This window comes from Ochotona princeps, chromosome 24, assembly GCF_030435755.1.
Source record: "Ochotona princeps isolate mOchPri1 chromosome 24, mOchPri1.hap1, whole genome shotgun sequence".
NCBI lineage: Eukaryota > Metazoa > Chordata > Mammalia > Lagomorpha > Ochotonidae > Ochotona > Ochotona princeps.
The window spans coordinates 24,419,051-24,470,618 of NC_080855.1; the positions used below are offsets into that span (position 1 = coordinate 24,419,051).

At 55.3% G+C, this 51,568-nt stretch overlaps 5 protein-coding genes across 6 annotated transcripts; 2 read left to right on the forward strand and 3 right to left on the reverse strand.

Annotated features, from left to right (window-relative positions):
- Positions 1 to 10,104: 10,104 nt before the first annotated feature.
- Positions 10,105 to 25,968, forward strand: SGF29 (SAGA complex associated factor 29). 2 transcript variants are annotated; one of them, XM_058680953.1, is made up of 10 exons: positions 10,105 to 10,307; positions 13,416 to 13,505; positions 18,180 to 18,255; positions 18,724 to 18,796; positions 23,678 to 23,742; positions 24,476 to 24,605; positions 24,684 to 24,830; positions 24,952 to 24,987; positions 25,114 to 25,276; positions 25,765 to 25,968. In XM_058680953.1, exons 2-10 carry the CDS (start codon positions 13,431 to 13,433, stop codon positions 25,879 to 25,881), a joined length of 882 nt encoding a protein of 293 aa, XP_058536936.1. In that variant the 5' UTR covers positions 10,105 to 10,307; positions 13,416 to 13,430; the 3' UTR covers positions 25,882 to 25,968. The 2 variants fall into 2 exon arrangements, with proteins under 2 accessions (XP_058536936.1, XP_058536937.1); XM_058680954.1 differs by lacking the exon at positions 10,105 to 10,307 and adding an exon at positions 10,485 to 10,849.
- Positions 25,969 to 26,140: 172 nt separating this feature from the next.
- Positions 26,141 to 27,839, reverse strand: LOC101530199 (sulfotransferase 1A1). The gene is given in 9 exon segments (XM_004586853.2): positions 26,141 to 26,253; positions 26,338 to 26,515; positions 26,718 to 26,812; positions 26,907 to 27,057; positions 27,323 to 27,420; positions 27,496 to 27,600; positions 27,603 to 27,614; positions 27,691 to 27,811; positions 27,813 to 27,839. Coding segments are annotated over 9 exon segments (900 nt in total).
- Positions 27,840 to 30,129: 2,290 nt separating this feature from the next.
- SLX1A (SLX1 homolog A, structure-specific endonuclease subunit) lies at positions 30,130 to 33,061 on the reverse strand. Its single transcript, XM_004587128.2, has 6 exons — positions 32,743 to 33,061; positions 32,092 to 32,143; positions 31,657 to 32,001; positions 30,469 to 30,596; positions 30,263 to 30,350; positions 30,130 to 30,185 (listed from the first exon to the last, which is right to left on the reverse strand). The coding sequence occupies exons 1-6, from the start codon at positions 32,928 to 32,930 to the stop codon at positions 30,156 to 30,158; spliced, it is 831 nt and encodes a 276-aa protein (XP_004587185.2). The 5' UTR covers positions 32,931 to 33,061; the 3' UTR covers positions 30,130 to 30,155.
- Positions 33,062 to 33,215: 154 nt separating this feature from the next.
- BOLA2B (bolA family member 2B) lies at positions 33,216 to 33,902 on the forward strand. The gene is made up of 3 exons (XM_004587129.3): positions 33,216 to 33,389; positions 33,488 to 33,585; positions 33,756 to 33,902. Exons 1-3 carry the CDS (start codon positions 33,315 to 33,317, stop codon positions 33,853 to 33,855), a joined length of 273 nt encoding a protein of 90 aa, XP_004587186.2. The 5' UTR covers positions 33,216 to 33,314; the 3' UTR covers positions 33,856 to 33,902.
- Positions 33,903 to 35,392: 1,490 nt separating this feature from the next.
- On the reverse strand, positions 35,393 to 40,336 carry CORO1A (coronin 1A). The gene is made up of 11 exons (XM_004586854.3): positions 40,179 to 40,336; positions 38,553 to 38,751; positions 37,550 to 37,672; positions 37,338 to 37,467; positions 37,056 to 37,240; positions 36,783 to 36,902; positions 36,490 to 36,594; positions 36,247 to 36,392; positions 36,113 to 36,170; positions 35,810 to 36,022; positions 35,393 to 35,596 (listed from the first exon to the last, which is right to left on the reverse strand). Exons 2-11 carry the CDS (start codon positions 38,748 to 38,750, stop codon positions 35,492 to 35,494), a joined length of 1,383 nt encoding a protein of 460 aa, XP_004586911.2. The 5' UTR covers position 38,751; positions 40,179 to 40,336; the 3' UTR covers positions 35,393 to 35,491.
- Positions 40,337 to 51,568: the final 11,232 nt, after the last annotated feature.

Consider the following 51,568-nt stretch of genomic DNA (forward strand, 5'->3'; position numbering starts at 1 on the left):
AAGCTCACGCTTTGTTTTTGTTTTAATTTTAAAAAACGTATTTCATTTGATTTATTTGAAAGGCAGAATTATAGAGATGAAAGCCAGGAGGGGAGAGAGAGTCTTCCATCCACCATCCACTGTTTCACTTCTCAAGTGGCCACACAGGGCCAAGGTTGGGCAGACCAAAGCCAGGAGCTTCTTCCAGGTCTCCCATGTTGGGAACAGGGTCCCAAGGACTTGGGCCATTCTCTGCTGCCTCTGAATCAGAAATGGAGCAGCTGAGACATGAACTGGTACCCATATGGGATCCTGATGCTTGCAAAGGGAGGATTAGTCAATTGAGCCATCACACACCCAAACTTGTTATAATATTTTGAAAGTGTATTTGAGGGCCTGGCGAGATTGCGTAGTGGTTAAAGTCCTCGCCTTGCATGCCCAGATTCCCATATGGGCACCAGTTCTAATCCCAGCAGCCCCACTTCCCATCTAGCTCCTTGCTTGTGGCCTGGGAAAGCAGTCTAGGACAGCCCAAAACTTTGGGACCCTGCACCCGTATGGGAGACCTGGAAGAAGCTCTTGGCTCCTGGCTTCGAATTGGCTCAGCTCCAGCTGTTGTGACCACTTGGGGAATGAATTATCAGACGGAAGCTCTTCCTCTCTGTCTCTCCTCCTCTCTGCATATCTGACTTTCCAATAAAAATAAAATAAATATTTTTTTAAAGTGTATTTGAGTGGACAGGGTCACGGTACAGTGGGTCAAGCCACCATTTGTGATGCCAACATCCATCCCACAGCAGACCTCTGGTTTGATACCTGACAGCTCTGCTTCCCATCCAGCTCGATGCTGATGGCCTGAAGAAACAGCAAAAATATATCCCAAGTACACGGCCCCTGTACCTACCTGAGTGGAAGTCTAGGCTGCAGGTTCTAGCCTGCTGCAGTCCTGGCTGTTCTGGCCATTTGCAGAGTAAACCGGTGCATGGAAGATCTCTGGGTTTGTGTCCCTTCTTCTCTTTTTGTCACTCTGTCTTCTGTGAAAACGAACATACAAATCTTTAAAAACCAACAAAAAGGCAGAAAGACAGATAGATGGGAGCTGAGTCTTCTGACGTTGGTTCACTCCCTAAATGCCCATGACAGTTGGCACTGAGCCTAACTTAAGCCAAGAACCAGAGACTCAGTCTGGGTCTCTGGTATGAGTGGCAATGACCCAAGTACGTGAGCCATCATCTGCTACTTCCCACAGCGGCAGGGAACTTGGACAGGAAGCAAACGGGGCCTCAAACCCAGGCACTCCCACATGGGATGCAAGTGTCCCAGGCAGTGCCTCCAATGGCTGCACTAAACACCCAACCCTCATCATGTCCAACAAGGAGCTGCACCTGAGCTTATAACGCCACTCCCTCCCTCTTGCCTAAGTCAGAAGTACAGTTAGCTTTTGGTTTGCAGGTTAGGGTATTTGTGAGCTCTGTGACACTTGAGAAATGAAAGTGAAGACAGGAGGATGCTTGAATCAAAGCAGAGTTGGGAGACCAGCTTGGAGCAGCACTGTGGCACCAGCCGGTGAAGCCACAATCCATGTTAGAGAATGAATTCCAGGCTTGGCTGCTCTGCTTTCTACCCAGCTTCCTGCTAATGTGCTGGTGATGACAGCTGACAAGGCGGCTCAAGTGCCCCTCCCTGCCACTCACAAGGGAGATTAGAGGATGAAGTTCCTGGTTTCTGGCTACAGTCTGGCCTGGCCTTGGCTGTTGCAGCCATTTGGGGAATGAACCAAGAGATGGAAGACTTCCCTCTTCCTCTGTCATTCTGCCCTTCATATCAATCAATCAGTCAATCAATCAATCAATTTTGAAAATAGCAAGTCAAATGATAAAAGACAACCCTAAAACCAGAAAATATGGTGTTCTTGGAAGGGGTGGGCTGTACCATTAAATTTCCACTAGTCTGTCCCACATTTACTCATGGGTCCTCTTTGCATGGTTTTAGTTTACCTGTGGTCAACAAGGGACCAAAAATATTAAATGAAAAATTCCAGACATCAAAAACTGCCTCCATGTCTAATGGTGTGTCATCCTGAGGAGCAGGCTGAAATCTCACGCTGCCCTATGCCAGCCCCCTCCTCCCCTCCCTGAGAAGTGAGCCACCCTTTAGTCCAGGGACCCACCCTGCCCTGGCTCACCGCCTGTCAATCACCCCGTGGCCGTCTCTCTGTCTCTGCTGTGCCCCTTGCTCGGCCTCCTCAGGTAGGCCCTGCCATCTCACATCCTCCCAGGAGGAAGGGCAGATACGGAAGGGTGACGCAGCAGAGAGTGATGAAGCGGCGAGAGAGGAAACATTCCACTTTTATTATGGTATGCTGCTTATAGAGTTCGGCTTTCTATTAGCTGCCATTGCTAATCCGTTACTATGCTTAAGTTACAAACACAGCTTTATCAGCGAAACATGTGACAGTAATTCCAACAGTTTGCTGCAAATGGAACTGGAAGAGAAGATAAGGGCTGGAGCTGTGGCTCTACAGGCTAAACCTCAGCCCTGTGGGGTTGGCATCCCATACAGGCACTGGTTCGTATCCCAGCTGCTCCAGTTTCCTGCTAATGACCTGGGAAAGCAGTGAAGGATGACCCAAGGCCTTGGAACCCTATACTCACATGTAACCCAGAAGAAGCTCCTGACTTCTGGCTTCAGATCGGCTCAGCGCTGGCCACAGCCATCATTTGAGAAGTGAACCAGTGCATGGAAGATCTGTCTGTCTCTCCCTCTCTGTAATTCTGACTTTCAAGCAAATAAATTAACCTTTGTTTTTACAAGTTGCTTTTAAAAAATCAGTTTAGGGGGCCCGGCGGCATGGTCTAGCGGCTAAAGTCCTCGCCTTGAAAGCCCCGGGATCCCATACGGGCGCCGGTTCTAATCCCAGCAGCTCCACTTCCCATCCAGCTCCCTGCTTGTGGCCTGGGAAAGCAGTTGAGGACGGCCCAATGCTTTGGGACACTGCACCCGCGTGGGAGACCCGGAAGAGGTTCCAGGTTCCTGGCATCGGATCGGCGCGCATCGGCCCGTTGCGGCTCACTTGGGGAGTGAATCATCGGACGGAAGATCTTCCTCTCTGTCTCTCCTCCTCTCTGTGTATATCTGGCTGTAATAAAATGAATAAATCTTAAAAAAAAAAAAATCAGTTTAGGGACAGGTGTTTGGTGCAGTAGATACACAGCTCAGGACATCCATACGCCTTTAGTGGAGTGCTTGGGTTTGGGCCCAGCTACACATCTAACCCAGCTGTCCACTAATGCATCCTGGGAGAAAACAGAGGCTGAAATCCAAAGTACCTGGGTTTCTGCTATCCACATGGCCAACCTGGGTTGAGTTCCAAGCTGCTGACTAGGGTCTGGCCCAGCCCCGGCTGCTGCAGGCTTCGGGGAGTGAACCAGCACATGAAAGCTCTCAGCCTATCATTCTCTCTGTGAATATGTTTTACAAAAGATATGTTCATGTTAGTGCAAGAACTTTTTTAAGAAAAGATTTATTTATTTTTATTGAAAAGCAGATTTACTAACAGAAGGACAGACAGAAAGATCTTCCATCTGCTGGTTCACTCCCCAAGTGGCCTCAATGGCCAGAGTTAAGCCAATCCAAAACGAGGAGCCAGGGGCTTCTTCCTGGTCTCCCACGTGGGTGCAGGGTCCCAAGGCTTCAGGCCATCCTGTGCTGCTTTCCCAGGCCATAAACAGGGAGCTGGATGAGAAGTGGAGTAACCAGGACATGAGGCAGCACCTATATGGGATCTCAGTGCTTGCGATGTTTGCAAGGGAGAATTAGCCAATTGAGTCATCGCACCAGAGCCAAAACCATTTTTTTAAAAATCCATACATATGAGTGTGTACAGGAAAAGTAGATGTAAACAAGGGGTTGCCACTTGGCTCCTGCACCGTGCCTCAGGCGTAGGTGCTAGAGAACAATGGTCCTGTCTCACTGTCCCCCAGTCTGCCAGCCTCCTCTCTTAGGTTAAAGTGTCCTTGCTCACTAAACTGAGGAAGTGGTCCCATCCCACAGGGTTCTTGAACACAGGCCTCCAGAGGTCAGTCCTCTCTCCTGTAGACAACATCTTAATGTCCGGTCTTGAGAGCCTTGTCCCCTCAGCTCCCTCCCCGCCAGCTCTCCCAGGTCCTGAGCAAGAAGTCACCGCCCCCTGACTCTCTGGAGCCCACTTGGCCATCATCAAAATTCCCAAAGGAACACTACATTTCTAGCCAGTCAGCAGGATGCCACAGGGACCACAGGCCCACCGGTGGCTTGGATTTGATCTTGAGCATGTAACCTCTCAGCTGCGACTTCTGTCTTTGGGAAGTATGATCCCTTTCTCTGGGAGCCTGGGCCTTAAGCCAGGGCTGCCTGGCTCCTTGCTCTGCACTGTGCAACGAACACTTTCTTTCTGGGTGCAGCAGGTGAAGTCACTGCTCAGGACAGTGCCATCCTATATCCGAATGCCTGTGTGACACCTGGCTGTTCCACTTCTCATCCAGCTTCCTGTTAATGCGCCCGGGAAAGCATCAGATGATGGCCCACGTGCCGGGGCCCCTGCCACTCATGTGGGAAACAGGATGAAAATCCTGGCTCTGGGCCCCGGCCTGGTCCAGCCCTGACTGTTGCAGCCGTTTAGGCGGGGGTGGGACAGATTAAGGTTCTCTCTCTCTCCTTCTCCAGCACTCTGCCTATCAAACAAATAAATACATCTTGGAAAACCACAAAAAGACACCTCCTTTCTTACCTACCCTTGTGTTGGCAGTTGGCTTTCCGAGGACCCAGTTTTGGGGGTTTTCTAGCAATGACTCCCCCCTGCTTCGGCAGTGTTCTGTGACAGGGACACTCTCTATAGTCCCAGGCATTCACTGAGATCCCAGCCGTGTCCCCAGTTACAAGGGCAGCTTCTGAGGAGCAGCAAGGTGGCCCCTGCATCGACTCAGGTCTTCGTGCCTGTCTAGCATGCCAGATGCAGGGCCACACATGACTGTATAACACTGCCCCACCCTTTCTGGGTCCCCACCTGGTCTCACTGTGAAAACCACAAAGAGCCCCTCAGGTCCCCTTGCCTCCACACCCACACCCTTTCTGTGCCTCTTGTTATAGCCCGGAAGGCTCCCAGCTTCAAGGGAAACAGGGGCTTTCACTCCTTGGCCCCCTGCCCCTGCCCCTAGGCGTCCCGTAACTTGAGACCATGACTGTGACTTGGCAGGCTGAGAGAGAGGAGGGGAAGTCTTGGGCACGTGTCTCGGTTTCTGTTTGCTCATCTGTGGAGGAGCAGAGACTGTGCCCATGTGTGAGCCTGCCAGGTGGTGTGCCGTCCACAACCTTCAAAGGAAGAGGGAGACCCAGAGAGTAGACTTTAGACTTGCTCAGGGCGGCAGCAGCCACCAGGAGTGGGGGAAGGCACATTTCCCTGTCATCTCCTGCCATCTCCCCCATCCCACGTCCAGGGCCCACTCCCTGGGAGTGAGCCCCGCCAGACAAGCAGGGAAAAAGCTGCACCGCAGCACTGTGCGGGGGTGCCACCAGTCATGGCTTCCTCCCGCCCTGCTCCCTCCTTTCCCAAACAATCTAGTAGTTTGCTTGGACCAAGCCCAGTACTGAGAAATTCTGTGGCTGACATCTACTGGAAGCCAAATGTTGACTCATTTCTTCCTGAAATACCACTCATGCCAGCCCTTATCTGCCCAGCCTGATTTTCTCTCGCTCGCTTCGAAGCACGGGGCTATTAGTAACATAAGTATTACTTAAGCCCTAAGCAATGGTTCAATTGATTGATTTCCCAACTCCAAGTGCCAGCATCCCAAGTGCCAGTTTGTGTCCTGGCTGCTCCACTTCCCGTACAGCAGGAGTTTGTGGCCTGGGAAAGCAGTGGAGGATGGCCCTGGTCCTTGGATCCCCATGTGGGAGATCTGGAAGAAGTTCCTGGTTCCTGGCTCTGGATCACCCCAGTTCTGGCTATTGTAGGTATTTGGGGGAGTGAACCAGTGGGTGGCCCGCCCACTCTGTACTCTCTTTTTCTCTCGGTAACTCTGCTTTTTAAATAAAAATAAATAAATATTTTTAAAAAGAAGAGAGGGAAAAAACTGAAAAAAAAAAAAAAAAAAAAAAAAAAAAAAAACGAAAAACACCCACACACCGTTGTTTAATCTCACTATTGATACACAGCCCAGAGAAATCTTAACATACGCCACAAGAGGGCAAGCGTGAGGCGGTTCACGTGGTACCTAGCAGGCAATGGAGAGGTTCCAGGTCTGAATAACTGAACTGTGGGTACCCACCTCAAAGGAAATAAGGATGCAGCGACAACAGGTCTGAACGGCATGCTGAATAAGAAAAAAGAGAGCGCATGAGGTGTAGACTTGCACAGAAGTGAATATCCAAAGGACACTCTCACACGCCACTGGCAAAGGAAGGAGAGTGAGGAAAAAGGCTAACGGGCCTGAATTCATAGCCCTGCAAGTGAGGCTGCCATTGGCATTACCAGCATCGCCTCTCAGGGGAGCAGTTTCAGGCCCAACGGGTCTGCTTCCAGGCCAGCTAACACATCCATCAAGGCAGCAGAAGACACCCCCACAGCTCAGGTCCCTGGCAATCATGAAGCACACTCAGATGGAATTTCTGACAAGTGGCTTTGGCTTTGTTCACATCTGGCTGGGGTAAACCACAGGATGAAACACCTCTCACTCTCTATTGGTCTGCTTTTCAAATGAATACATAAATCTTTAGAAAATGAAGCCAGGCAGAGGCTTGATAGCAATGATGAGAGTGTGCCAGAAGTGTGGAAATGAGGAACGCAGTCACACCTGGACTTAAGAAAACATGAAGGGAAGGGCCTGGCGTGATGGCCTAGCGGCTAAAGTTCTCGCCTTGAATGCACCACGATCCCATATGGGCGCCGGTTCTAATCCCGCAGCTCCACTTCCCATCCAGCTCCCTGCTTGTGGCCTGGGAAAGCAGTCGAGGACGGCCCAATGCTTTGGGACCCTGCGCCCACATGGGAGACCTGGAGGAGGTTCCTGGAGCAAGATCCTGGCTTCAGATTTGCACAGCACTTGGCAAGTGAATCATCGGGAGTGAATCTGCCTCTCCTCTCCGTATGTCTGCCTTTGCAATAACAATAAATAAATCTTAAAAAGAAAAAAGAAAACATAAAGGTGAGAAGGAGCTGCATTTGGGGATAGGAATGAATGCAGGTAAAGCCGTGTCCACAGTGGCTGATGTAAGTGAGAACACGTGTGTTTACATGGCTGACACCCAGAAGCTGATGGATGAGGGGACGGGGCACAGAGCAGGCTGAGCGGCAGACGGGGATCCCTCTTTGTAGGACTCCAAGGGCCGAGCTTCCTTAGCTTGTCCTGGCGTCATGAGATGGAGCGGAAACCAACCTTACTTGAATTTCTTGCTTTATTTAGATTTGAAAGGTAGAGCTACAAAGAGAGACATCTTCCAACTGCTGGTTCACTCTCGGAATAATGGCAGTGGCCACAGCGGGGGGCCCAACCAAAACCAGCAGGGTCTCCCAAGCCCTGGGGCCATCCTCTACTGCTTTAACAGGAGCATAAGCAGGAAGCCGGATAGCTGGTTTATAACTCATCTTTGCTCTTTAAAAAAGTAGCCTTCATTTTAACACATGGAGAGTACAATATTTTTTTGTATTTTAATATATTTTATTTTATGACCTAGTTCCATAGGTTCTGGGGTTGCCCGTGCCCTTCCCCAAGGTCCCTCCCTGACCCCATTGATTTCCCCTCTAGTTTTACAATGGATGTTCTTCATGAACAGTCACAAGTCCATTATGCTGTTGTTGGAAGTGTTTCCCGACGATGCAGGCATGTCAGGGAGTCCATCATCTCACTGTTAGGAGGTATTCAGTTCTTTCACTGGGAGTCCATCTCTCGTCTGTATGTATAGAGACATACAGCACTTTGTCTCCATATCTGAACATATTTGTCCCCACTATACTTCCATTATATATCCGCTAACTTACAGAACCAGTGAGCACCGCCCACATTGGGGTGAATATAATAAGTTTTCATTAACATGAAATTAACAAACATGCTACAAAAATAAAAATGCATCACAAGAGTGGTGGAAACAGAGATCAAAAACCTTCTTGTAGGAACAGATGGCAGTGCATGACCCTGGCGGCACTGAAGGAATTACAATTAAAAACTAGAACTACATTACTCACGATAGGTAGCAAAACAGTGTTGAAATGGACATTTGCAATCTTAAGTGTTTACAAGCAATCTATCTCTTATGGATGATCAATTAATGAATCACAAGAACTTATTGGGTAAGATACAGATAACTAGGAAATGTGAAAGGGTAAGATTTGCCACAAAAATAATTAATATGACACTACAAAACTGCAAATTGAAACAAGAAAGAGCCAGCCCAAAATATGAGCAAAATAGCCTCTAGCCATATTAGCACTGAGATTTTTGATGGAAATCATCTTAGAGCAAACATGTGCTATTTGACCTTTGGGATTGGCTCATTTCCCTTAGCATAATGGTCTCCAATTCAGCCCCATTTGGCTGCAAACGGTTGTATTTCATTCTTTTTTTTTTTTTTAAGATTTATTTATTTTTTTATTACAAAGTCAGATATACAGAGAGGAAGGAGAGACAGAGAGGAAGATCTTCCGTCCGATGATTCACTCCCCAAGTGAGCCGCAACGGGCCGGTGCACGCCGATCCGAAGCTGGGAACCTGGTACCTCTTCTGGGTCTCCCACAGGGGTGCAGGGTCCCAATGCATTGGGCCATCCTCTACTGCTTTCCCAGGCCAACAGCAGGGAGCTGGATGGGAGGTGGAGCTACCGGGATTAGAACCGGCGCCCATATGGGATCGTGGTGCATTCAAGGTGAGGACTTTAGCTGCTAGGCCATCACGCCAGGCCCGTATTTCATTCTTTTTAATAGCTGAGTAGTTCTCCATAGGATACATGAAACATGGTTTCTTTATCTAGTCCTCTGTCGATGGGCATCTAGGTTGTTTCCAAGTTTTTGCAGTTGTTGATTGTGCTGTAGTGAATACAGAGGTACATATTGCTTTCTTATGTATCAAATATATATTGGATATATTGGATATATATGGATATATTCCTGGAAGTGGTATTGCTAGGTCATATGGTAGGTGGATTTTCAGTTGCCTAAGTATTCCCTATACTGACTTCCATAATGATTGCACCAGCCTGCATTTCCACCAGCAGTGGGGTAGGGTTCCTTTTTCCCCTACATCCTCACCAGTAGATGTTGTTGGTAGTTTTCCCTATGTGGGCCATCCTTAATGGGGTGAAGTGGAACCCCAGTGTTGTTTCTACTTGAATTTCCCTTATTGCTAGGGAGTTTGAGCATTTTTTCATATGCCTGTTCGCCATGTGGATTTATTCCTTTAAGAAGTGTCTGTTCATTTCCATTGCCCATTTCTTAACTGGTTTGTTTCTTTTGTTGTTATGGTTATGCTGGAGTTCTTTGCATATTCTGGAGACTAGCTCCTTGTCCCCTATGTAGTGTGCAAAGATTTTCTCCCCTCTGTTGGTTGCTTTTTTTTTTTTCCTTTGCAGTGCAGAAGCTTCTTAGTTTGATGTAGTCCTATCTGTTTATTTGGGTCTTGACTTCCTTTGCTTTTGGTGATTTTTCTAGGAAGTCTCTGCCTGTGCATATATTTTGTAGAGTACTTCCTATGTTTGGTTCTAGAAGTTTAATGGTTTCTGGGTGTAGGTTTAGATCCTTTTACCCATTTAGATTTGATCTTTGTATATGGTTCTTAGTTCTGCAGGCAAGTAGCCTTTTTTTTTTTTTTTTTTTTTAGGACAGTTTTAGGTTCATAGCAAAATTGAGCTGAATAGTTTCCAGCATTCTATCCCTTGGTGCCATCCCCCAGCAGAAGTCACTTTTAAGGGTTTCCCCCCTTTTTTTGCTTTAATGGAGTCTTTGGGGGAAGGGGAGAAGACACTAAATAAATCAATCCGTTTTTTAAAATCCTTGTAAAAATTATACCTCAGTTGAAAAAAAAATTATACCTCAGTTAGGCACAGGTATAAGTACAAAACTTCATTTCCCAGGGGGTAGCGCGGCACGTCACGGAGGGAGGGGCGCGCATGCGTAGCGAGGCCCACCGCGCTCCGCTCGGCTCATAAAAAGGAAAAAAAAGCGTGTGCGATTCCCGACGTGCCGCGAACCTTCGAACGCTGGTGCGTTAGCATCCGTACACCCGGGGACAGCGCTCGCGGGCCCGCGCCTGGCCCTGCCGTTGCTACTCCCAGCGCGCCGTGATCTTTTCGCCAGAGACTCGGTAGGCGGGCACGAGTCAAGGCCTGCGGCCGCCGGACCCGCGTGAGAACCGGAACCCGAGCGGCCCCGACCCGGCCCGCGAGGGACGCCGCACACGCGCGCTGGGTGGGAGGGGCGGGGCGGGGGGTGGGGGCGGCTGGCCCGGGGTCTGCGCGTGCGCCCTACGGTCCGGGGCGCAGGTGCGCGGGGAGACCGCCCCCCTGGGGTCCTCGGCTTGCAGTGAGGATGCGCCCGAACTACATCATCTTGTATTATTTGCTCCAAAAAAAAAAGAGTACCAGCGTCAGGAGGGCCACACTCTCAATCATCCTCCAGACACCTGCTCGGTCGGACCGACTCTTTTCTCCGTCCCTGGCCTCTCCCGTTTGACACTTCGAATGCCATCTCTTGGCCTGCCGGCCCTCAGATGTCTGTATTCATCCCTTTATTTTGTCTGGAACGCTAGATGCTTACCTTCAGCTCTGGCTGGAGTGTGGTTGCCGCCTTTGGAATGTCTAATCGGCCTCCCAGCGTGTCCAGAACTAATTCTGCGTTTCGGCCTTGGTACCTTCCCTACTCTTGCCCGCTCCTCCAGCCTGTGGGGCCGAAGCGACTTCTGCTTGCCTGCTGCCCTCCTGGTTCATGCCGCTCTTAGCAGGTGTATTTATCTGTGAGGGTCTGGGGAGGCAGCTGTAGTCATTCCCATGCCTGGGGAGTCCCTTCTCTCTGGGATTCCTACTCTGTCTGGCATTATTATGTATTATGCCCTCTTGTCTCTTGTAATGCTTACACTACCTACAAATAACTACTTGAAACTGTTTCATGTGGTGTACCTTTTTGGAATGTTCCCTGGGAACAAGGTACAGGGTACCTACTTGGTAAACGTGACTGGTAAATATTACTTGGCAAATAATTTTTAAAAATATTCCTGAGCAAAGGGGAACTATGTAGGTAGAATGTAGACAGTCCCTTTTATATGATGGTTACCTCAGACTGGCAAGAGAAGGTGTGGAATAGACCAGCCTCAGAACTGTTGCAGCATTTCTTAGTTGAAAGACTTTTTTAAAAATATAAGTAATGTTCTCTCTCTTTTTTAAAAAGATTTATTTATTTTTATTAGAAAGGCAGATATACAGAGAGAGACAGAGAGCAAAATCTTCTGTCCGATGATTCACTCCCCAAGTGACCGCAATGGCTGGAGCTGTGCCTCTGAAGCCAGGAGCCAGGAACTTCCAGGTCTCCCATACTGTGCAGGGTCCCAAGGTTTTAGACTGTTCTTGACTGCTTACCCAGGCCACAAGCAGGGAGCTGGATGGGAAGTGGGCCTGCCAGGATTAGAACTGGTCCCCATATGGGATCCTGGCACATTCAAGGCGAGAACTTTAGCTGCTAGGCCATCGTGCTGGACCAGAAAGACTATGTTTTTTAAAAATTTATTTTTATTTGAAAGGCAGATTTACAAAGAGAAGGAGAGATGGAAATATCTCTTCCATCCACCGATTCGCTCCCCACCTGATGGCAACAACTAGAACTAAGCTAATCTGAAGCCAGGAGCCAGGAACAGCTTCTGGATCTCACATGTGGCTGCACAGTCCCAAGGCTTTTTGCCGTCCTCCACTGCTTTCCCAGGCCACAAGCAGAGAGCTGGATGGGAAGTGGAGCAGCCAGAACATAAACCAGTGACCTTATGGGATCCCAGCACTTGGAGGTGGAGGATTAGCCAGCTAATTGAGCCATCGTGCTAGCCACAGGCCTTCCACCTGCTGGTCCCGCATGGATGGCAGGAACCCAAGCCCTTTGAGCCATCTCCTGCTGCCTTCTGCGCCTTAACAGGAAGCTGGAATTGGGAGCACTTCCCGGGCACTATGGCATCTTAACTGTGGTGACAAATGCCCATCCTCACTGTCAAGGTTCTTGAAGGGCCGGCATTGGTGACACACAGAGTAAGTCTACCTCTTGCAACACATACATCCCACATCAATGCCAGTTCAAGTCCCAGCTGCTTCGATTCCATCCAGGGCAGTGTCTAAGTGAGGAGCTGGAACCTCCATGCAGGTTTCCCATGTAGGTGGCTGTGACTGCTGCCTCCCAGGGTCTGCACAAACAGAAAGTAGAAATCAAGAGGTAGAACAGAATCAGACCCAGGTGTTATGATGCAGCCTGTGGCAATGGTAACCCCTTGGCTAAACACCAGCCCAGGCCTCTCTTCCAACTTTGTGGCTTTTTAAAAAAAAAAAAATTGTGTTTTGTTTTTAATTTATTTGAAAAACAGAGCAACAGACAGGCTGACTGACAGCTAGGAATTGAACCTCAGTCCCATACATGAGTGCCAGGGACCCACGTATTGGAACCTTCACTGCTGTGTCTCAGGGTGCACCTGCAATAGGATGCTGGAACTAGGAGTGGAGCTGGGATTCTGACCAGCCGCCTGGTGTGGGCTGCCGGCCTCCAGTGCCCACCCCAAGGATTTCTCGTAATTCATTTCCCTTTCTCCTGCAATGAGAAGGGGAACGTGCTTTGAAACTTAACAAGCGTTTTCATCCGAAGTCCTGTTTGAGCTTCCCAGATCACAGCAGGCTGAGCCCCATTGTGCAGATTAGGAAGTGGAGACAAGAGGATGTTAGCAGCAGAGCCAGGGCTGGGCCGCCCTGCCTCGTAGAGGCCCCAGGGAGCATCCCACAGCAGGCTCCGGCTGCCCAGCAGGGAGCTAGCTGTGTTTGGTTCCAAGGACTGCTGCAACAGATTCCCACACTCTTAGACATAGGAACTGATTCTCTCATTGCTCTGGAGGCCAGGGGTCACCTGGGTTGGGGAACCCTGGGGCTTGCTCACAGCTTTCTTTCCTGGCTGGTGGCATGGCTGCCCGCGGTCCTGGACCTGTGCCTGCGTGGTCTCTCCAGCTGCCCATGGTCCCTTGGCCTGGCTTCCCTCTGTGGATCTGTCTCTGCGACTCTTTTCCTTTTCTTGGAAGGACACCAGGCCAGCTGGACTAAGAGCCCACTCCGCTGCAAGTGTGGCATCATCATAATGCCATCTACAGAGTCCCCTGCCCAAAGAATCTCACATGCACCGGTACCAGGGCTCCAGCCCCAGCAACCACTGACTAGGTCTTTTCTGCTCTGCCCCACAGACGTCCTGCTGTGCCATGGCCCTCGTGTCTGCCGACTCCCGCATTGCAGAGCTGCTCACTGAGCTCCATCAGCTCATCAAGCAGACACAGGTGGGAGCACACCCTGCCCTCCACGGCCGGGGCGCTGGGTGGGTGGGGATGGTGAGGATTGCAGGATTGCATGCTGGACGAGGCAGGCATGGTGCCGTTTTTGCTGGGTTTTCTCAGTGTGTGAGGTTTTATTCCTGTTTGACAGCTGTGTTGAGAGGCAAGACACAGACCATCAAATGCGCCCATGTACAGCACAATTCGATAATGTTTAGGGTATTGAGAACTGTGCAGCCATCACCACTATCAATTTCAGAACTTTCTTTCTCTTTCTCTTTTTTTTAGATATATTTTATTGGAAAGGCACATTTACAGAGGGAAAGAGTTAACAGATACAAAGATCTTCCATCTGCTGGTTCACTCCCCAAATGTCTGCAACAGCTGGAGCTGAGCCAATCCAAAATCAGGAGCCAGGAGCTTCTTCCAGGTCCCCTACATGGGTGCTGGGCCATCCTCTACTACTTTCCTGGATGCTTTAGCAGGGAGCTGGAACAGAAGTGGAGCAGCCAGAACTTGAACCAGAACCCATATGGGATGCTGGCACTGTAGGTGGCAACTGTACCCTCTGCACCACAGCATTGGCCCCCAGGATGTTTTTATCACCCAGCAAAAATGTCCTGTGTCCGTTAGCAGTGATGTTACAAGTAAACAAAGGTACTCAAGGTACTCCTCCCAGAAAAGCCACTCTGAGGGTTATCTCCCTCAAAAGTTATCTCCTGTGAGCTGGTCACCGGTCAAAGCTTGTTTTCACAGTGTGTAGGGTTTAGACGAGCCTGGCCTGCTGAGTTAATCCTTTGCTGCTACCCTCTAGCCTCTGAGCTAGGGGAAAACTCTTACAACACAAAGGTCGTGTTTATCTAACTGTGTGCATTGACGATAGCATTTATGTAACACGTGTATGGTAGCAGTGAGAACTTGCCCTAACATTTGCAGGGAGCCTTGTGGGGGGAGGGGAGAAGGCAGGGATAGACCAAAACAGGGGACCAGCCCTCTGAGGCCACGACAGGCATGTCTGAGCTTTTCTGTTCCCATGTGGTTGTGTGTTTCCTCCCCTGAGCTACCATTATTTGTGCCTTCAGCTAAACTTGCATGGAAATGAGCTGGTGCTAAGTCCAGTTCTTCCTCATTTCCCTTGGGATCAGGATGTGAGGATCGTGGCTGTTAGTACCACTCCTGTACAGAAGGTAGTGTTGTGTAGCAGTGTGGCCACTGTGGAGGCCAGGGTTGTCAGGCAGCAGCTGGGAATGCATTACAGCGGAGGGGGGGGGCGGGGGCTGGCTAGTCCAAAGCCGCTGGCCTCCATGTGCTATCCTAGAGCAGGGCCCATCACCCTCCCGCTGGCAGACCCTTGGCTGGCCTGAGCTCATTCCCAGCACCTCAAGCTACAATTCCTTTGGTCAGTGGCAGCCGTGGTACGTGGCAAGTGCCTCCCTAGGTTTAAGGTGTGAGGGAATCTCATAGGCACCATCCTGGTGGTTGGGGGGGAAACGATTTGCAGCTGACGGAGCCTGAGCTGTTGCCCATGTGCCAACAGCCAAGAGGCCCCATCACGTGGGTGTAGCTCCCTCCCTGGCCCAGCCCCCGACTCCCACGGGACTTGGAAGTTCCAGGCATTATTTATTGAATCTCTCATCTGGCTCCTGCTCCCTCCTGTCGTACTGGAAGGGGACTTCCGTGTCTCCGCTGCTTCCTGTCACACGGCTGCCGTCCCACCACCAACCCCACCATGTGTCCTTTGCCATGTGGACCAACACCACAAGGGCTTCAGCCTTACTGCCGGGGTGCCCATATTGTTCACTCCTGTGTGCATGTGCTGGCTATCATATACCCAGCCTTGCTGCTGGGAACCCAACCTGTGGGGTCCCCCAGATTGGGGTTAGAAGAGAAGCCATGTCCCCTGCATGCGATTGAACCTGAGTGTGTGAGGGGTGGGGGGCTCTCCCAGCCTGTCATGTCTCAGAGCTGGCTGGTCTCCCAGGGAATCTGCACCTGCCATGTGCTGCCCACTGCTTGAAGCCTCCCCAAATCCATCTCTTCCCTATTTTTATTACCTTTTCACTCACAAATACAAGGGGCCTGTAGCATGTCGCCTCAGGCCAGGCACCCCACTGTGTTCTGTCAATCACACACAGTGACCAGCCTGCAGGCAGGCAGCTGTCCTCTGCCCAGTCCTGTGGCCTGATGGGCAGTATTCCCTAGAGATTCCCTCTACTGTGATGGCTTTTGAGGGAGATGTAGTCTGAAGTCGGAAGGCAGCAGCAGGGACACACCCCAGGTTGAGTGCACACACTCCTGAAAGGCTCTAAGCACAGCCATTCTGGAAATGGCAAGAGAAGAAAGTGAAGAGACCCAGGATTTCCAGGGTCTTGGGGTGCAGGGATGGGAGATGCAGGTGAGCACTGAGAAGTTTAGGGAGGCAGAACTGCAGGACATGGCGCTGGGGCAGTGGGGGCGTGTGACTGTGTTGTACAGAGCATCCAGCACGGCGTGAGCCCTGATGTGCGCCATGGGCCTGAGTGAGTCATCACCCGTGGCACCGAGTGCCCCGCACCAGCACAGCATGTCAGCAGTGGGGAGACACGGCTCGGGGGGAGCAGGTGCATTAAGACTCTGAACTCTGCTCCATTTCTGTAAACCTAAAACAGCCCTAAAAAATCACTTGTTAGCAAAATCCATTTTACAACAGAGAAGAAAAGTGTTCTTGGCCTGTGACCAGGCTCCGCGTAGGCACCAACAGCTGTTCCAGTTTGTCATCACCCCACGCGACCAGTGTGTCTGTGTGGGAGCAGGAGTGGTATCGGCAGATGTAAGGCTTTGCCCTGCCAGGCATCAGGGGCAGCCGAGCCCAGCAGGATGGGGGACCCTGTCACAGCCCAGCAGGGAGCCCTAGTCATAGTGTTAGGACAGTGCTGGCTGTCCCCTCTGGGGAAGCCACCTGTTCATCCCTTTACCTCAGTGAGAATTTTATTTTAAGGGATTTTTAAAATGTTTATTTATCTTTATTAATTTAAAAGGCAGAGGAACAGACTGACCCTCTATCCTCTGATTCACTCCCCTGGTGCCTGCAATAGCCGAGGCGGGGCCAGGCTGAAGCCAGGAACTGGGACCTCCATCCAGGTCTCCCGTGTAGGCACTAGGGAACCAAGCCCTTGAGCCACCCCTGCTGCCTCCCTGGGTGTGCACCGGCAGGCAGAAGGCTAGATGGGAGGCAGAGGTGGGACTGGTACCCAGGCACCCAGATAAAGGGTGCAGGTGTTCCAAGTGGCAGCTTAGCTCACTGGGCAATAGCACCCACCCACTCTGGGCTCTTTGTCTCTCTTCCCAATCATCTCTGGTTTTTAGCCAGACGTTTCTGCCCTCAGAAGGCATGTTAGGTTCAGCTACTGTGTGGCCAGGATTGACTGGGGCCTTCTCTCCCTGGTCCCGTTCCTGTAGGGTAGGGCTGCAAAGAGGAGGCTTGTGGGCTCTCTGAGCCTCTAGATCACACAGCTGCATGTGCACTCTGCACCCCACTTTGCCAGATGGGGTAGGGCACTCAGCAGTTCTCTCATAAAAGCTGTGCCATGCAGTTGCACGTTCTTCCCACGGCATAACTCTGCTTCCCACAGCTGCAGGAGCAGCCCTCAACCCAGGACCACAGGTGGGGGATGACAACTTTTCCCCAGATGAATTGGTCCACCTGGATCCCCCTCCCCCCGCATCCTGTTCCGGTGCTACTACAGCCTCTTTCTGGGAGTTGTATGGTGAGCTGCAGAAATAGGAAGTACGAGTTCTTCAAGTTTGTTTTTCTTTTTCCAGATCAATTAAGGGGTGGGAGTTTGGCATAACAATTTGCACGCCACTTGGGACAGCTGTCTTCCAAATCAGAGTGCCTAGGGCTGAGTCTTGGCTCTACTTCCAGTGCCAGCTCCCAGTGAGTGGGCACCCTGGGAGGCAGCGGTGATGGTGCAAGTGCTGGGGTCTCTGTCACCCACGTGGTCCTGGTTCCTAGCTTCAGCCCAGCGCAACCCTGCCTGCAGATCGACAGAAGGAAGGTCTTTCTGTTTCTCTCTCTCTTCCTAAAATAATAATGATTTTTTTGAAGAAATAGAAACATTAGGGCCAGTTTCATGGTATATCAGGTTAAGCCACTGCCTGCAATGCCAGCATCTCATATGGGCACTGTTTCAAGTCCCAGCTGCTCCACTTCCCATGCACTCCCCTGCTGATGCACCAGGGAAGGCAGAGGAGGGCAGCCCGGGTGCATGGGCCCCTGCCACCCATGCAGGAGACCCAGATGTGCTTCCTGCCTTCAGTGTGGCCTAGCTCTTTGGGGATTTGGCTTAGCAATTTGGGAAGTGAGCAGTAGTTGGAAGATCCCTCTCTCTATAATTCTACTTCCAAATAAATGTTTTTTTAAAGCAGGGTGGGAGGGGAGTAACTGGGCCCCTTGGAAATCATCTTGGGATGAGTTTGTGAGTTTTGGGAAAGACGTCTGTGGACGGGGAGTGTGTCAGATCTCTTTTTGATCCAGGAGCGTCAGTAGAGCTGGAAGCCATGACATCACTGTAATTGCTTTTGTGTTTGTTGGGGGCAAGGGAGGATCATATTGTGGGTTTGGATTTAGAAGGCAGGAGCTGGGGTGCAGGTGCCCAGCGGGTGGCAGCCGGCCCATGCCCTGTCACCCTGTCTGCACAGGAAGAGCGCTCAAGGAGCGAGCACAACTTGGTGAACATCCAGAAGACGCACGAGCGGATGCAGACGGAGAACAAGAGTGAGTCCTGGGCATGGGGTGTCGGGCGCGGGGCATGTGGAAACCCGGAGCGTGGCTGCCCCTGATGGAGAAGGGACTTCTGCATGTTCCTCAGAGAATTTCTGCCCCCTCCACTCAGGGGCGGGAGCTCAGGGAGGTATGGCTGTAGCCCAGCAAGCTGGCCCCAAGAACACAGGCACCCATCATGTCCAGGGGTGTCCCCTCAGGGGGCCCCCTGACCCAGAGCAGCTTAACGAGTTGCCTGGATTTAACACACACGTTTCCCAGTATGAGAGAGTGTCACAGTTCTCCCCTAGATAAGATGGTGGCCTCTGACTCTGTGAAAGTATGGACATGAACAAGGGCACTTCTAGGCTGGTGGCACTGTTTCAGGGCGCAGCCTCTCTGAGCACTCCAGGTCTGCTTGTGCCAGCCCAGTGGCAGCACCCAGCCCTCACCCATGCCCCCTCCTCCTGCCTATGCTTACAGTTTCTCCCTATTACCGGACCAAGCTACGGGGCCTCTACACAACCGCCAAGGCTGACGCGGAGGCTGAATGCAAGTGAGTGCTGCCCGGTGACCTGCTGGGCTCCCTCCCTGGGGCGCCCCCCAGCCTGCTGTCTGCCCCCTTATCCTGCAGCTGCGTCATGTGTGAGCACCCAGGGTTGCTGCCGACGCAGCAGTTGGTTCCAGGGTCAGCTACCCGTGGTTACAGAGGCACAGTGACCAGCTCCAGGGTCCTAAGCCCTGACAGGATGGAGCAGGTGCCAGGCCTGGTGGTCCACCTTCCTCATTCCTGCCCTGCCCCATGTGAGGGGACAGCATGTGGTCAGCAGTGCTCGCTCCCACATGCCCTTGCTGGGCTGGGGCAGGGGGCTTTGCCGTCCTCCTTTCTGTATGTGCCTCCTCCCATGCTCCCCGCAGCCTGGGGAGGTTGTGTCATTGCCCTGTTCAGAGGCCCAGAAGGGTTCCATCATTGGCCTGGAGCCACACAGCTAGTAAGTGGGGAAGTGCAAGGGTTGTTGTTGTTGTTCGTTTGTTTTTTGTTATTTAAGATCTACTTACTTCTATTAGGAAGGCAGGTTTACAGAGACAGAAGGGGAGACAGAGATCTTTCATCCTCCGGTTGACACCCCAAATGGCCGCAATGGCCGGAGCTGAGCTGGGCCAAGGCCAGGAGTCAGGAGCGTCCTCCAGGTCTCCCACCTGGCTGCAGGGATCTGCAGACTTGAACCATCATTCACTGCTTTCCCAGGCCATGAGCAGGGAGCTGGATCACAAATAGAGCAACTGGGACTTGAACCAGTATCCATATGGGATGCCGACAACACAGGTGCAGGCTTAGCCTGCTGTCACATGGTGCTGGTAACTCTGGAAGCTCAATTTTAGTATATGTGCTGCCGAAGCGAGCACTGGAAGATCAATTTTAAACCCGAAGGAGGAAGCTTCACAGGACCTTTCCGCTGCACACGTTTTTAGGTTTTTGTTGGAATTAGGCCACTTATCATGTGTTAATGAGTTATGGTTTTTACCCTGTCAGTTCTGTTGTGTGGGGTTTTCTCACGATGCTGGTTGTTACTCAAGCAGTTGATTTCATGTCACTGTGCCCACGCCTCAAGGGCCCAGTGAGGGTGGCAGCAAGAATTGACACTCTTGGCATTTCCCAGAGTTTCAGGCACTTGCCTGGGCCCTGTCCTATGTCGCTGGCAGTCTGCCAGCCTGCTGGCCTCCTCTCGCCTAGTATGGTCCCTGAGGCTGGTGCTGGCTGTATGAAGATGAGGAAGTTCGAGCCTGCGTGGGCAGTCAGAAAGGAGAGATGCCCTGCCAGCCAGCCAGCCAGCACAGCTACTGGATGGAGGAGATGCTGAGCCTGGCACCGATAGGTGCCTGTGTGCACAGAGCCCTGCCAGAGGGTGGCGGGGGGGCAGGACACCAAGAGCCTCCCATACCCTGTGCTTCATCCTGGAGGAAGCAGTGAGGACCTGAAGCAGGAAGGAAGACATAGGGTATCATGGAGGAGTGGTGGGGGATCCAGGCCCATGGGTCAGTTGGGCCAGCGGCAGAGATGGGGAAAATGGCCACAGTGCTGGCCGTGGACACGGGGGCCGGGGCGACTCCCTCTAGCAGGTGGGGTGCAGCAAAGAGAGAAGGCATTCTGCCTGGAGCCAGCCTCCTCCTTGGGGTGCCCAGCATGGCTCTCATGCATTTGTCTTGATCTGTCAGGCCCTTCCCCGCTCCTCACCTGGCCTGGCAGTGGCTTGTGGGAGTTGTGATGACTCATACTTAGTTTGGGAGTGGAGAGCAGCCCATCCTTTGCCAGCCTGCCAGCAGGCAGAGTGAGGTGGGGAAGCAGCTGGTGTGGTCGCCTCTGGCATTGACTTACACTTCACATTGACTAGCTTGGTTCGTAAGGGCGGGGCCCCTCCTCCTCTGTTATCCCACTGCCGGGTGTCATATGTTTCACTTCTCCAGGTTTGCAAAGTGCCTACGGCCTCCAAATGAACCCTGAGGTTTTTCAATACCCCACTGGGAGAGGGAGGGTGGGCCACCGCCCCTGCTGCTGTGTCCTTTCCCTAGCACGCTGGCTTCAAGACCCACAGAAAAAGGAAGAGGTGCCCAGAGCCCCGCCTTGGGAGCTGAAATGTTAGGCCTTTTACCTGTGGGTGCCACGGTGGTCTCCCTTACAGAATGTGGCGGGTACCTTGTGTCCTCATTTTAACAGGTGTCCTAAGGAAAACAAAACAGAAAAGCCTTGGGGAGTGACAGGTAGGCCGACACTTGGAATGCCCACATCCCATATCAGAGCTCTTGCCACGAGTCCTGGGCCCTCTGCTTCCAGCCCCCACGCCCTGCCATGGACCTGGGAAATGGCAGCTGAATTTTTACATGCTTGGATGCCCAGCAGCAGGGGTCCGAGGGAGCCCAGATCATAATCCTCGCTTTCCGTGTGCACGTGCAGGGCAGGTCCATGTTTCCCAGTGGGAACAAGCCATGCCCTGATGGTAGCTGCACAGGCATTTGTCAAGCTACAGCCCTGTCGTGGCACCAGGACCAGGACCAGGAACAGCGTCTTCAGGGCTGCTGTGACTCCAGACAGTGGAGACCAGCTTTCAAAGTCCCTCAGCATCTCAAAGGTCCCCCAAACAACTCGGCCACTGCAGAGCGGGGTGCCATTCAGCTGGCCAAGTGCTTGAGGCCAAGGGAGTACCCAGGGGCCAGGGTCAGGTGCCAGGATCTGCAGTGTGGATGGCTGCCCTGCTCTCGCTCTGTCCTTGCCCCGTGGCCACCTCCCTGCCTGCAGCCCCGGTCGAGCACCATCAGGAAGCCAGCAGTGCTGCTGCCTGCTCCTCCTCATCCACACGGGCACAGAAGAGACCAGTGGGGTGGGATGGGGATGGGGGGAGCAGCTTCGCCCTCCCAGCACCAGTGAGAGCCCAGAGGGATTTTTTTTAAACCTTTGTACTTCTCTAAAGGTCACCCTGATCAAATACTAGTGCTGTGAGTTGGTGTGCTGCTGGATTAAAGAGCCCACCCCAGATGTCGCCCCACCCCAGCGACAGTGAAGAGCCAGCCAGGGCTTGGGCTGTGCTGCACACTGAGGTGCATCAGCTGGACCTTTGTCCTTCTTTGTACCGGCACAGCAGCAGGCCTCTTGGGGGTACCTCCCGTCGAGGGCCGGAAGTGGGGACCCGAGCATGGCTGGGCATCCTTCTAGGTGACCGGATGCCTTTATGGCTGAGAGAGAGGGTCACTTCCCTAAAACGGCTGCTGTTGAAATGGTCAGCAAGCTTGAGAACAGCGAGTCTGCAGGCCGTGCGGTGGGACTGCAGCAGTTCGGGCAGCGGACCTTGGCCCTGCTAGAGATTCCCTGAGCAGAGGAAGGCTCTGACAAGTCCTGCAGGGCCTCTCACAGAAACGCTTCCCTGCGGCACACTGGCTGTCCAGGCTGGCTGTCTGGAGTGAGCTTAGGTGTTACTGATTTAACTGTGGATGTTGAAATTATTTCAGATTTAGATAAAAGTAATTTTTACAAAATTTTATAACTGCTTTTTTTATTTGAAAGGCAGAGAGAAGGGGGGGGGGGGAAAGACCAATTTCCCATCCACTTATTCACTTGCCAAAAGTGTTTACAACAGGGGTCGATACTGTGGCTCAACAGGCTAATCTTCCACCTTCAAGTGCCAGCATCCCATTGGGTACCAGTTCCTGTCTGAGCTGTTACACTTCCCATTCAGGTCCTTGCTTGTAGCTTGGGAAAGAAGCAGAGAAGAGCCTAAGTGCTTGGGACCCTGTACCTGTGTGGGAGATGTGGAGGAGGCTCCTAGTTCCTGGCTTCAGATCAGCTCAGCTCTGGCCATTGTACCATTTGGGGGGTGAGCCAGCAGATGGAAAATCTTTGTCTCTCTCCTCTATAAATCTACCTTTCAAGTAAAAAAAATAAAGAAATCTTTGAAACAAAAAACCAAAAATTGTCCGCAGCAGCCAGGGCTGGTCCAGGCCAAAGTCAGGGGCTGGTAACTTAATCCAGGTCTCCCACGTGAGTGGCAGGGACCCAACCACTTGAGGTGTCACTGCTGCCTCACAGGCTGTGTGTTAGCAGGAAGCTGGTGTCAGTGGAATGGGACTCCAGACACCCCAGGACGCAGGTATCCCAAGTGGTGGCTTAACTGCCATGCCCAATAGCTGCCCTCACGTTTGCTTATCCTTTGTTCTATGCACATACAATATTCTTCTGAATCATTTAAGTTCCAGACATAATGTCACTTGATCTCAAATTCTTTAGTCAGTACTTACTCAAAAATATATAACCACGGTTCAGTCTTTACTATAATAGTGGATGACAAAAGTTGAGTAAGATATGCTCTTAATAGTTTTCTGTCTTGACTTAAAAAACATTTTTTAAATTTACTTGAAAGGCAAAGTGGAAGATCTTCCACCTGCTGGATGAGCCAGACCCAAACCAGGAGCCAGGAGCTCCATCTAGGTCTGCCTCATGGGTGGCAGAAGGCCAAGTACTTGGACCTGCTGCCACCCAGGTGTATCAGCAGGGAGCTGGATGGGAAGCTGAGCAGCCAAGATATACTTCAGTATGGGGTCTGGGTGCCGTAGCAGTCTTACCCCACTTGGCCCCAGCTCCTGCCCCTGTGTTTGCAGCACAGTAGGCGTTTGCACCAGCATCTCCATCCCCTCTCTCCTGCACACAAATGCATTGTGCTGCACCAGGTTATTATGGCATCACTGTGTGGAAGGAGCCTTCAGCTGCGTTTGAAAGCCCCTGGCCACTTATGCTCCTGGCTGGTAGAAGCCTCGTGGTATGGAGCAAGAGGGCAGTGAGGGTAGTGAGGGCATGTGGTTCTCAGTGGATGTGCTGGCATGAGGAACCCTGCCTGCTGTCACCAGGCTGCACCTCAGCCAGACTTCTTCCTCCCTCTCCTGCCCCCAGCATCCTCCGGAAAGCCCTAGATAAGATCGCCGAGATCAAGTCTCTGTTGGAAGAGAGGCGGATTGGTGAGTGGGAGAGGCCACGGGCTGCCTTGGGCTATTTGACTGGCAGGGAGACTCAGAGAGCAGCAGACACGGGTCGTGGGGGTGCCTGTGCCCGCAGCCTGGTCAAGTCCCTGTCAGGAGCGTCCAACAGAGACAGGGCTGGGCAGGGAACAGCAACCACTGTCAGGGCTTGAGAAGGGCTTGCTGGGTCCTCCTCCATGGATCAAGGTCATCTTCCTGCTCCTGGCATTTCTTCCCTGCCTTAGGTCTGCAGCCCACTATTTCCCTGCCCTGCTCGCTGCCCACTCCCGTGCCTCGCACGGAGAGAACCTGGCAGGCTGGGCAGAGCCACACCTGTGTGGAGTTGGTCCCATGGGCTCCAAGCCCCAGCACCCTTCTGGCTCCTCCCTCTTCCTTCTCTTCTTCCTCTTCGTTTTCTGGAATATGGCTGGGTCATGTTTGTAATTAGCGGGAGGCCACACTGTTTTATAACTACTACTTGAATTACGACATCTGTTACGAGCACAGCACAGTGAAGTATTCACACAACTGAACACTTGTGTCATCAGCACCCCGTCGGGACACAGGTCATTGCCCACACCTGCTGCCCCTTCCATAACCTTCCCGATGCCCCACCCCTATGGGGAGGCATGTCCTGATGCTGCAGTGGTTTTGAACTGTGGGCCACCAGCAGGAGGGGCTGGGTTCCTGCTCAGGCGCTGTTCCTCCAGCTGGGCTCCCTTCCTTCCCACAGCGGCCAAGATTGCGGGCCTGTACAGTGACTCAGAGCCCCCCAGGAAGACCATGCGCAGAGGCGTGCTGATGACCCTGCTCCAGCAGTCAGCCATGACGCTGCCCCTGTGGATCGGGAAGCCTGGTGACAAGTGAGGGCGGGCGCTGGCTCTGAGGGCCAGGTGGTGCAGGGTTGCACAGACTGACTATTGCATTCTGCACACACGCAGGCCCCCGCCCCTATGCGGGGCCATTCCGGCCTCCGGGGACTATGTGGCCAAGCCTGGAGATAAGGTGGCTGCGCGGGTCAAAGCCGTGGACGGCGATGAGCAGTGGATCCTGGCTGAGGTCGTCAGTTACAGCCATGCCACTAACAAGTGAGTGGGCACCAGCCAGGGGCCCGTTGTTGTGTCTGCACAGTGCAAGAAAACACTTCCCCCAGCAGGTGACGTGGGCAGCACTGGCTGCTTCCAGCAGTTGTCCTCCATTCTTCTGCAGGTACGAGGTAGACGACATTGATGAAGAAGGCAAGGAGTGAGTGTCGGGCCAGGGAGGGCAATGCAGGCCCTGTGAGGGGTGGGACAGCCAAGCCTCTGGGAAGGAGTGGCCCCTCCAGGCCTGAAGCCAACACCTCCGCTACCCGGGGGGCCCTCATTCCAGGAGACACACCCTGAGCAGGCGGCGAATCATCCCGCTGCCCCAGTGGAAGGCCAACCCTGAGACGGACCCCGAAGCCTTGTTCCAGAAGGAGCAGCTTGTGCTGGCCCTTTATCCCCAGACCACCTGCTTCTACCGTGCCCTGATCCACACGCCCCCACAGCGGGTAAGGGGAGCCCCACGAAGAGGCTATCAGGGTGGCAGGACCCCCAGCCCACCCACTTTGCTGCTCCTCTTGTGGGCTCCAAGACACCTGGCAGCTACACCCTTCCCCAGTCCATCCCCGCCCCCCAATCCTGCAGGGCCTTGGCCAACACTGTCACACTGTACCTGGTCACAGGTCACCTGAAAGCAGCCTCACGGCTCCCCACTTCCTCCAGGCTCCCTACTAGGTCCCCAGGAGGAACCACAAGTGGCCGCATGCCTTCTGTTGTGGCTCACCTATGTGGGGAGTGAGTTTCCCCTCTGCCCTAACTCTTGACCCCTTGCCCACGCCCCGAGATGCTGAGGGGAAGTTCTGAGGCACCAAGGGCCAGGCAGGCACTGGGCCACCTGAGCCAGAGTGGAAGGTGAGGGTGGGAGAGGCCAGGCTCTGGGGCCCTGGGCAGACCAGCCTGGCCCTGAGTGAGTGTCCGGCCCCTCCTGTGTGCTCAGCCACAGGACGACTACTCGGTCCTGTTTGAAGACACCTCCTACGCAGATGGCTACTCCCCTCCGCTCAACGTGGCCCAGAGGTACGTGGTGGCCTGTAAGGAGCCCAAGAAAAAGTGACGCTGCGGCAGACCCACCCGGTGCAGCCGCCCTCCCTGGGGAAGCTACCGTGGATGTTCTGTGACCCAATAAACCTTCCCCAGTGCATGTCTTGGCCCTGACTGCCCTGAGCGCCGCAGCCCTTGCCCTCCTCACTCAGTGGCCTGGGTTTGCATGTGGCTCATCAGACACCCCATGTGGATAGAATCCTATTTTATTGTCCAGCCCATGGGCTTGGATTGTCTTGGAGGCCCCCTCCTTGCAACTGTGCGCACAGCCCTCACAGCTCTGAGCAGAAGGGGAGGTCACAGTCAGCCATCTTGTGGGCGTAGTGGGCCTCGAAGTGCTCGCTTTGGGCCACAGTGAAGGTGGTCTTCCAGTCCCCCGCCACACCTGGTAGGGAGAGGTGGGAGCTGCAGGCCCAGCTTGCTGCCGCTGCACCCCCACCCCCCCAACCAGCCGCCCCTCGGGCCTGACCTTTCCTCATGAAGGGGGAGACGCTGTGGTCCATGATGCTGGAGGGCAGCGTGCTGTAGTTGGTCATGGGGTTGGCCTTCATCTCCTTGAAGGATGTGCACTTGACGATGTGGTCCACAGCCTCCTCTGGCAGGGAGCGCCCCACAAACTCCAGGATCTTCCTGATCTCCTTGGGGTTCTAGAGCAGCAGGAGTGGGGGCTTGGGAGAGGGGTCTGGCCAGTTGGCTGAGGCACCCGGGATTGAGCTCTGGCTGCCCTGGGAGCCCTGGGCAGGAGACGGGGATGGCCTGGCACACAGGGGCAGTAGGCTGCTGGTGGGTGAGGGCACAGAGCCAGCACTGGCCGCAGGGTGGGGGGCGGTGCAGCAGCAGGTTTCTTACCTTTTTCACGTCCTCATAGAAGAGGTAGAGCAAAGGGTGGGTGTGGTGCAGCTCCCACCACTCCCACACGTGCTGGTACCAGGAGCCATAGGACACTGGAATGGGCACGGTTTCCACTAAGTTTCCACTGAATTTCCACTGCCCTCTCCTCCACCCTACCCTTTGTCCTCTCCTCAGAGCCAGGCCCACCATCCCCAGACATGAACTTCTCCAGGAAGTTGTCCCAGGTTCCGGGATGAGGGTGCACTTTGGCCATATTATAAAAGTTGTAGTAGGAGACAGCCACATCCTTTGTGTTATGTGCGAGGTAAGGAGAGGGGAAGGGGTGTACAGGGACAGCCTGCACTTGCAGCATACCCTGCCCACAGCCCCGAGCAGCAGCCGCCTCAGCATGGAAGGGCAGGAAACAGACCGAGAGGCAGGTTGCTAGAGAGGTGTGATGTGCCCATGGCCTGGCTGGTCTCCACGCTGTTTTATGTCACATGCAGTCCCCACCTGGACATCTCAGCCAGACTCCGATGCAGCCTGCTGAGTCCTTGCCAGGTCCTCATCCACAGGTAGCAGGACAGCACTGCCTGTCGTCTGGGCTAGCCCAGTGGCCTCACCTTGACCTTCTGATCCAGCAGAGTCTGGGGGAGCAGGGCCAGTGGCAGGTGCGTCTTGAGGATCCGTGGGGCCGGGGTTTCTTTGAGAGTCTCCATACCTGGGCCACAAACAGAGGAATGTCAAGTGCCCGCAGCCTTCCTGCCTCTCCCCTTCCCTCTGCCCCATCACACACCTGAGGGGGTCCCGGGGGCTTTGAATTCTAAGAAGGGCACCCGGATGTAGATGAGGGCCCGGGAACACTTCTGCTGGTCACCGCCCTGGTAGATCATGTCCAGCTCACCCAGGTGGTGCCTACAGAGGACAGGCAGAGGTGAGCTCCTTGGCCAGGCCAGCAGGAGAGGGCAGCAAAGCCGCCCGCCTTACCCACCGGACTTGGGGTAGGTGCTGATGAGCAGGTCGTCCGGCTAGGCCTCAAAGCTCTGCAGTGGCCCCATCGCCTCTGCAAAGTACTTGATGAGTGGGACCCCTTTCACGTATTCCAGCGGGGGGGCGGGACGTATCCCGGATGAGCTCCATGCTGCCCTGTGGAAGAACAGGGCCTACTCACTCCCTTCAACACCCATGCTGGACCTGTTCCTGCCACAGATGGAGGCTCCCTTTGCCGGGCACTTGGCCTTCCACATCAGCCTTTTGTTTAAAAAGATGACTTATGTGAAAGGTGGAGTGACAGAAAAAGTGGAGAAGACAAAGACCTTCCAAGCCACTGGCACACTCCCCAAATAGCTGCAACAGCCAGGGAGCTGAAGCGGAAGAGGAGGAACTAGGATTCAAACCAGCACTCTGAGATAGGAGGCAGGCGTCCTGAGTGGTGGCTTAACGTACCATGCTATGACACTCATCCCCTACATTTAAAAAAAAAACCAAAAAAAAAGGCTGGGGGAGGATACAGACACAGGATTGCCTGGGAACTGAGGGAGCTCACAGGCAAGTAGGGGGTGGGGTCAGGCTTTGTCAGGCCCAGTTTAGCTCTGGCTCCAGCTCAGCCATACCCATTGAAGCCCTCTTTGGGGTGAGGCTAGGATAACAGCTTTTCTGAGCCCTGGAGGTTTCCCCTGGGCCCTGGAAAGAGCTCTAGGACCTGCTGATCCTAATTCCCTGTTCATCACTTCTGGCTGCTGCTGCCAGTGCACAACCAGGGGGTTCCCTCCCCCCGCCTGACCCCTTCCCGTATAGTCATTCAACTCCCTCGGCCCCTCCACACCCACATTGCAAGCAAGGGTGGCCAGCTGAGCAAGCAAGCGGGGTTTTAGGGGGCCAGAGGTTGGTTGTGTAAGTGAGCAAAAGTGTTGACGCAGTGGAAAAGGAAGGGCAAGCAGGCCCGCTGGACTAGGCCTCTGTAAGATGCGGGTGTCTGCCGAGAGGGCAGGGGCGTTCCAGCTACCAGAGGTGCTGCTGCAGAGCTGCTAAATCACCCCCAGGGAGCTATCCTCACAGCCTGGCAGGGGGAGGATCCAGGATCAGTCAGCCCACCCCGCACCCCCCACTGTCACACTCTCACCTGACCTCTGGATGCTGCCTGAGACACCACCTGTGTGAGGCAACACCTACACTGGGACTCTGCAGGGCTGGCTGGCTGGCGGAGTGCTCAGCTGCCCCATCTGAGGGCTTTATAGAAAGGAAGTGGGAGGGCCCAGGGGCAGCAGGGACTTTGCTGTCCTCCCACAAGGAAAGGGCGGAGCTTGGAGGGGGTGGGTCCCTGTGTTTCCCTTTTCTGAAAAGCCAAAGTGTGGATTCCTTGAAAGTACAAGAAGGTGGGTACGTACCATGCTGGAGTGCCCAGCTTGCAGTCCCAGCTCTCCCATTCCAGCTTCCTGCTCATGTGCACCCTGGGGAATCCCAGTGGTGGGGTCCCTGCCACCTGTGTGGGACAGCCAGATTGAGTTTCCAGCCCCCAGCTTTGGCCTAGCATTTGGGGAGTGACCAGCAGATGGAAGATCTTTCTATTTGTGTCCCAAATAAAGTTTAAAAAAAAAGAGGACTAAAGCCAAGAGAGCCCAGGGATGGCAGTTTTGACTTTTTCGAACTGTAATCTGATTGTTCTGACCTACCCTGCCCCACACTCCACCCCTGCATAGCAGGCCAGTTAACAGCTCACAACAAACAAACAAATACTACCACTGTCCTAAGGACAGGGGACAGGCACATGGCCAGGCAGGCTTGAAAAAAAAAAAAAACCGCTCGCCTTTCAGGTGGCTCCAGGCCGTTGTCTGAGACACCAGGGGGTCAGACTGCAGCAACCCAGGGACAAACGGCTCTGGCCAGGAGGGGAGTCCACCGGGATGTGGGTGGGCAGGGATGGACAGCGGGGTGAGGAAGACTTTGTTCTGAGGCAGTTCCTCTTGAGGTCACCCAAGCACAGGGATGCAGCAGTCTGATAGAGCCCAGCGTCCTGGCTCCTGTGGGTCCTCCTGCAGGGGTGCGTTTTCTTTTCAGGGGTTCAAGGTTAAAGTCCAAAGCCAGGAGCCATGAGGTTGGGACATGCCAGGCAAAGTGCCACCTACAGTGCCAGCATACTCGGGAGCTGCGTTTAAGGTCTGGTTGCTCCACTTTGATCCAGCTCCCTGCCAGTGCGCATGGGAAGGTGGCAGAGGCTGGCCCGAGTCCTCGAGGCCTTGTCACCCACATGGGAGATACTGGAGGTCAGGAGCTTGTGCATCAGTGAGTGCCCCCAAGCTCAGGGCAGGCAGTGACAGCAGTGCCATCCGCCCCCCGCAATCACAGGGCAGGCTCCCCTTAACTCAAATGTTTTATTGTACTTAAAATAAAAACCACCCAGACCTTGGCAGGTGGTCCAAGCCAAGGGGAAGAGGAAAGGCGTCAGGTGGTAGAAAATCAGGTCTCCAGCAAGTCCGTCCAGTGCTCCTGGGAAGAGAGAGTAGGTCAGAGGCAGCCGGATGGACGGAAGCAGGCAGGGAGGCCAAGGCAAAGCCACCCCTTACCTCTTCTGCTTCTGAGCCGTCATCATCTTCCCCAATGCCCGTCCTGGACAGCCACACCAAGTCTCCCCAGAGCAGTGAACTCTGACAGCTGTCAAGGGCATGGATGGTGGGACACAGTCACTCAGTAGCCCCAAGTCTGTGGACTGCCCCATCAGGTCACCTCTTGTGGAACTGGTCCTGGCTGAGGGGAGGGGGACAGCTCTCACCTAGGGCACTGGCCCTCTAGTGGTACGAGCTGTTCTGGTTCTTCCCGCAAGAACTCTTCCGCCAGGCAAATCACGTGGGCCTTCAGGCCGCATCCAGGGTGCGGGCAGCACAGGGGACCCTCTGCATCCTGTTGGAGGTGGCATGTCACCAGGGACGGGGAGACAAGAGGACAGGAGTATAACATGGTTGATACAGAGCATGTATCCCAAGCACATGCTGTTCTGACGTCAGTCCCAGGAGGCTCAGGCTACAGGTTGGGGACACTGAGGCACGGGTCCCAAGAGAGTCATGGGCACCCATGGGGGTAGGCAGTTCCCTCCAACCTCAGCTTCTGTCCTTGCTGTTGGATTAGAAGTCAAAGTCAGGCAGGGCATTGGAGACACAGAGGTGCTCATTGGAGGACACGAGCTTCACAGGCCTCCTGTCAACCTCTGCTCAGGGCAGGAGCAGCCACTCAGACTGGGGCTGGCTGTCCAGGGCTCACCTGTGACCCTGCAAACACTAGAAAGTCCCCTAATTCACATATAGACAAGGTCCATGGGAACTGAGCTGGCCACCTTCCCCTGGAATCTGCAGTGGTGACAATATGTGGCAGACACCTGGTTCCTCCAACTTGTGTGGACTCAGCAGCAGCAGGGCAGGACAGCTGTTAATTTACTCCCTGTCGCTGGACCCCGCTCTGTACCCAAGTGATCAACATGTTATGAAAGTGCATGTGAACAAGGGGTGGGGCAGGCAGTTGGCACAGGGTGGAGTGGCTGTCAGGGAGGCATCCGAGTGGCCCAAGGTGGCCCGGGGGCTAGGGTGTGAACCCAGCTTCCTGCTCATATGCACCCTGGGAGGCAGCAGGCAATGCCTCAGGTACTGGGGTCCCTGCCACCCATGGGGGAGACCCAGTTGGAGTTCCTGGCTCCTGGCTCCAGTCTGATCCAGCCCTGGCTGTTGCAGGCATGTGGGAGTGAATCAGTGGATGGAAGATCCACTGTCTATCAAACAGGAAAATATTAAAGGGGGGGAGAGGGGAACTTCTTGTGCAAGAACCTTCCAGTCTGACCTGGCCTGGCCAGGAGGACTACGGGCCCCACCTCTGAGATGGGCCGGGATGGCCAAAGATGTGGTTAGGGTTGCCTGATGTGTCCCAGGTGGCCTGAGCTCCAGCCCCATGCCTTCGTGGGGGCATACCTCACCTGCAGCGCCCGAAAGCACAGGGTGCAGGAGACCTCAGATTCCTGCTGCGCTTCAGGCGAGGGCTCCGTGTCCGCAAGGGTCCCTGCGCAGCGCCTCGGAGCCAAGGCCCGGGGTGGGGGTGGCCCGAAAGAGAGTGGCATGTGTGGCGGGGGCGGTGGGCACAGCTCCTGGCGGAAGTCGGCCCGCAGCCAGCGCAGCGTGAGCGGGAGGCGCGTCCAGGGCGGCGCGCGCAGCATCTGCGCCAGCACACGCAGGTGGAAGGCGAAGGAGGCCTCGCTGCGCTGGCGCGGCCCCACGTGCGCTAGGCGGCGCGAGGCATGCGGGTGCTGCCAGGCCCATTCGAACTGTGGGGCAGGTGGGAGGAAAGCGTGGTCAGGGGCCTGAGGTCTGGGACAAGGGGCGGCCCCGTCGCTGGGCCCCTAGTCCTCTCTTACCCGGAGGGCTGCCACCGCAGACGGGAAGCCATGCACGATGAGCACCATCTCCCTGGGGAGGAGAACCTGTGACCCGTCGGCGCCTTGGTGCGAAGCCGCCAGGCCCTCCCAAAGATTGGCTCGGTGTCCCGCCGAGAGCGGAACCTCACCACCCGGCTGCACTCCCAGTCACCAGGCTGCGCCCCCTGCACCCCCTTCACCCAGAGACCCCTTTGCACCTGTCGACCTAGGCTGCGCCCATGTCGCAGCTCTTACATGTCCTCAGCCCTGGCCCTGATCATCAATTCCTCTACCGCGGGACCCTAGCCATCATCATCAGACCCTTGCAACAATCCACGCCTCGCCCCCTGCTAGGCCCCGTCCCCACGCACCTCCAGCCCTGTCCATCACCTTAAATAGGCCCCGCCCGCTGACCCTGGATGGCCCCGTTCCCGACACTGGCCCCGCCCTCCAGCCCTGTCCATCACCTTAGGCCCAGCCCGTTGACCCTGACATGGCCTGGCCCCGCCCCCAGTCCGGCCATCACCTTAAGTAGGCCCCGCCCCCAGCCCTGTCCATCACCTTAGCAGGCCCAGCCCTGCACTGTTTCTCCCGCTGGGTGCGGCAGCTCCACGAATCCCGCTGCCGGTGCCGGGACCCGTGCCTTCTTACCAAGGCCCTCGTCCGCTGGTGCGCCAGGCCCCGCCCTTCTTACGGCCCCCGTTGTGCTGCCTGACCCGACGAGCAGGGTTGACAGTAAACCCCACGTAGACGCGGCCCCGATGCCGAGGGTTCAGGCAGTAGAGGAGGTAGACGCCGAAGAAGCGCCCCGGCTTGACCGCGGCCTCCACGGGGCTCATCGGGACTCGGGGATCAGAAGCCGCGGGTGGGGATCAATCGTTGTTGACCCGGGACCCCAGGGAGGGGCATGTGGTTGGGGGTACAAGATGCCTGTTTCGGAGAAGGCGCTCGGGGGCGACCGCGAGGCACCCTGCAGGTCCCCAGCAAGGCGTCTTCGGACACCCGCTCCCGGTCGGAGCGCCAGCCAATGAGTGTTTTCTTCGGCAGTCTTTTTTTTTTTTTATGTAAGCTCCGAATGGTTAACCAGCGACTGTGGGCAAGGCGACCTCGCGTCAGGGCAGAAGTTCCGCCTTAGGAAGGGCGGAAGTCTCTGCCTCGACGGAAGTGGCTCCAATAAGGGCGGAAGTCAGAGTGGCCAGTACGAGGTGGGGTTTTCTCCCCTCATGGCTGCGGCCATGGAACTGAGCGCCCACTACCTCCGGGAGAAGCTGCAGCGGGACCTGGAAGCGGAGCATGTGGTGAGTCGAGATCCCCTGAAGCCACCCGTGACGGGAATAGAGCCGGGGAGTGAGGGGAGGCGAGTTCTGCAGCAGAGACATTGTTCCCCGCCCGGCAGGAGGTGGAGGACACGACCCCCAACCGCTGCGCCACCAGCTTCCGAGTCCTGGTGGTGTCCACCAAGTTCGAGGGGAAGCCACTGCTGCAGAGACACCGGTGAGCCCGGGGTGCCGCCCTCACCCAGCCCTGCGGCACTGCCCAAGCACCCCCGAGCATCCCGTCCTCGTGGCCGAGCCTGGGACCTTGGGGACGCTGCCCGTTGTCCTGGGATCACGCTGGCTTTAGGGGCCCGCCGCCTAATTTGTCCCGGGTCTCTGCCGCCCCAGGCTGGTGAACGAATGTCTATCGGAAGAGCTCCCGCACATCCACGCGTTCGAGCAGAAAACCCTGACGCCGGGGCAGTGGGCCCGGGAACAACCGAAATGAAGGACCAGGACCTGCACGGTTCCATTAAAGGATGACCCGAGGCTGGCTCTGTGTGTGTGTGTGTCCACGTGCTGGCATGGAGGTGTGGGGGTCTAGGACCCGGCGTGGCCCTGCCCACCTGTCCGGGTGTTTTGCCTGTGAGGCTCTCTGCCGGCTCCCCTGCTCCTCAGGGGAGCTGTGTGCCAGTTCTGTGCCACCAGGGAGTGATGAGAAAGTCCTCCAGGTTCTGGAACAAGCTCCTCCCACACACCCATACACCCAGGCCCCGACAGCACGCATCCTCTGCCTCACCCCTCCAACCTGCAATTCCAGCAGGCGTTGTCTTGGGCCACTGGCAAAAGGTTCCAGAAGCCGGCCATGGCTGCCCCTGGAGAGACCACAGGGCTTTCAAGAATGAGAGATGGAAGGCAGGGCATAGAGACAGGATCACAGCAGTACAAGAGGGCCACCATGAGCCGCAAAAGAGGGGGCAGCTGATGGATGCTTCTCATGTCAGTCTTAACCACAGGGCGTGAGGGTGGGTATCACACAGCACAGAGGTGTGTGGGATCCAACACACACAGCGGTGACTCAGGAGGGGACCAAGGATCGGCAGGGGTGGGGGAGGGCATGGTTGACAAATGGCAGCCTGCAGCCCTGCCAATCACTCCGTCCCTCTGTGTCCCCAAGGCCAGTTCTCTAAGTGGCCCCCCTCCTCCCACCTCCCTTTCTTGTTCCCCTAGGAGACAGAAGGGGCAGGAAGGGCTGGGAGGTCCGGTGATGGTTGGGAACCCGTTTGGGGCACAGAGGGCATCCGTCTGGTTTTTTCTTTAGCTCCCCAGGGTTAGAAGGATGACAAGCGGCCAGGTCTACTTCCATCGGGCCCTTGTTGGAGTGTCTCCCCCAAAACCTGAGCACTGGCTGAGTTGTGCTGGTACCCCCAGCCCTGCCCATGTTAACAGGCATCGGAGTCCTGTGAAGAAGTGACCTGCCCAGTATCACCAGGCTTGTGCAAGGCAGGGAGTGCGACCCACAGGGTCGCCCTCAGGGAATTCTTGGCAGGAGAGGTGGGTTACAGGGAACAGGGCCTTAGGTAGCCCTTGTCTGGTAAGAATCAAACCCCCTGCTGGGGCCAGCCCTGGGATGGACATTAAATCCCATGGAGGCCAGGCCTTGATGGGCCACTTGGAAGGGGCAGCCCAGGAGGTAGAAAAGAGAACCGGAAGCCACCTGGCTGTCATGCATGGTCCTGCCCTCCATCCAACCTGTCCCCTGCCCTGTGCAGCAGGCCATCGTGGTTCTAAGCCTTTCTCAGGATTTTGTCCTCCAAGCCACCTGCATGCTAGTCAGTGCATCCCCTCACCCCAACACACACTCACTTGCTACTAGCAGCCACATGGTGGCTGCTGACCCTGGGGGTCTGGAGGCTGCCAGGTTAGACCCCCCAGTGATGGCCCCACCAGCTCAGAGCAGGCGCTGGGAAGTGACCGGCAGGCCCTTCACCTGGGCTGGCTGCAGGGCTGGCCCTTTGGGTGGCTAGTGTGTAAAGTCTGAGCAGTACCAGAAAATAAAGCCATTTTATTAGGATTTCTTTTCCTTCTTGGCCACTGTGGCCTGCAGCGTGGGTGGTGCGAAGGAGGGCGGAGCACCAGGGGCTCTACTTGGCCTGCACCGCATCCTCCAGCCTGTCCAGGCGCTTCTGTAGCTCTTGCACAGTGGCTTGCAGCTTCCTCAGCTCCTCCTCCAGCCTGGAGACAGTGTCCTGGGGGCCCATCACCATCAGGCCAGATCCACAGCCCTGGGCATGGGCCCTCTTCCCAGCAAGTAGCTGTCTGCCCTCCCCTCCCACTCCCAGGGTAGCTGCAGGCCTGTCTGCCCAGTACTTTTTGGCCAAAGCCCGAGTCTGTCCTACATCTGACTCCTGCTAACCCCAAGCCCTTGTCTCCCTTCCCTGCCCGGGGTACCCGGCCCTCACCGAGCCAGCGGCGGTGGCCTCTGGCATTGTCTTCTTGCGTGTCAAGCTCAGGCCCCGGTTGACACAGAGCTCCCGGCTCTTTGGGGGCACATAGCCATCCTTGAGAGAAATGAGGAGGGGCCCAGCATCTCGGCCACCCAGCCACTCCTCAGCTGTGAGGGCAGGGTCGGGCCCGGCAGTGGGTGGGTACAGGTCCTCCTGGAACAGGTCCGACTGCGGGCCAGATCAGGGCTTTTGGTTAGAAAGAAGTTTAGATGCTGTGCTCCCACTGCCGCGGCCGAGCCAGGGGGTGCACAGCCTCACCTTTCTAGGCACTGTCATGGCAATGGGCTCACATTTGCGCTCATGCAACTTGTAGAATCTGTGGGAACAGGAAGGTAAGCAGGTGTCCAGGGGGCTGGCCGGCCAGGGGCGGAGAGGAGGGTGGGGCCACTCACCTGGCGATCTCGCACTTGTTCACTTCCAGGCCCCGTTTGGGCATGTAGCCCATACCCCGCTGGGACTCCTTGGAGCTGAACATGGAGAGATAGTGCAGGTACGGGGCCTCCGAGGTGATCTCAAAGTAGCGGATAGAGCTGTCGCCCTGAAAGGGGCAGGCGCGAGGGACGGTCAACAGCAGCCCTGGTGGGTGCCCAGCCGCCCCCTCCTGGTCACTGCCCACCCCCGCCGCCGGCCACCACCTTGCCGCAGAGGTAGACGATGTTGGTGTCGGGGTCGAAGAAGGGCAGCAGGACGCCGCTGCTGGTGTCCAGCTCCTGCAGAGACAGCGGCTCCTCCAGGTGCTTCTGCCGTGGGAGGAGGTGCGGAGTCAGTGGGCCAGGCCAGGCCAGGCTGCACCCCGGGGATGCCGCGGGTCACTGAGCGCCCTCCCGGGCTGACCACCAGAAACCCCAATCGAAGAGACCCGTGCCCACGCAGGCACTGCGAGCGCCAAGTGTGCAGCCTGGACTCCCGCCCGGGGCCTCGCACTCACCGTGTCCCACAGCGCCACCTGCCGCTCACTCATGCGGCTGAAGCCCGTGGTCAGGATCTTCCCATCTGACACAAACACAGCGTGCACAGGACGGGTCCCCTCATGCGGACGGTCCTTCTCCTTCAGGGAGCAGAGGTGGTGGGTCACTTCTCCCACTCCCACCCCCAACGCCCCTAGGTGGACAACAAGGGAGGATGGCAGCCGGGAGCTCCCTAGGGTACAGTGGGTGAGAGGGATGAAGGTCTTGGGGGTCAAGGGTCAGGGGTCACTCACAGCCACGACTGTGCCTTTGCGCGGCTCGATGATGCGCACGCGCTTGTCGCGGCAGGAAGTGCAGAGGAGTGCACCGTCGCGGCTCCAGTCCACGCTGTAGATGGTGTCCGGGTGCACGTCGGAGCCCAGTGTCAGCACGGCCGCCCCAGTGCCCACGTCCCACACGAGGATCACATTGTCGCAGCCTGTGGGGTGCCCCCGCGTCAGAGGCCACGAGCTCCCTCACCCACTGCGGGGGTCAGCGTGGGCCCCACTCGGCACCCTCCACCCCCCGTGGCGCACCTGCACTGAGCAGCACGTTCTGAGCTGTGGGGTGCCAGGCCACAATGCCCACGCGCTTGGTGTGGCCCTCTAGGGTGACCACAGGCTCCCGCAGGGGCAGAGTCAAGCCCCCGTCGGGGATCTCCCACACCTGCAGAGAAGGGGCTGATGAGTCCCTGGTGTGTCCCAAGTCCTGGGTGTCTCCCCCACCCCCTCCCCCTGACTCTGCTCACCATGACGGTGCAGTCCTCAGAGCCACTGGCAATGACATTGTCATTGTGCGGGCACCAGGCGATGTCCAGCACGGGGGCCGTGTGGCCGCAGACTGTAGGTGCGTTCTTGTCCACTCGACCAGTCTAGAGGGTACAGCAAGCAGGTGCCTTGACCCTCAAACTCAGCTCAGTCCCCTGCAGCCTTCAGAGAGGCCCAGCCCAGGCACAGGGAGGGTGTCCTCTGCCCTCTGGGGCCAAACGCTGCCTTTGGGGAACAGGGCCTGGGGCGACCCTGGGCCAGCCCTGTCCTCTCCTGAGTCTGTGTCCCGAGGGTCCCCACCCTGACCCAGCTTCCCTGAGCAAGACTTGTGTGGACACACGAGGCCCAGGCCCTGGGCCCAAGTAAGGTTGGGAAAGAGAGCAGCAACAACAGTGGGTGGCAGGGGTTACCCAGGAGAGCCATCTCCCCCCTGAGTCCCTCAGGCAGAAGCAGAGGTTGGGAAACGGCCTCTTCCGGGGCCAGCTGCCCCTGCAGGGCTTCCTGTGTGGGGTGCAAGCAGGGCGCGGGCCCAGTTCTCACCCCGACAACCACTTCCTCTCCTCTTGGCTCCCATCGGGCCTTTTAAGGTAACAATTTTGGGCCCCTCCTCACTTCCTGTCCCCTCCCCCCCTCCAGAGAGCACCGGAGTGAACCCTGCCCTAGGGTGGAGGGCAGTGTCAGGGCCCAAGGGTCAGCCCCCAGCAGGGCTCACAGGGAGAGGACAGCCACCTGCACCGAGTGGGCTGGGGCAGGGCAGGTTCAGCATTGCTAGCAGGACCCCATGGGAGCCCCGGGGTGAGGCTCCGGGTCCCCCCACCGCCCAGGGAACTAGAGGAGGTTAAGGCTCATCCTGTACAGCTCTGTCTCATAGGTGACAGCGTCACCATCCAGAAAGGCTTGGTGACAGCCACCTAGTCCAGCCCCCCACAGGCACCCTGGAGGGTGGGAATGGAGGTCCCCAGGCCCTGACCTCCAGGGGCTCACCTTACTCAGAGGCAGCACCAGGAAGGCCCCGCCCCCGCTGGCCTCACAGATCAGGGCCACAAATTTGGGGTTGACGGCACAGAAGCCACTGTCCCAGGTAGTCTGGGAGACTCGCACGTCCTCATAGCACTGATCGGCCTTGGCCGGCTGTCCAAACACGTGGCGGAACTTGCTGGAGCGGACCACCTGCCGGCTCATTCTGCAGGCACACAGAGCATTTGTCCCTTCAGGGGTCAGCTTGGACCTTACCGTGTCCCCTTCTCTCTCCCACACACTCCCCAAGTGAGGGAGGACATTCAGACCAACTTTCTAGGTCCCAACAAGTCTGCACCCCTTCCCGCTCTGTCTCACCTGCCAGCCACCTGCTGCACCCTCCCAGGTCCCTCTGAACCACCCTGTTAGTCCTGCACCCTCAGCCTCTGCACAGAGCTGGGGCCCAGGGTATGCTTGTCAACTGACTGATTGATGATGGACAGACAGACAGCCGACCACAGCACCCTCCCTCTGTGTCATGGCTCCAACTGTGGGGGCAGCAGCCCAGGCAACTGCTGCATCTGGCGCCCAGGCCCTCACAATGCACCCTTGGGAGGTGGGGGCAGGGCCGGGGCCCGGGGTCTGCCCAGGAGCCAGCTAGGTTGGCATGGCGGCTTCCTCGGCAGTCTCTGATGCCACCGGCAGACGATGGCTTGGGGCCAGCCTCTCCCCTCTCCACGCCTCCTCTTCCCGCCTCCGCTCAGAAATCAAGCAGGTGCCCAAGAGTGCCGTATGCACATGGGAAGGGAGAGCTGGACGCCTCTTCTCTGGGGGCAGCTAAGTGGCAGTCCCCAGCAGAAGGGGATGGTAGGGGAAGGAATGTGGGCAAGCAAAGTCTTGGGCCCAGCCTGATGCCTGGTCACTCTGGTGCCCACATGGAGAGACCACCCTGCCCCCCAGCCTCTGCCCACCTCCCAAGCTGTGCCCATCTGCCTGCCTTGAGTCTGGCCCCTTCTCGTTGGGGTTAGGTGGCTACTGGAGCCCCCCCTTGCCCACCCTGGCACCCCCTCAAGAAGCCTCCAGGCCTGCTTGCCCAGAAAGGAGGCAAGGAGCTTGTGCCAGGGGCCCCAGCCCAGAGCTGAGGTGGGCAGCCGCGGTCCGCGGGAGAGGGAGCCCCACATCAGAGGTGGGGGACAGGAAGCCAGCGCCCCACCCTGCCGCCTCCCCCACCGCAGGTACCAGGCGCGGAAACCACAGAAAGGGGAACTTGGTCTTCTCTTGTTTTGCTCTCAACGCCTTCCCGTCTCCATACTCAGGGCAGCTGCTCTGGTCACCCCACCCTGTCCCCCACCCCCACCCACGGAGCCGCCCGGTATTGGGTTAAGTCGGAGTGGCATCTGCCCCGATCCCGCTCCTGCTGCCGTCCCCACGTCCATCTTGGCCGCGGGGGTACACTCACACCGCACCTGCCCAGAAAGCCCGGGGCCCCAGCTTCCTTCCTCTCCATCCACACCCGAGGCAGGGCCAAGCCGCCTACCCGCCCGCGGCGCGCCCACGCTCGCGTCTGCCCCACAGGTGGCCCTGGGGCAGCGGCTCCAGGTCCCCGAGGCCAGGCCAGCCCGCCTCCTCTCTCCCCGCGGGGCCCAGCTTTACCTGCTGCGAGAGACGAGCGGACCCCCAGACGGAGGAGGGAGAGGAAGAGGAGGAGGAGAAGGAAGGAGCCGCAGGAGCGAAGACTGGCGGCGGAGGATGCTCTTGTCAAGACAATGAATGAGGGGCAGCCGGGCGCCGCCTCCTCGGGTGGCAGCGCCCCTTTGGGCGGAGCTAGCGGACGGACCCGCCCTGCCAAGCTTCGCCGCCACCGCGCTCTGCCCGGCCTGCCAGTTTCCCGAGCGGGGCCGAACCTGCTTGCCGCAGGTGCACACGCACCCTGCGTGCGCCTCCCGGCACTCCCGCTGCCACCGCAGCCCCCTCCCCGCTATGGCCCTGGCGTCGTCTCATCCCTGCCAAGGGCTGCCCGGCGAGAACCCCACGCACCCCTCCTCTAATTCGGGTCTACGCGGCTTCCACGCGGGGGGATGGGTTGAGAGTGCCTTGTTTTCACCCGGGGCGCTTGCCTGCCCCCCGGCTCAGGGAGGGACCTACTGGGGCAAGGAGCTTCGCATGGGAGGGGACCGGCTGTCCGCCCTTGGAGAGCTCGCTGCCCACAGGACTCACAGAACGCTGGGGGAGGGTTACCCCCAGGATCAGCTCCCCCGCCCGGAGAAAGAGTTCATTCCCATCTTTGAGTCCAGGGGGGCGGAGGTGAGGGGGCTTGCTGGAGGCAGTGACATCAGAGAGGGCCCACTACAGAGACACACCTGGGAGTAACTTGGCCAGGCCAGCTTCGGTTTGTCCCTCCCTCGTGGAGTTATAAGGATGATAACCTAGAGTGACCCGAGGAAAGCCCCCCACCAGACCTCAGGAGAGTGGCCCGGCTTGGCGTCAGCTTTATGGTGCTCCAGAGATTCCTCAGGTGTGCACCTGCCAGGGTGAGAAGGGCCTGCAGTCCCACCCTGCGGCTGACGGACAGCCCATCTCGACCCCGGATTGGCTGCGGGATCTCAGGCAGAGGCCTAACCGAACCTCAGCCTTCCTCATCTGTAAACGAGGGATACATGCCATTTGTTCTCCCTGCAAAAAGGTTAGAATGAGGCTGCATGTGTGGTCATTTTCCAGGCAATTTCATTGTAAAAAAAAAAAAAAAAACAAAAAAAAAACAAAAAAACCCACTGTTACTCAGGTGTTAACACTGCACCTGAGGGCCTACCACTGAATCATATAGGATCCGAATGGGCAGTGAGGCACAGTGTCCGTCTGAAGGGACAGGAACCGTAGCCGGGGGAGGGTGGTAGGTGCTGCTGCTAAATACCACTGGGGTGGGGTGGAGCTTCTGCTGTGGTGCCAGCATTCCTAATAGGTGTTTGAGTCCCTGCTGCCCCGCTTCCCATCAAACTCCCTGTTGTGGCTTGGGAACGCTGTGGAAGATGTCTCCCAAGTCCTTGGGACCCTGCTCCCGCGTGGGAGACCCCGAAGAAGCTCCTGACTCCCAGCTTTGAATTGGCTCAGCTCTGGCTGTTGCAACCATTTGGGAAGTGAACCAACCAATGGATAATCTCTCTCAACTTTGCAAATAGATAAGTAATATAATAGCTAGAGTTTAGAGCACTGCTATATGCTGAACACTGTTCTGAATACAATACTCTACAATCATTCGGTCCTCACAGCTCCCCAAACTGGCAGGTGCCGTCTGCTTTTCACAGATACAGAAACGGAGGCACAGATTCGGTTCAGCCCTGGGAGAACCTGCTGTCAACCAAAAAAAGGCAGGATGATGAAGGACCTAAACATGCAACCCTGGGCCTCAGGGGCGAAGGTGAGGATGGGGCAGGGACACAGGCTGCCCCGACTCCAGTCGGTCAGTTGGTCGAGTTGGTCTGTGGTACAACAGGGCGTGAATGCAAGGAGCTGCCACACAACACAGGTGCCAGGCCAGGGCCACCGGGAAGCTGTGGTCAGCAGGTGGCTGCTGAGCCCCTTAGGGGTGGTGAGCAGTGAAGGGGGCAGGCCTTGGGCCCCCCAGGGGTCGATGCCCCCTGTGGCAACAGCGGAATGCTGCTTGCCCACCTGCTTCTGGTCCTGCTGTCTCCGCATCACCTGCTTGGCCACGGGGGCTTGAAGAGCTGGTCACCTCGTCACCAGGGAGGAAATGGCGACTGCAGAGGGAAGCTGTGAGGATAGCCACCATCTGGACATCGTCTGAGAATCTGCATCAAGCCGGGCTTGAAGCCCTTCCTCTTTCTGCTACATAATGCAGTGCAAGGATACTTCAAGATGTTCAGGGCCCGGCGCTGTGGCCTAGTGGCTGAAGTCCTCGCTTTGAACGCCCCGGGATCCCATATGGGTGCCGGTTCTAATCCCGGCAGCTCTACTTCCCATCCAGCTCCCTGCTTGTGGCCTGGGAAAGCAGCAGAGGACGGCCTAAAGCCTTGGGACCCTGCACCCGCGTGGGAGACCCAGAAAGAAGTTCCTGGCTTTAGATCGGCGCAGCACTGGCCGTTGCAGCCACTTGGGGAGTGAATCATCGGACAGAGATCTTGCTCTCTGTCTTTCCTCCTTTCCAATAAAAATAAATAAATCTTTACAAAAAAAAAAAAAAAAAAAAAAGATGTTCTTTGAGGGGAGACCTGGCAGTTAAGAAGGACTAAGATACCTGCAGCCCACCGCAGAGCCCTGCCCTCCTCCATGCTCCTCCCCCACAACCCCCTGGATTCCAGCTTCCTGCTAACGGGCACCCTGCAGAGCAACAGGTGGCAGCACCAGTGGTGGGGTTCCTCTCACCCACGTGGGAGGTCCAGATGGAATCCCAGCGCAGCCCTGGGACATGCTCAGCTGTTACCAGCATTTGGGGAATGAATTACATGGTAGCGCTCTTTCTCTCTCTCTGCTTCAGGGGTAAATTTTGTAAAGTTTATGGAAAATTAAGTTAAAATGTAAACTTACTTTGGGACCATTTTTTAAAAATCCATGCATACATTTTTCATAATATACAGCTTTCACCAACTTTTTGCACAATGTCATAATTTCTTTTCACTTATTTTTGTTTTTAAAGATTTACTTATGTTTGTTGAAAGGCAGATATACAGAGAGACAGAAAGGAGGAGACACAGAGAGGAAGATCTTCCATCTGCTGATTCACTCCGCAAGTGACCACAACGGCCACAGTTGAGCTGATCTGAAGCCAGGAGCCAGGAATTTCTTCCAGGTCTCCCATGTGGGTGCAGGGTCCCAAGGCTTTGGGCCATCTTCGACTGCTTTCCCAGGCCACAAGCAGGGAGCTGGATGGGAAGTGGAACAGCCGGGACATGAACCAGAGCCCATATGGGATCTCACCAGATGCAAAGCAAGGATTTAGCCACTAAGCTATCACACCGGGCCCTACTTTTCTGTTTTTAATGAGAATTTTTTTTTCTTTTATTTTTGGCAATCTTTACATAGTTGATAGGGCACAAGGGTCTAGGGCTACAGGAAAGTGGGTAAGACTATTGTTTCCACATTTTTTTTTTCTGTATCTGAGGTAAAGGGGGAGATAAAGGGAGAAGCCCCACCCAGCCTCCCACCCATCCCAGGTCCCCGATGTGTGGCATGCTCCAGGGGTCCTGCTCAAGTGGTTTTGATAATTCAACACTTATGAATTGCTGCCAATCTTGTCATTCCAAGCATTATGAAATCACTGCAGAATCCACAGATTCAGCAGTGCCACGAGAAAGCAAATGACATACGTCTGGAATACGGAACATTTTGGTGGTGTGAATGACCTGACTCCAAGAACTAAATGCACTAAGAGAGGAGGTTGAAGCATATTTGAAAAGTCACAGGAGGTTCTGATGTGGCATAGCACATTAAACTGCTGCCTGCAATGCTGGCATTCCAGGTGACTGCTGGTTTGAGTCCCCCCCGCCCCCCCGCTACTCAGCTTCTGGGCTACCTCCCCGATGATAAGCCCGAGGAGACAGAGAAGATGGTCCAAGTGCCTGGTCCTCTGGCACCCACGTGGAAGACCTCGTTAGAGTTAAGCAAACTCCCAGCCATTTGGGGAGCGAGCCAGCCGATGAATGATCTCTTCCTGTCTCTCTCCTTCCTCTCTCTGTGTAACTCTGCCTTTCAAATAACAACACACACACAGCTGTCGGGGATAAGGAGGACAGGGGCCACAGTGGGGAGCAGGGGAGTGGCGGGGTGGGGCAGTGCTGTGGTCCAGGAGCAGTGGAGATTTTCCTGTGAGCCCTCCAGATCTGTCAATGTTGGCAGCCAATTCAAACATTTCTAAAAACGTTGTGTGAGCAAAACTAAATCTGCCTCTAGTGTGGATGTGGTTTTCCTGCCCAACATTTTCCCTTCTTTAACTCAGTTCTTCCGCCCTAGGTCTGAAATCTTGCTTTTGTTTGCTACCAGAGTTTACTTTTCCTATAAAGCTCCCCGGCCTTTGAGATTTGGATCACAGCGGGTTAAGGCAGCACCCCATAAAGACGCTGCCTTGTCTTAGCTGGACCCACGGCTGGCATCCCATGAAAACACAAACCCTTGGCAACTTCTAGCGCTGCTAAGCAACCACCAACTCCCGCATACTCTGCTGATAGCCGCTTTGCTTCCTGGCTCCGCCGCTGCCCCTCCCTGTGGCCATACAGAAAGGCCTCCCATGGGTTGCTGCTAGAACATCTGGGAGAGCCACCTGCTGCAGCTGGCAAGACGGTGGTAGGAAAAGCCTGCCTGGAAATGGACCCAGCACAGCCAGGACATGGGCGAGAAAGCTCCCAGATGACGTCACCTGGACACCTAGATCCAGCTGGCCCTGCAGCCAGCATGTCTCAGTTCTAACAGCACGTTTGTTTGTTCGTGTATGTTTATTAGTTGGAGCCGGTAACCTCTGTTCACTTGTATCCTAGTAGGATCACTCGATTGGAAAAGATGCTAGACACTTTTTTTTTTTTTGGTTCTCTGCAGGTGAGCAGGAGAACCAAAGCAAGAAACAGCCCAGAGCAGATCAGATTACCTTACCTGCCAGCATACGTTTGGCTCAGGTATGGGGTGGGCCAGGCTGGGCCAGTTCATAACACTCACTGGCAGATCTGAAAACCAGGATGGGGTGCAGGATGGGCTGGGTCCAGCCACATCATCAGCCAGCTCATATTAGTATCGGGACTGGGAGTTGACTGTGCTGCGTTAAACGGCAGCTCCAATCAATGTGCGCTGAAATGGGGACAGACTGGGCCAGACCAGACTACAGCACCCGCTGGCAAATGCCAAGGTGACACAGGCTATGCCAGACTGGACCACAGCACCCACCAGCACACACTCAACCAGGACAGGAGGTGTGGTTTGAGCCTGGTAGGAGGGTGCTGGGGACTCCAATGCTGGGCCATTGGAGTGGTGAGACTGGCAGCAATTCAGATCTGTTGAAATGTCAAAACCACTCTACCAGCTCTACCTTCAGACCAGAGATGGGCTCCCCAAGGAACTGATGAACTTGTCTGGACAATAGATGCTGGACTTTATGCCTGGTAGATGCTTCCAATGAAACAATCTCAACTGAATCTGAACTGTGGTGATGCAACGGGGTGGAGGAATCCACCATGGGGGGGGGCTGGGGGGCTTGGGGAGGGGTGGGGGAAATCCCACTGCCTATAAAACTGTGTCACATAATGCAATGTAACCAATAAAAAACATATATATATATATATAAAACTTTTAAAGATTTTTTTAAAGATTTATTTTTTTAGAGATTTATTTTATTTTTATTACAAAGTCAGATATGCAGAGAGGAGGAAAGACAGAGAGGAAGATCTTCCGTCTGATGATTCACTCCCCAAGTGAATGCAATGGCCGGTGCTGCGCCAATCTGAAGCCAGGAGCCAGGAATCTCTGCCAGGTCTCCCACACGGGTGCAGGGTCCCAAGGCTTTAGGCCGTCCTTTACTGCTTTCCCAGACTACAAGCAGGGAGCTGGATGGGAAGTGGAGGTGCCAGGATTAGAACTGGCACCCATATGGGATCCCGGTGCATTTAAGGAGAGGACTTTAGCCGCTAGGTCACTGTGCCAGGTCAAGATTTATTCATTTTTATTTGAAAGTCAGATATATAGAGAGGAGGAGAGAGAGAGAGGAAGATCTTCCATCTAATGATTCACTCCCCAAGCATTCTCAACTGTGGAGCTGAGCTGATCCGAAGCCAGGAACCAACAGACTCTTTCAGGTCTCCCATGTGGGTGCAGGGTCCCAAGGCTTTGGCCGTCCTCGATTGCTTTCCCAAGCTGCAACCTGGGAGCTGGATGGGAAGTGAAGTGCGGCTGCTGGGATTAGAACCGGCACCCATATGGGGTCCCGGCGCATTCAAGGGGAGAACTTTAGCCACTAGGCCATCGCGCCGGGCCCAGGTCAATATCTTTAAAAAGGAAAACAACATTCACCATCACATTCCACAGTGTGTCAGTGACAAGGCAGGCATCAGGGTTAACAAAGGGGTTGTTATTTCTCTCTCTCTCTCTCTCTCTCTCTCTCTCTCTCTCTCTCCCTCTCTCCTTGGTCTCCTGGAAATCCCCAGATGATCTCGGTCTCCCGTCAACCGCACATTGTCAAGTGGCTGATCTGTGATTCTCAGTGAATTTCCACCTTCGGTTACCAATGTGGCTTTTCCTTAAAATCCACTCCTGACGTTCCCCCAGCAGGACCCACGGTGGCCTGGATCCCTCCTTTCTCTCCCACTCTGCCTGGGGCAGTACTGTAGCGTCACTGACACCAACCCGAGCTGTTAGCGGGAGCCTGCGCCGATTATCACCTTGGGTCTATATTTGGAAATGTCTCCAGCCCCGTGCACTGGGGCAGGCGTCTCAGCAGGCAACTCTGCAGACGCTCTCATTCTCCCCCTCCTCCTCTGGCTGCCTCACCCTCCGCCCCTGGTATTCTCCGCACAATTCTTGCTCATTCTTCCCTTAGCTCCATTTTATTTACTTATTTTCATTTAGGAGATGGAGAGATGTTCCACCTGCCGGTTCACTCCGGGCTCCACTCTTCAGCCTGGCCCAGTCCCAACCGATGTGCTATTTGGAGAGCGAGTCAGAGACTGGAAGATCTCTCTGTTTCTCTCTCTCTCTTGCTGCCTTTCAAATAAATAAATAAGTCTTTAAAACAAATTACAAAAACCTCTGTAAGGAATGTAGCTACAGAAAGGACCTGGGATCCGAATGTCAGGTGCTCCCTGTGGCAAACTGCCAGTCGGTCATCACACAGTGAAGTTCATGGGGATCTGGCTGCCCCAGGTGACCCATGATGGCCCGGCCTTGTAAGGAAAGCAGCCGGCATAGAGGACAGAGGCTCAAAGGATGCATGGATACCCAGTGGTACAGGGCAGGACGCTTCAGAAAGCTCATGGGCAAAGGACTTGAAGGATGAGTTCAGGAATTGGCGTGCAAGCACTCTGCCTGCAGTGCCAGCATCCCACATGAGTAGCAGTTCATGGCCAGGCTGTTCCACTGCTGAACCAGCACCCTGGGAAATGCACCTGGGAGAGCAGTGGAGGATGGCCAAGTCCCATGTGGGAGACCTGGAAGAGGTTCCTCGCTCCTGGCTTCGGATTGGCTCAGCTCTGGCCATTGCGGTCACTTGGGGAGTGAGCCAGCAGATGGAAGATCTTCCTCTCTGTCTCTCTTCCTCTCTGTATATCTGACTTTCCGATTAAAAAAGTAAATAAATATTTTAGAAAAAAAAAAGAAAAGAACAGATTGGACAACTTGGGCCCGGCGCTGTGGCCTAGCGGCTTAAGTCCTCGCCTTGAACGCCCCGGGATCCCATATGGGCGCCGGTTCTAATCCCAGCAGCTCCACTTCCCATCCAGCTCCCTGCTTGTGGCCTGGGAGGGCAGTCGAGGACGGCCCAATGCATTAGGACCCTGCACCTGCGTGGGAGACCCGGAAAAGGTTCCTGGTTCCCGGCTTTGGATCGGCGCGCACCAGCCGTTGCGGCTCACTTGGGGAGTGAATCATCGGACAGAAGATCTTCCTCTCTGTCTCTCCTCCTCTCTGTATATCTGACTTTGTAATAAAATAAATAAATCTTTAAAAAAAAAAAAAAAAAGATTGGACAACTCTCCTGGCTGAGTGGATGCACTAGCATGGACTCTGTCCGCCAGTGGACCTCTGTCCGCCAGGTGGGTCCCCGGCAGCACCTGGAAGAGCTGGATTGAGTTCTGTGCTCCTGGTTTCAGCCTAGTCCAGCCTGGCTGTGGTGGGCAGGTGTGGAGTGAACCAACAGATGGCCGATCTCTCTCTCTCTCTCTCTGTCTCTCTTTCACTCTCTCTGTTTCTCTGCCTTGCAAATAAAAGTGAAAATTTTTGCTTTTGGTTTTTGAAAACAAAACAAAAAAGACGCGATGTAGCTGCCTGGTAGATGGGGCAGAGGAGGGGTTAAGGTGAGGCCAGCAGCGGGCATGGAGACGGGCTGCCAAGTGAAACCTACAAGGCCACGGAGTCAGGGAGGAGGCTGCACCCAGCTCCTGCCCACAGCAGCCTGGGAAGAAAACAGGAAATGCCCGTGATACCCATGTATACGTGCTGGGGAAGCCTACCCCCTCAGAATGAGAGCAGGCAGTGCTTGTAACTGGAAAACCAACAGGCAGCGCGATGAGATGAAGAGCTCACGGGACGCAGCAGGTTGGATGGAGTCGCCCCTGGGGACAGGAAGTAGGAGCAGAGGGAGCCCATTTTCAGACTCAGCCTCATAGATTTCCTACACACACAACTCACAGGACAAAGTAAAAGCCCACTTGCAGCAAAGGCGATTTGTTCCACGTTCTATGTCTTTCTTTTATACAAGAATCTTCTTTCTATTAAAAGAAATTCTTCTTGATGAGAAGGAGAAATTGGTTGAAAATAAGCATTTCTGGGGGCTGGCATTATGACACAGTAGGTGGAAGCTGCAGCTCATGACCCCAGCAATTGATATGGGAGCCAGTTCAAGTCCCCACTGCTCCACTTCCCATCCAGCTCCCTGCTAGTGGCCTGGGAATACAGCTGAGGACGGCCCAAAGCCTTGGGACCCTGCACCCCTGTGGGAGACCCAGAAGAGGCTCCTGGCTTCTGACTTGGGATCAGCTCAGCTCTGGCTGTTGTAGCCACTGGGGTAGTGACCAGCAGATGGAAGAGCTTTCTGTCGCTCCTTCAGAGCAGCGGAGACACAAGCCAGCACCCATATAGGATGCTGGCTCTTGCAAGAGAAGGAACTAATGCGTGCAGAGCCACAGTGCCAGGCCCCTACGGTTTTCGTTTTTTCTCATTTGTATATCCAGGGTCTGGTGAAGTAGTGTATCGGGCTAAGCTTGCCCCTACAGCACTGGCATCCCGCAAGGGCACCAGTTTGCTTCACTTTTGATTCAGATCTCTGTTAAAGTACCTGGGAGGGGCTGGCATGGTGGCTCAACAGGCTAATCCTCTACCTGCAAGCACCAGCATCCCAGATAAGAGCTAACTTATGTCCTGGCTGCTCCACTTCTCATCCTCCAAGGCCCTGCTTGTGGCCTTGGAAAGCAGTAGAGGATGGACCAAAGCCTTGGAACTTTATACCAGGGTAGGAGACCTGGAATAAGCTCCTGGCTTTGGATCAGCTCAGCTCTGGTCGTTGCAGCTATTTGGGGAGTGAACTAGTGGATGGAAGAGCTTCCTCTCTAAATCTCCTCTTTCTAACTCTGCCTTTGCAATAAAATAAATAGATCTTCCAAAAAAAGTATCAAATGCTGAATATTTAAAGTAGTCTTGGTAGAAAGAATTTAAAAATTAATTATTTTTAAAAAAGAAGCAACCAGAAGTGACTGCACAGGAAATGCGGTGATACAGGATGTCAGAAGAGCCACCTGCCCTGGGATAAACGCGCCAGACCTTCGGAAAGCATGGAGCCGGGAGGGCTGCTGGTGATTAAGAGCCGAGATCACAAAACCCACCACAGACGGCAGCCCCTCGCGCTCGGGGCTATATTTGGAGCAAGAAAAAGGAAGCAACGGCTGGTTGCTTGGGCGAGATGGCGAAACAGCCACAGATGACCACGAGAAAGCCGAACCCGCAGCCTCCGACCGGGCTATGTTTTCTCTAAAGAAAAAACTCTCCAGATGAACCGGCCTCCAGGTCCCAGGTGGGAGGAAATGAACCCCCGCCCCCAACATTGAGGCATTGGTTCACATCAACAGTAGGTGTGTCCCTCCCTTCCGCAAGAGCGAGCAACAACTCGCGAAGGTGACTTTACAACCATTGTGGACAAGTCAGACAGGCGGAAAGGGGCAGGCACTGAGGCGCAGCAGAAGGCGCTTCCTGCAGCTCGTGGAACTGCCGCCACAGTCAGAGGCAAACGATCCAGAAGTTCATCAGGGAGCAGCGTGCAAAGCCACCACCTGCAACCACCACCATGCCAGGCATCCCATTGCAGGAGTGCTGCTGCTTCAGCTTCTGGCTGCTCCGCTGCCCATCCAGGCCCCTGCTAATGCGCCTGGAAGAACAGTGGAAGGTGGCCCAAGTGCTTGCAGCCCTGCCACCCCAAGGGGGAGACCTGGATGAAGGGCCTGGCTCCTGGCATCAGCCTGGCCCATTCCCTAGTCCTTGCAGGCAGTGGGGGGAATGAGCCCCCCCCCCCCCCCGCTTTTCAACTAGCTACACTTATGTAATTTTTAGAAGACCTCGTCTGAATCATGGTGAGAATCCCCAGTTTGGCAGTGTTCCAGCTGCCCTGGTCCCATCTCTCATTTTGCAGCTCTGATGCAACCTTGAAAAACAACAGCTCGGTACTTACCAGCAGGCAGCCACTGGGCAGAGGCCTGTGCAGCATGGACTCACGTCCACACCTTATTCTCAGAGGACTGTCACTACTGTATGGGGGGGGTCGGGGGGAGGAAGGGGCAAGGGAGGCTTCCCCTGGAGATAGCACTAACCATGTTGGACCCGCCCCCCCGGTACATACACAGGTACAAAAATTCTCTCCCCAGGGTAGGGGTGAAGGGGCATTTGTCAAAAACCTCTGTGGGCAAGTGCTCTGGTTTTGCAGGCAAGGCCTGAAGTGGGACTGGAGCATAGACAAGCAGGAAACCTCGCCAGACCAGACCCGGGAGCCCTTGCAACGTCCACCTTCCCAGCCTGCACCTGCGTCTCATCCAGCACCAAAGGGAGGAGCTACCACGCTCCTGGAGTCGCCACCAAAATTCCAGAAGATCCTGTGACCCCACCCGCTGAGGTTATTCATTTAAAGCACCCCCACCTGTTAAACAGAGGTTGAGTACTGGGGCCCGGAAACTCCTTTCACCTCTACCCGAGGCAGGGGTTCACCCACGCTCTTTCTAAGCCCACTCACAGTGGGTCACACGTGAATGCATGCTCCTCCTCTAAGCATCTAAGGACTGCTCCCATCTGTGCACCTTACACATGTATTCCTCCACTTAGAATTCCTACCTCGGAGCCAGGGCAAGAGCCTGGGT

Excerpts from the sequence above, each read along its gene's own strand:
- SGF29 (XM_058680953.1), top strand. The coding sequence starts at position 13,431 with ATGGCCCTCGTGTCTGCCGACTCCCGCATTGCAGAGCTGCTCACTGAG. Across the intron at positions 13,506-18,179 it reads AGCTCATCAAGCAGACACAG|GAAGAGCGCTCAAGGAGCGA; the intron begins GTGGGAGCACAC and ends CTGTCTGCACAG. Across the intron at positions 25,277-25,764 it reads TCCACACGCCCCCACAGCGG|CCACAGGACGACTACTCGGT; the intron begins GTAAGGGGAGCC and ends CTGTGTGCTCAG.
- SLX1A (XM_004587128.2), bottom strand. The coding sequence starts at position 32,930 with ATGAGCCCCGTGGAGGCCGCGGTCAAGCCGGGGCGCTTCTTCGGCGTC. Across the intron at positions 32,002-32,091 it reads CTGCGGTGGCAGCCCTCCGG|TTCGAATGGGCCTGGCAGCA; the intron begins GTAAGAGAGGAC and ends CCTGCCCCACAG. Across the intron at positions 30,186-30,262 it reads ACGGCTCAGAAGCAGAAGAG|GAGCACTGGACGGACTTGCT; the intron begins GTAAGGGGTGGC and ends CTCTCTTCCCAG.
- BOLA2B (XM_004587129.3), top strand. The coding sequence starts at position 33,315 with ATGGCTGCGGCCATGGAACTGAGCGCCCACTACCTCCGGGAGAAGCTG. Across the intron at positions 33,390-33,487 it reads ACCTGGAAGCGGAGCATGTG|GAGGTGGAGGACACGACCCC; the intron begins GTGAGTCGAGAT and ends CCCGCCCGGCAG. Across the intron at positions 33,586-33,755 it reads CCACTGCTGCAGAGACACCG|GCTGGTGAACGAATGTCTAT; the intron begins GTGAGCCCGGGG and ends CTGCCGCCCCAG.
- CORO1A (XM_004586854.3), bottom strand. The coding sequence starts at position 38,750 with ATGAGCCGGCAGGTGGTCCGCTCCAGCAAGTTCCGCCACGTGTTTGGA. Across the intron at positions 36,595-36,782 it reads AGGTGGCGCTGTGGGACACG|AAGCACCTGGAGGAGCCGCT; the intron begins GTGAGTGCGAGG and ends CTCCCACGGCAG. Across the intron at positions 36,171-36,246 it reads AACAAGTGCGAGATCGCCAG|ATTCTACAAGTTGCATGAGC; the intron begins GTGAGTGGCCCC and ends CTGTTCCCACAG.